The sequence below is a fragment of the Festucalex cinctus genome, unplaced genomic scaffold, assembly GCF_051991245.1.
Source record: "Festucalex cinctus isolate MCC-2025b unplaced genomic scaffold, RoL_Fcin_1.0 HiC_scaffold_26, whole genome shotgun sequence".
Classification (NCBI taxonomy): Eukaryota; Metazoa; Chordata; class Actinopteri; order Syngnathiformes; family Syngnathidae; genus Festucalex; species Festucalex cinctus.
The window spans coordinates 527,683-596,808 of NW_027520273.1; the positions used below are offsets into that span (position 1 = coordinate 527,683).

Genomic DNA, 69,126 nt, shown 5'->3' on the forward strand with positions numbered 1-69,126 from the left:
TTTCTACCGATGGGCTAACCTAACCCCCGAAGTCGATTTCCAGGAATTTAACCCCAACCACCACCCAAGGTCCAGTTCCAGGATTCCTACCGATGGGCTAAACCTGCTCTGCGAAGCCGGGCCGAGAGCACCGGCCCGGGGTGGGTGGTTCCGATTCCGTCCCTGGCTTGAGTCGATTTCCAGGAATTCGACCCCAATCATCCAAGGTCCAGTTCCAGGATTCCTACCGATGGGCTAAACCTGCTCCGCGAAGCCGGGCCGAGAGCACCGGCCCGGGGTGGGTGGTTCCGATTCCGTCCCTGGCTTGAGTCGATTTCCAGGAATTCAACCCCGAACCAACCGAGGTTCATTTCCAGGATTTCTACCGATGGGCTAACCTAACCCCCGAAGTCGATTTCCAGGAAACCAACCCCAAACAACCGGGGTTCATTTCCAGGATTCCTACCGATCGGTTAACCTGCCCGCTAGGTCGAATTCCAGGAATTCAACCTGGAGGACCGAGGTCGAATTCCAGGAATGCGACCGATGGGCTAAACCTGACCCCCGAAGTCCAATTCCAGGAATTCAACCTGGACCGAGGTCGATTTCCAGGATTTCGACCGATGGGCTAAACCTGGCCCGCGCAGCGGGCCCCAAGCGCACCGAGGCCCCGCGAAGCGGGGCCGAGAACACCGCCATGGTAGCACCCGGGGAGGGAGGTTCCGTTTCCGGCTTGAGTCGATTTCCAGGAATTCGACACATCCAGGGTCGATTTCCAGGATTTCGACCGATGGGCTAAACCCGGCCCGCGAAGCGGGCCCCAAGCGCACCGAGGCCCCGCGAAGCGGGGCCGAGAACACCGCCATGGTAGCACCCGGGGAGGGAGGTTCCGTTTCCGGCTTGAGTCGATTTCCAGGAATTCGACACATCCAAGGTCGATTTCCAGGATTTCGACCGATGGGCTAAACCTGGCCCGCGAAGCGGGCCCCAAGCGCACCGAGGCCCCGCGAAGCGGGGCCGAGAACACCGCCATGGTAGCACCCGGGGAGGGAGGTTCCGTTTCCGGCTTGAGTCGATTTCCAGGAATTCGACACATCCAGGGTCGATTTCCAGGATTTCGACCGATGGGCTAAACCTGGGCCGCGCAGCGGGCCCCAAGCGCACCGAGGCCCCGCGAAGCGGGGCCGAGAACACCGCCATGGTAGCACCCGGGGAGGGAGGTTCCGTTTCCGGCTTGAGTTGATTTCCAGGAATTCGACACATCCAGGGTCGATTTCCAGGATTTCGACCGATGGGCTAAACCCGGCCCGCGAAGCGGGCCCCAAGCGCACCGAGGCCCCGCGAAGCGGGGCCGAGAACACCGCCATGGTAGCACCCGGGGAGGGAGGTTCCGTTTCCGGCTTGAGTCGATTTCCAGGAATTCGACACATCCAAGGTCGATTTCCAGGATTTCGACCGATGGACTAAACCTGGCCCGCGAAGCGGGCCCCAAGCGCACCGAGGCCCCGCGAAGCGGGGCCGAGAACACCGCCATGGTAGCACCCGGGGAGGGAGGTTCCGTTTCCGGCTTGAGTCGATTTCCAGGAATTCGACACATCCAGGGTCGATTTCCAGGATTTCGACCGATGGGCTAAACCTGGCCCGCGCAGCGGGCCCCAAGCGCACCGAGGCCCCGCGAAGCGGGGCCGAGAACACCGCCATGGTAGCACCCGGGGAGGGAGGTTCCGTTTCCGGCTTGAGTCGATTTCCAGGAATTCGACACATCCAGGGTCGATTTCCAGGATTTCGACCGATGGGCTAAACCCGGCCCGCGAAGCGGGCCCCAAGCGCACCGAGGCCCCGCGAAGCGGGGCCGAGAACACCGCCATGGTAGCACCCGGGGAGGGAGGTTCCGTTTCCGGCTTGAGTCGATTTCCAGGAATTCGACACATCCAAGGTCGATTTCCAGGATTTCGACCGATGGGCTAAACCCGGCCCGCGAAGCGGGCCCCAAGCGCACCGAGGCCCCGCGAAGCGGGGCCGAGAACACCGCCATGGTAGCACCAGAGGAGGGAGGTTCCGTTTCCGGCTTGAGTCGATTTCCAGGAATTCGACACATCCAAGGTCGATTTCCAGGATTTCGACCGATGGGCTAAACCCGGCCCGCAAAGCGGGCCCCAAGCGCACCGAGGCCCCGCGAAGCGGGGCCGAGAACACCGCCATGGTAGCACCCGGGGAGGGAGGTTCCGTTTCCGGCTTGAGTCGATTTCCAGGAATTCGACACATCCAAGGTCGATTTCCAGGATTTCGACCGATGGGCTAAACCCGGCCCGCGAAGCGGGCCCCAAGCGCACCGAGGCCCCGCGAAGCGGGGCCGAGAACACCGCCATGGTAGCACCCGGGGAGGGAGGTTCCGTTTCCGGCTTGAGTCGATTTCCAGGAATTCGACACATCCAAGGTCGATTTCCAGGATTTCGACCGATGGGCTAAACCCGGCCCGCGAAGCGGGCCCCAAGCGCACCGAGGCCCCGCGAAGCGGGGCCGAGAACACCGCCATGGTAGCACCCGGGGAGGGAGGTTCCGTTTCCGGCTTGAGTCGATTTCCAGGAATTCGACACATCCAGGGTCGATTTCCAGGATTTCGACCGATGGGCTAAACCCGGCCCGCGAAGCGGGCCCCAAGCGCACCGAGGCCCCGCGAAGCGGGGCCGAGAACACCGCCATGGTAGCACCCGGGGAGGGAGGTTCCGTTTCCGGCTTGAGTCGATTTCCAGGAATTCGACACATCCAAGGTCGATTTCCAGGATTTCGACCGATGGGCTAAACCCGGCCCGCAAAGCGGGCCCCAAGCGCACCGAGGCCCCGCGAAGCGGGGCCGAGAACACCGCCATGGTAGCACCCGGGGAGGGAGGTTCCGTTTCCGGCTTGAGTCGATTTCCAGGAATTCGACACATCCAAGGTCGATTTCCAGGATTTCGACCGATGGGCTAAACCCGGCCCGCGAAGCGGGCCCCAAGCGCACCGAGGCCCCGCGAAGCGGGGCCGAGAACACCGCCATGGTAGCACCCGGGGAGGGAGGTTCCGTTTCCGGCTTGAGTCGATTTCCAGGAATTCGACACATCCAAGGTCGATTTCCAGGATTTCGACCGATGGGCTAAACCCGGCCCGCGAAGCGGGCCCCAAGCGCACCGAGGCCCCGCGAAGCGGGGCCGAGAACACCGCCATGGTACCACCCGGGGAGGGAGGTTCCGTTCCCGGCTTGAGTCGATTTCCAGGAATTCGACATCATCCAAGGTCGATTTCCAGGATTTCGACCGATGGGCTAAACCTGGCCCGCGAAGCGGGCCCCAAGCGCACCGAGGCCCCGCGGAGCGGGGCCGAGAACACCGCCATGGTACCACCCGGGGAGGGAGGTTCGGTTCCCGGCTTGAGTCGATTTCCAGGAATTCGACATCATCCAACGTCCATTTCCAGGATTTCGACCGATGGGCTAAACCTGGCCCGCGCAGCGGGCCCCAAGCGCACCGAGGCCCCGCGAAGCGGGGCCGAGAACACCGCCATGGTGCCACCCGGGGAGGGAGGTTCGGTTCCCGGCTTGAGTCGATTTCCAGGAATTCGACCCCATCCAAGGTCCATTTCCAGGATTTCGACCGATGGGCTAAACCCGGCCCGCGCAGCGGGCCCCAAGCGCACCGAGGCCCCGCAAAGCGGGGCCAAGAACACCGCCATGGTAGCACCCGGGGAGGGAGGTTCGGTTTCCGGCTTGAGTCGATTTCCAGGAATTCGACACATCCAGGGTCGATTTCCCGGATTTCGACCGATGGGCTAAACCTGGCCCGCGAAGCGGGCCCCAAGCGCACCGAGGCCCCGCGAAGCGGGGCCGAGTACCGCCATGGTAGCACCCGGGGAGGGAGGTTCGGTTCCCGGCTTGAGTCGATTTCCAGGAATTCGACCCCATCCAAGGTCGATTTCCAGGATTTCGACCGATGGGCTAAACCTGGCCCGCGCAGCGGGCCCCAAGCGCACCGAGGCCCCGCGAAGCAGGGCCCAGTACCGCCATGGTAGCACCCGGGGAGGGAGGTTCGGTTCCCGGCTTGAGTCGATTTCCAGGAATTCGACCCCATCCAAGGTCCATTTCCAGGATTTCGACCGATGGGCTAAACCTGGCCCGCGCAGCGGGCCCCAAGCGCACCGAGGCCCCGCGAAGCGGGGCCGAGTACCGCCATGGTAGCACCCGGGGAGGGAGGTTCGGTTCCCGGCTTGAGTCGATTTCCAGGAATTCGACCCCATCCAAGGTCGATTTCCAGGATTTCGACCGATGGGCTAAACCTGGCCCGCGAAGCGGGCCCCAAGCACACCGAGGCCCCGCGAAGCGGGGCCGAGAACACCGCCATGGTAGCACCCGGGGAGGGAGGTTCGGTTCCCGGCTTGAGTCGATTTCCAGGAATTCGACCACATCCAAGGTCGATTTCCAGGATTTCGACCGATGGGCTAAACCTGGCCCGCGCAGCGGGCCCCAAGCGCACCGAGGCCCCGCGAAGCGGGGCCGAGAACACCGCCATGGTAGCACCCGGGGAGGGAGGTTCCGTTTCCGGCTTGAGTCGATTTCCAGGAATTCGACACATCCAGGGTCGATTTCCAGGATTTCGACCGATGGGCTAAACCCGGCCCGCGAAGCGGGCCCCAAGCGCACCGAGGCCCCGCGAAGCGGGGCCGAGAACACCGCCATGGTAGCACCCGGGGAGGGAGGTTCCGTTTCCGGCTTGAGTCGATTTCCAGGAATTCGACACATCCAAGGTCGATTTCCAGGATTTCGACCGATGGGCTAAACCCGGCCCGCGAAGCGGGCCCCAAGCGCACCGAGGCCCCGCGAAGCGGGGCCGAGAACACCGCCATGGTAGCACCCGGGGAGGGAGGTTCCGTTTCCGGCTTGAGTCGATTTCCAGGAATTCGACACATCCAGGGTCGATTTCCAGGATTTCGACCGATGGGCTAAACCCGGCCCGCGAAGCGGGCCCCAAGCGCACCGAGGCCCCGCGAAGCGGGGCCGAGAACACCGCCATGGTAGCACCCGGGGAGGGAGGTTCCGTTTCCGGCTTGAGTCGATTTCCAGGAATTCGACACATCCAGGGTCGATTTCCAGGATTTCGACCGATGGGCTAAACCTGGGCCGCGCAGCGGGCCCCAAGCGCACCGAGGCCCCGCGAAGCGGGGCCGAGAACACCGCCATGGTAGCACCCGGGGAGGGAGGTTCCGTTTCCGGCTTGAGTCGATTTCCAGGAATTCGACACATCCAGGGTCGATTTCCAGGATTTCGACCGATGGGCTAAACCCGGCCCGCGAAGCGGGCCCCAAGCGCACCGAGGCCCCGCGAAGCGGGGCCGAGAACACCGCCATGGTAGCACCCGGGGAGGGAGGTTCCGTTTCCGGCTTGAGTCGATTTCCAGGAATTCGACACATCCAAGGTCGATTTCCAGGATTTCGACCGATGGGCTAAACCCGGCCCGCGAAGCGGGCCCCAAGCGCACCGAGGCCCCGCGAAGCGGGGCCGAGAACACCGCCATGGTAGCACCCGGGGAGGGAGGTTCCGTTTCCGGCTTGAGTCGATTTCCAGGAATTCGACACATCCAAGGTCGATTTCCAGGATTTCGACCGATGGGCTAAACCCGGCCCGCGAAGCGGGCCCCAAGCGCACCGAGGCCCCGCGAAGCGGGGCCGAGAACACCGCCATGGTAGCACCCGGGGAGGGAGGTTCCGTTTCCGGCTTGAGTCGATTTCCAGGAATTCGACACATCCAGGGTCGATTTCCAGGATTTCGACCGATGGGCTAAACCCGGCCCGCGAAGCGGGCCCCAAGCGCACCGAGGCCCCGCGAAGCGGGGCCGAGAACACCGCCATGGTAGCACCCGGGGAGGGAGGTTCCGTTTCCGGCTTGAGTCGATTTCCAGGAATTCGACACATCCAAGGTCGATTTCCAGGATTTCGACCGATGGGCTAAACCTGGCCCGCGAAGCGGGCCCCAAGCGCACCGAGGCCCCGCGAAGCGGGGCCGAGAACACCGCCATGGTAGCACCCGGGGAGGGAGGTTCCGTTTCCGGCTTGAGTCGATTTCCAGGAATTCGACACATCCAGGGTCGATTTCCAGGATTTCGACCGATGGGCTAAACCTGGGCCGCGCAGCGGGCCCCAAGCGCACCGAGGCCCCGCGAAGCGGGGCCGAGAACACCGCCATGGTAGCACCCGGGGAGGGAGGTTCCGTTTCCGGCTTGAGTTGATTTCCAGGAATTCGACACATCCAGGGTCGATTTCCAGGATTTCGACCGATGGGCTAAACCCGGCCCGCGAAGCGGGCCCCAAGCGCACCGAGGCCCCGCGAAGCGGGGCCGAGAACACCGCCATGGTAGCACCCGGGGAGGGAGGTTCCGTTTCCGGCTTGAGTCGATTTCCAGGAATTCGACACATCCAAGGTCGATTTCCAGGATTTCGACCGATGGACTAAACCTGGCCCGCGAAGCGGGCCCCAAGCGCACCGAGGCCCCGCGAAGCGGGGCCGAGAACACCGCCATGGTAGCACCCGGGGAGGGAGGTTCCGTTTCCGGCTTGAGTCGATTTCCAGGAATTCGACACATCCAGGGTCGATTTCCAGGATTTCGACCGATGGGCTAAACCTGGCCCGCGCAGCGGGCCCCAAGCGCACCGAGGCCCCGCGAAGCGGGGCCGAGAACACCGCCATGGTAGCACCCGGGGAGGGAGGTTCCGTTTCCGGCTTGAGTCGATTTCCAGGAATTCGACACATCCAGGGTCGATTTCCAGGATTTCGACCGATGGGCTAAACCCGGCCCGCGAAGCGGGCCCCAAGCGCACCGAGGCCCCGCGAAGCGGGGCCGAGAACACCGCCATGGTAGCACCCGGGGAGGGAGGTTCCGTTTCCGGCTTGAGTCGATTTCCAGGAATTCGACACATCCAAGGTCGATTTCCAGGATTTCGACCGATGGGCTAAACCCGGCCCGCGAAGCGGGCCCCAAGCGCACCGAGGCCCCGCGAAGCGGGGCCGAGAACACCGCCATGGTAGCACCAGAGGAGGGAGGTTCCGTTTCCGGCTTGAGTCGATTTCCAGGAATTCGACACATCCAAGGTCGATTTCCAGGATTTCGACCGATGGGCTAAACCCGGCCCGCAAAGCGGGCCCCAAGCGCACCGAGGCCCCGCGAAGCGGGGCCGAGAACACCGCCATGGTAGCACCCGGGGAGGGAGGTTCCGTTTCCGGCTTGAGTCGATTTCCAGGAATTCGACACATCCAAGGTCGATTTCCAGGATTTCGACCGATGGGCTAAACCCGGCCCGCGAAGCGGGCCCCAAGCGCACCGAGGCCCCGCGAAGCGGGGCCGAGAACACCGCCATGGTAGCACCCGGGGAGGGAGGTTCCGTTTCCGGCTTGAGTCGATTTCCAGGAATTCGACACATCCAAGGTCGATTTCCAGGATTTCGACCGATGGGCTAAACCCGGCCCGCGAAGCGGGCCCCAAGCGCACCGAGGCCCCGCGAAGCGGGGCCGAGAACACCGCCATGGTAGCACCCGGGGAGGGAGGTTCCGTTTCCGGCTTGAGTCGATTTCCAGGAATTCGACACATCCAGGGTCGATTTCCAGGATTTCGACCGATGGGCTAAACCCGGCCCGCGAAGCGGGCCCCAAGCGCACCGAGGCCCCGCGAAGCGGGGCCGAGAACACCGCCATGGTAGCACCCGGGGAGGGAGGTTCCGTTTCCGGCTTGAGTCGATTTCCAGGAATTCGACACATCCAAGGTCGATTTCCAGGATTTCGACCGATGGGCTAAACCCGGCCCGCAAAGCGGGCCCCAAGCGCACCGAGGCCCCGCGAAGCGGGGCCGAGAACACCGCCATGGTAGCACCCGGGGAGGGAGGTTCCGTTTCCGGCTTGAGTCGATTTCCAGGAATTCGACACATCCAAGGTCGATTTCCAGGATTTCGACCGATGGGCTAAACCCGGCCCGCGAAGCGGGCCCCAAGCGCACCGAGGCCCCGCGAAGCGGGGCCGAGAACACCGCCATGGTAGCACCCGGGGAGGGAGGTTCCGTTTCCGGCTTGAGTCGATTTCCAGGAATTCGACACATCCAAGGTCGATTTCCAGGATTTCGACCGATGGGCTAAACCCGGCCCGCGAAGCGGGCCCCAAGCGCACCGAGGCCCCGCGAAGCGGGGCCGAGAACACCGCCATGGTACCACCCGGGGAGGGAGGTTCCGTTCCCGGCTTGAGTCGATTTCCAGGAATTCGACATCATCCAAGGTCGATTTCCAGGATTTCGACCGATGGGCTAAACCTGGCCCGCGAAGCGGGCCCCAAGCGCACCGAGGCCCCGCGGAGCGGGGCCGAGAACACCGCCATGGTACCACCCGGGGAGGGAGGTTCGGTTCCCGGCTTGAGTCGATTTCCAGGAATTCGACATCATCCAACGTCCATTTCCAGGATTTCGACCGATGGGCTAAACCTGGCCCGCGCAGCGGGCCCCAAGCGCACCGAGGCCCCGCGAAGCGGGGCCGAGAACACCGCCATGGTGCCACCCGGGGAGGGAGGTTCGGTTCCCGGCTTGAGTCGATTTCCAGGAATTCGACCCCATCCAAGGTCCATTTCCAGGATTTCGACCGATGGGCTAAACCCGGCCCGCGCAGCGGGCCCCAAGCGCACCGAGGCCCCGCAAAGCGGGGCCAAGAACACCGCCATGGTAGCACCCGGGGAGGGAGGTTCGGTTTCCGGCTTGAGTCGATTTCCAGGAATTCGACACATCCAGGGTCGATTTCCCGGATTTCGACCGATGGGCTAAACCTGGCCCGCGAAGCGGGCCCCAAGCGCACCGAGGCCCCGCGAAGCGGGGCCGAGTACCGCCATGGTAGCACCCGGGGAGGGAGGTTCGGTTCCCGGCTTGAGTCGATTTCCAGGAATTCGACCCCATCCAAGGTCGATTTCCAGGATTTCGACCGATGGGCTAAACCTGGCCCGCGCAGCGGGCCCCAAGCGCACCGAGGCCCCGCGAAGCAGGGCCCAGTACCGCCATGGTAGCACCCGGGGAGGGAGGTTCGGTTCCCGGCTTGAGTCGATTTCCAGGAATTCGACCCCATCCAAGGTCCATTTCCAGGATTTCGACCGATGGGCTAAACCTGGCCCGCGCAGCGGGCCCCAAGCGCACCGAGGCCCCGCGAAGCGGGGCCGAGTACCGCCATGGTAGCACCCGGGGAGGGAGGTTCGGTTCCCGGCTTGAGTCGATTTCCAGGAATTCGACCCCATCCAAGGTCGATTTCCAGGATTTCGACCGATGGGCTAAACCTGGCCCGCGAAGCGGGCCCCAAGCACACCGAGGCCCCGCGAAGCGGGGCCGAGAACACCGCCATGGTAGCACCCGGGGAGGGAGGTTCGGTTCCCGGCTTGAGTCGATTTCCAGGAATTCGACCACATCCAAGGTCGATTTCCAGGATTTCGACCGATGGGCTAAACCTGGCCCGCGCAGCGGGCCCCAAGCGCACCGAGGCCCCGCGAAGCGGGGCCGAGAACACCGCCATGGTAGCACCCGGGGAGGGAGGTTCCGTTTCCGGCTTGAGTCGATTTCCAGGAATTCGACACATCCAGGGTCGATTTCCAGGATTTCGACCGATGGGCTAAACCCGGCCCGCGAAGCGGGCCCCAAGCGCACCGAGGCCCCGCGAAGCGGGGCCGAGAACACCGCCATGGTAGCACCCGGGGAGGGAGGTTCCGTTTCCGGCTTGAGTCGATTTCCAGGAATTCGACACATCCAAGGTCGATTTCCAGGATTTCGACCGATGGGCTAAACCCGGCCCGCGAAGCGGGCCCCAAGCGCACCGAGGCCCCGCGAAGCGGGGCCGAGAACACCGCCATGGTAGCACCCGGGGAGGGAGGTTCCGTTTCCGGCTTGAGTCGATTTCCAGGAATTCGACACATCCAGGGTCGATTTCCAGGATTTCGACCGATGGGCTAAACCCGGCCCGCGAAGCGGGCCCCAAGCGCACCGAGGCCCCGCGAAGCGGGGCCGAGAACACCGCCATGGTAGCACCCGGGGAGGGAGGTTCCGTTTCCGGCTTGAGTCGATTTCCAGGAATTCGACACATCCAGGGTCGATTTCCAGGATTTCGACCGATGGGCTAAACCTGGGCCGCGCAGCGGGCCCCAAGCGCACCGAGGCCCCGCGAAGCGGGGCCGAGAACACCGCCATGGTAGCACCCGGGGAGGGAGGTTCCGTTTCCGGCTTGAGTCGATTTCCAGGAATTCGACACATCCAGGGTCGATTTCCAGGATTTCGACCGATGGGCTAAACCCGGCCCGCGAAGCGGGCCCCAAGCGCACCGAGGCCCCGCGAAGCGGGGCCGAGAACACCGCCATGGTAGCACCCGGGGAGGGAGGTTCCGTTTCCGGCTTGAGTCGATTTCCAGGAATTCGACACATCCAAGGTCGATTTCCAGGATTTCGACCGATGGGCTAAACCCGGCCCGCGAAGCGGGCCCCAAGCGCACCGAGGCCCCGCGAAGCGGGGCCGAGAACACCGCCATGGTAGCACCCGGGGAGGGAGGTTCCGTTTCCGGCTTGAGTCGATTTCCAGGAATTCGACACATCCAAGGTCGATTTCCAGGATTTCGACCGATGGGCTAAACCCGGCCCGCGAAGCGGGCCCCAAGCGCACCGAGGCCCCGCGAAGCGGGGCCGAGAACACCGCCATGGTAGCACCCGGGGAGGGAGGTTCCGTTTCCGGCTTGAGTCGATTTCCAGGAATTCGACACATCCAGGGTCGATTTCCAGGATTTCGACCGATGGGCTAAACCCGGCCCGCGAAGCGGGCCCCAAGCGCACCGAGGCCCCGCGAAGCGGGGCCGAGAACACCGCCATGGTAGCACCCGGGGAGGGAGGTTCCGTTTCCGGCTTGAGTCGATTTCCAGGAATTCGACACATCCAAGGTCGATTTCCAGGATTTCGACCGATGGGCTAAACCCGGCCCGCGAAGCGGGCCCCAAGCGCACCGAGGCCCCGCGAAGCGGGGCCGAGAACACCGCCATGGTAGCACCCGGGGAGGGAGGTTCCGTTTCCGGCTTGAGTCGATTTCCAGGAATTCGACACATCCAAGGTCGATTTCCAGGATTTCGACCGATGGGCTAAACCCGGCCCGCGAAGCGGGCCCCAAGCGCACCGAGGCCCCGCGAAGCGGGGCCGAGAACACCGCCATGGTACCACCCGGGGAGGGAGGTTCCGTTCCCGGCTTGAGTCGATTTCCAGGAATTCGACATCATCCAAGGTCGATTTCCAGGATTTCGACCGATGGGCTAAACCTGGCCCGCGAAGCGGGCCCCAAGCGCACCGAGGCCCCGCGGAGCGGGGCCGAGAACACCGCCATGGTACCACCCGGGGAGGGAGGTTCGGTTCCCGGCTTGAGTCGATTTCCAGGAATTCGACATCATCCAACGTCCATTTCCAGGATTTCGACCGATGGGCTAAACCTGGCCCGCGCAGCGGGCCCCAAGCGCACCGAGGCCCCGCGAAGCGGGGCCGAGAACACCGCCATGGTGCCACCCGGGGAGGGAGGTTCGGTTCCCGGCTTGAGTCGATTTCCAGGAATTCGACCCCATCCAAGGTCCATTTCCAGGATTTCGACCGATGGGCTAAACCCGGCCCGCGCAGCGGGCCCCAAGCGCACCGAGGCCCCGCGAAGCGGGGCCAAGAACACCGCCATGGTAGCACCCGGGGAGGGAGGTTCCGTTTCCGGCTTGAGTTGATTTCCAGGAATTCGACACATCCAGGGTCGATTTCCAGGATTTCGACCGATGGGCTAAACCCGGCCCGCGAAGCGGGCCCCAAGCGCACCGAGGCCCCGCGAAGCGGGGCCGAGAACACCGCCATGGTAGCACCCGGGGAGGGAGGTTCCGTTTCCGGCTTGAGTCGATTTCCAGGAATTCGACACATCCAGGGTCGATTTCCAGGATTTCGACCGATGGGCTAAACCCGGCCCGCGAAGCGGGCCCCAAGCGCACCGAGGCCCCGCGAAGCGGGGCCGAGAACACCGCCATGGTAGCACCCGGGGAGGGAGGTTCCGTTTCCGGCTTGAGTCGATTTCCAGGAATTCGACACATCCAGGGTCGATTTCCAGGATTTCGACCGATGGGCTAAACCTGGGCCGCGCAGCGGGCCCCAAGCGCACCGAGGCCCCGCGAAGCGGGGCCGAGAACACCGCCATGGTAGCACCCGGGGAGGGAGGTTCCGTTTCCGGCTTGAGTCGATTTCCAGGAATTCGACACATCCAGGGTCGATTTCCAGGATTTCGACCGATGGGCTAAACCCGGCCCGCGAAGCGGGCCCCAAGCGCACCGAGGCCCCGCGAAGCGGGGCCGAGAACACCGCCATGGTAGCACCCGGGGAGGGAGGTTCCGTTTCCGGCTTGAGTCGATTTCCAGGAATTCGACACATCCAGGGTCGATTTCCAGGATTTCGACCGATGGGCTAAACCCGGCCCGCGAAGCGGGCCCCAAGCGCACCGAGGCCCCGCGAAGCGGGGCCGAGAACACCGCCATGGTAGCACCCGGGGAGGGAGGTTCCGTTTCCGGCTTGAGTCGATTTCCAGGAATTCGACACATCCAGGGTCGATTTCCAGGATTTCGACCGATGGGCTAAACCTGGCCCGCGAAGCGGGCCCCAAGCGCACCGAGGCCCCGCGAAGCGGGGCCGAGAACACCGCCATGGTAGCACCCGGGGAGGGAGGCTCCGTTCCCGGCTTGAGTCGATTTCCAGGAATTCGACACATCCAGGGTCGATTTCCAGGATTTCGACCGATGGGCTAAACCTGGCCCGCGAAGCGGGCCCCAAGCGCACCGAGGCCCCGCGGAGCGGGGCCGAGAACACCGCCATGGTAGCACCCGGGGAGGGAGGTTCGGTTCCCGGCTTGAGTCGATTTCCAGGAATTCGACACATCCAGGGTCGATTTCCAGGATTTCGACCGATGGGCTAAACCCGGCCCGCGCAGCGGGCCCCAAGCTCACCGAGGCCCCGCAAAGCGGGGCCGAGTACCGCCATGGTAGCACCCGGGGAGGGAGGTTCGGTTCCCGGCTTGAGTCGATTTCCAGGAATTCGACCCCATCCAAGGTCCATTTCCAGGATTTCGACAGATGGGCTAAACCTGGCCCGCGCAGCGGGCCCCAAGCGCACCGAGGCCCCGCGAAGCGGGGCCGAGTACCGCCATGGTAGCACCCGGGGAGGGAGGTTCGGTTCCCGGCTTGAGTCGATTTCCAGGAATTCGACCCCATCCAAGGTCCATTTCCAGGATTTCGACCGATGGGCTAAACCCGGCCCGCGCAGCGGGCCCCAAGCCCACCGAGGCCCCGCGAAGCGGGGCCGAGAACACCGCCATGGTAGCACCCGGGGAGGGAGGTTCCGTTTCCGGCTTGAGTCGATTTCCAGGAATTCGACCCCATCCAAGGTCGATTTCCAGGATTTCGACCGAAGGGCTAAACCTGGCCCGCGCAGCGGGCCCCAAGCGCACCGAGGCCCCGCGAAGCGGGGCCGAGTACCGCCATGGTAGCACCCGGGGAGGGAGGTTCGGTTCCCGGCTTTAGTCGATTTCCAGGAATTCGACCCCATCCAAGGTCGATTTCCAGGATTTCGACCGATGGGCTAAACCTGGCCCGCGCAGCGGGCCCCAAGCGCACCGAGGCCCCGCGAAGCGGGGCCGAGTACCGCCATGGTAGCACCCGGGGAGGGAGGTTCGGTTCCCGGCTTGAGTCGATTTCCAGGAATTCGACCCCATCCAAGGTCGATTTCCAGGATTTCGACCGATGGGCTAAACCTGGCCCGCGCAGCGGGCCCCAAGCGCACCGAGGCCCCGCGAAGCGGGGCCGAGTACCGCCATGGTAGCACCCGGGGAGGGAGGTTCGGTTCCCGGCTTGAGTCGATTTCCAGGAATTCGACCCCATCCAAGGTCGATTTCCAGGATTTCGACCGATGGGCTAAACCTGGCCCGCGCAGCGGGCCCCAAGCGCACCGAGGCCCCGCGGAGCGGGGCCGAGAACACCGCCATGGTACCACCCGGGGAGGGAGGTTCGGTTCCCGGCTTGAGTCGATTTCCAGGAATTCGACCCCATCCAAGGTCGATTTCCAGGATTTCGACCGATGGGCTAAACCTGGCCCGCGCAGCGGGCCCCAAGCGCACCGAGGCCCCGCGAAGCGGGGCCGAGTACCGCCATGGTAGCACCCGGGGAGGGAGGTTCGGTTCCCGGCTTGAGTCGATTTCCAGGAATTCGACCCCATCCAAGGTCGATTTCCAGGATTTCGACCAATGGGCTAAACCTGGCCCGCGCAGCGGGCCCCAAGCGCACCGAGGCCCCGCGGAGCGGGGCCGAGAACACCGCCATGGTACCACCCGGGGAGGGAGGTTCGGTTCCCGGCTTGAGTCGATTTCCAGGAATTCGACCCCATCCAAGGTCGATTTCCAGGATTTCGACCGATGGGCTAAACCTGGCCCGCGAAGCGGGCCCCAAGCGCACCGAGGCCCCGCGAAGCGGGGCCGAGAACACCGCCATGGTGCCACCCGGGGAGGGAGGTTCCGTTCCCGGCTTGAGTCGATTTCCAGGAATTCGACCCCATCCAAGGTCGATTTCCAGGATTCCGACCGATGGGCTAAACCTGGCCCGCGCAGCGGGCCCCAAGCGCACCGAGGCCCCGCGAAGCGGGGCCGAGTACCGCCATGGTAGCACCCGGGGAGGGAGGTTCGGTTATTGGCTTGAGTCGATTTCCAGGAATTCGACCCCATCCAAGGTCCATTTCCAGGATTTCGACCGATGGGCTAAACCCGGCCCGCGAAGCGGGCCCCAAGCACACCGAGGCCCCGCGGAGCGGGGCCGAGAACACCGGCATGGTACGTCCCGGGTTTGGTGGGTCCAGCTCCCCTTCGGTCGAATTCCAGGAATTCAACCTGGACCGAGGTCAACTTCCAGGAATGCTACCGATGGGCTCGACCTGGCCCGCGCAGCGGGCCCCAAGCGCACCGAGGCCCCGCGGAGCGGGGCCGAGAACACCGGCATGGTTGGTCCCGGGTTTGGTGGGTCCAGCTCCCCTTCGGTCGAATTCCAGGAATTCAACCTGGAGCGAGGTCAACTTCCAGGAATGCTACCGATGGGCTCGACCTGGCCCGCGCAGCGGGCCCCAAGCGCACCGAGGCCCCGCGGAGCGGGGCCGAGAACACCGGCATGGTTGGTCCCGGGTTTGGTGGGTCCAGCTCCCCTTCGGTCGAATTCCAGGAATTCAACCTGGAGCGAGGTCAACTTCCAGGAATGCTACCGATGGGCTCGACCTGGCCCGCGCAGCGGGCCCCGAGCGCACCGAGGCCCCGCGGAGCGGGGCCGAGAACACAGGCATGGTTGGTCCCGGTTTTGGTGGGTCCAGCTCCCCTTCGGTCGAATTCCAGGAATTCAACCTGGAGCGAGGTCAACTTCCAGGAATGCTACCGATGGGCTCGACCTGGCCCGCGCAGCGGGCCCCAAGCGCACCGAGGCCCCGCGGAGCGGGGCCGAGAACACCGGCATGGTTGGTCCCGGGTTTGGTGGGTCCAGCTCCCCTTCGGTCGAATTCCAGGAATTCAACCTGGAGCGAGGTCAACTTCCAGGAATGCTACCGATGGGCTCGACCTGGCCCGCGAAGCGGGCCCCAAGCGCACCAAGGCCCCGCGAAGCTAACCCTAACCCTAGTTCCAATTCCAGGAATTCAACCTGTACCGAGGTCAACTTCCAGGAATCCGGGAGCATCGCTGGGTCATTCACCCGTCTACGCCCAGTTCCTGGAACTGGACCCCCAACCAAGGTCCAGTTCCTGGAATTGGGCGGAGCGGGTCCCAAGCGGAGCTAGCCCCCGCGAGGCTCCGCGAAGCGGGGCCGAGAACACCGGGATTGAGGCTCGCCGGTCCGCTGGGTCATTCACCCGTCTACGCCCAATTCCTGGAACTGGACCCCCAACCAAGGTCCAGTTCCTGGAATTGGGCGGAGCGGGTCCCAAGCGGAGCTAGCCCCCGCGAGGCTCCGCGAAGCGGGGCCGAGAACACCGGGATTGAGGCTCGCCGGTCCGCTGGGTCATTCACCCGTCTACGCCCAATTCCTGGAATCTGACCCTGAACCAAGGGTCAGTTCCAGGAATTGGGCGGAGCGGGTCCCAAGCGGAGCTAGCCCCCCCGGGGCCCCGCGAAGCGGGGCCGAGAACACCGGCCTGGAGGCTCGCGGGGTCGCTGGTTCCGTGGCCGGCCTCCGCCCAGTTCCTGGAATTGGACCCCAAACCAAGGTCCAGTTCCAGCAGAATTTTTAAAGACATAAACTGCCAATTGTCAAACTTTACTTTCAAGACAATGAACTACAACTTTTTGCTGAACTTTATTTTAAACATTTAACATGTTGGCTGTCTCCTTATGGACGTCGTCTTCGTCTCCGTCCTTTTCCTCATCCTGTCCCCTTATGGACGTCGTCTTCGTCTCCGTCCTTTTCCTCATCCTGTCCCGCGTCCTCCTGGCCTTCTGCTGCTCATGATTTTGAAACAAAAGAGTCATGTTTACGTTTTGGTTAGCTACTAATAACATGCAATGGATAAAGTGTCATTGTGAAAGACTTACCTTTTCCTCTCTCTGGATGGCTTCACCCATGAGTGTATTATGCCAATTGGAATTTTGTGCCTGTGCTGGCCCGAGTTCAGCACATATGCTTTTTTAACCAGTTGCGTTTCAGCTTCCGCGAGTGTGCGATTAGCCTGTAGGAGAGTAGGTGAAAATATTCCAGAATGCCAAAATCCTGTCCTTAGTATGGAAGTAGCAAGATCAATCAAAGTAACACACCCATGTCGCAATTGCCCATCTTCTCCCACTTTTGCCGAAGTGCTCTTCCTTTGTTTCCCAAATGGTCATGAGCAAAGTGCATGAGTACAACTTGAGGGAATTGGATCTCTCTGTGGAAAGTGTCACAGGCCCATGCCTGGGACGGTAGCTGGACTGAAGGGGGTAATGGTATGGGTGAATGGTGGGTAAGGTCACTTTCCAGGAATTGGACCTCCATGCATCAATTATCACAGGCAAAGACAGAGTGCAATGGTTGATAATGTGTATTTTGTGGAAGAGTAAATGTCATTCCATGTCTCTTTCCTGGAAGACTAACGTGTACTAACGTCACCTTCCTGGAAGAGTGCATCGGCTTCCAGGATAGTGACATGAAGAAGACAGGTTTTTTTTTTACCTTCAAAATGCCCAAGTCATTAATTAATAAAGCAGGTGAAAATGAGCACAAATGTGTCTGTATGAATCATTTTCAGAAAAAGAATGTGAGCAACAAGGAGAGTGACACAGGGTGTGTCTTACCTTCACGGTGGCATAGTTGCAAATGAGGACGCAAGTAGTACGCGACCCTCCATTTATCGGGAGGCCCCAGTTCGAAGACAAACGTCTTTTGGTTAATTTTAGAGTTGAGTCTATTTCCTGGAAGAGTACATGTCAGTTTCTTGGAAGAGTACGTCACTTTCCTGGAAAAGTACATCGGCTTCCAGGATAGTGACATGAAGAAGATAGATAGACCTCATGCACTAACATGTCTATTTCCTGGAAAACTACATGTAAAAATGTCTTTTTCCTGGTAGACTACCTGTACTAAATTGTCTCTTTCCTGGAATACTACATGTAATAACATGTATATTTCCTGGAAGATTACATCGGCTTCCAGGATAGCGACATAAAAAAAGATAGGCTTTTAGCAAAAAGTGCCCAAGTCATTAATTGATGAAGCAGGTGAAAATGAGCACTAATTTGTCAATAATAATCATTTAAAAAAAAATACAATGCACGGAACCAGGAGAGCGACACAGGTTGAGTCTTACCTTCATGGTGGCACAGTTGGAAATGAGAAAAAACGGTCGAGGGGCCCCCGCCTCTTCTTATAGGATGGTTCAAAAATGAAGACACACCCCTTTTGGGGAGTGCCAAATTGAGTCTGTATCGTGGAAGAGGACATGTTTCTATCCTGAAATATTACATGTATATATCCTGGAAGCGAACATGTCTCTATCCTGAAATATTACATGTATATATCCTGGAAGCGAACATGTCTCTATCCTGAAATATTACATGTATATATCCTGGAAGAGTACATTGGCTTCCAGAATCGTTACATACAGAATTAGGGTTTTAGTTAGAAAATGCCTGAGTCATTCATTAATAAAGCAGGTGGAAATGAGCAGTAATTTGTCAATATTAATCATTAAAAATAAAAAATAAACTAGAATGTGTGGAACCAGGAGAGTGAAACAGGATTAGTCTTACCTTCATAGTGGCAAAGTTTGAAACGAAAATGCATGTAGGGCTTTTATAGAGTTAGGGTTTTAGCTTGAAAATGCCCAAGTCATGAATTGATAAAGCGGGTGAAAATGAGCAGTAATTTGTCAATATTAATCATTAAAAAATTAAAAAATATATATATAATGTGTGGAACCAAGAGAATGAAACAGGATGAGTCTTACCTTCATAGTGGCAAAGCTTGAAACGAAAAAGCAGGTAGGGCTTTTATAGAGTTAGGGTTTTGAACTTGAAAATGCCCAAGTCATGAATTGATAAAGCGGGTGAAAATGATCAGTAATTTGTCAATATGAATGATTTTTAGAAATAGAATGTGTGGAACCAGGAGCGTGACACATGGTGAGTCTTACCTTCATGGTGGCCATGAGTGAATGGTGGATAAGGTAATTTTCCAGGAATTGGGCTGACCTTCCAAGATATAGACCAAGTTGTATTTTCCAGGAATTGGGCTGACCTTCCAAGTTCTAGACCAACTTGGAACGAATTTTTGAGCCGGCAGCATCTTGTGTCAATATGTAGGACTTTTGGTCAAGTTCCAGGAAGCGGACCCCAATTCCAACTTTTGTGCCCTCAGTTAGAAAAGTCAAATTTTGTGTGCTAAAATTATTATACGGTCTCTTGGCGCCATCATGTGGCCAAGTAGGCCAACTGCAGTTTTTTGAATTTTTAAATTGCATTTTTTTGCTCCAAAAAAGCATTTTTATGACACGAAAATTAGCCTTAGATACATTTCAGAAGAGAGCGATGCATTTTTGCCGTTTTTAGGAGTTTTAAACGTTTAGTTCCAAATTTGTCAAATTCCAGGAAATGCGCCGCCGATAATGTGGATTCCAAATCGCGGGGTTCTAACGGGATGCTATCGGGGCATAATTAGGGTTAGGCGCCGGGCTGACCCCGACGCCCCGAAGTCGGAAATGACGTCGCTTTCGCGGAAGCCTTATGAATGGCGGTCTATGGGAAGCTGGAATTCGACTTGGAAGTTAGCCACTGTGCTAACGCGCGCTCCATTGACTTTGAATGGCGGGGGCATAACTCCCGCGCGCCAGTTGGAACCGGGTTTGGAGCGAGGTCGCGATTCCGGATTCCGGTGAAAATGTCGGCTAATCGAAACGGGAAAAATCGCCGCGGATAGTGCGAAATTCGTAGGCGCCGGCGACGCGTTTCGTTTGAAAAGGTTTTTTGTTTAAGTATTTTTTAAGGGCCGTTTTAAAAACGCGGGTGCGGTTCGGGCGAGCGGACACCAGGTGTCGCGTGTGAGCCCGGTCGAATTCCAGGAATCGCGCACGGGTCGTATTCCGTGAACCGCGCCGGTCGGAGTCCGGGAATTGTACTTGTCGTGTTCCGTGAACCGTGCGCGTCGGTTTTCGGGAACGGCGGGGTCGTATTCCGTGAATCGTACGCGTCGCATTCCGGGAACTGTACGGGTCGTAATTCCGTGAATTGTACCGGTCGGGGTCCGGGAATTGTACTGGTCGAATACCGGGAATTGCGCTGGTCGTGTTCCGTGAACTGTACGCGTCGGATTCCAGGAATTGTACGCGTCGGATTCCAGGAACTGTACGGGTCGGATTCCAGGAACTGTACGCGTCGGATTCCAGGAACTGTACGGGTCGGATTCCATGAACTGTATGTGTCGGATTCCAGGAATTGTACTGGTCGTATTCCATGAACTGTACATGTCGGATTCCAGGAATTGTACTGGTCGGGGTCCGGGAATCGTACTGGTTGAATACCAGGAATTGTACTGGTCGGATTCCAGGAACTGTACGGGTCGTATTCCATGAATTGTACTGGTCGGGGTCCGGGAATTGTACTGGTTGAATACCAGGAATTGTACTGGTTGAATACCAGGAATTGTACTGGTCGTGTTCCGTGAACTGTACTGGTCGTATTCCATGAACTGTACGCGTCGGATTCCAGGAACTGTACGCGTCGGATTCCAGGAACTGTACGGGTCGGATTCCATGAATCGTACGTGTCGGAGCCCGGGAATTGTACTGGTCGTATTCCATGAACTGTACGTGTCGGATTCCAGGAATTGTACTGGTCGGGGTCCGGGAATCGTACTGGTTGAATACCAGGAATTGTACTGGTCGTGTTCCATGAACTGTACGCGTCGGATTCCAGGAACTGTACGGGTCGTATTCCAGGAACTCTACGGGTCGGATTCCATGAATCGTACGTGTCGGAGCCCGGGAATTGTACTGGTCGTATTCCATGAACTGTACGTGTCGGATTCCAGGAATTGTACTGGTCGGGGTCCGGGAATCGTACTGGTTGAATACCAGGAATTGTACTGGTCGTGTTCCATGAACTGTACGCGTCGGATTCCAGGAACTGTACGCGTCGGATTCCAGGAACTGTACGCGTCGGATTCCAGGAACTGTACGCATCGGATTCCAGGAACTGTACGTGTCGGATTCCAGGAATTCTACTGGTCGGGGTTGAATACCAGGAATTGTACTGGTCGTGTTCCATGAACTGTACGGGTCGGATTCCATGAATCGTACGGGTCGTGTTCCATGAATTGTACTGTGTTGAAATTGTGGAATTATATGTAGGCAACCTGGAAATTGACGTGACCGTCTATTGGTCAACAGCTGATTGCAGTGATTGGTTTTTGGTCAGATATGGCCCTTCCCACTAGTAATTTTTGAGCCAATCGACGTTTGGTTTGCCCATGGTGAAATTGTGGAATTATATGTAGGCAACCTGGAAATTGACGGGACGTGTTCCATGAATTGTACTGCGTTGAAATTGTGGAATTATATGTAGGCAACCTGGAAATTGACGGGTTGTGTTCCATGAATTGTACTGCGTTGAAATTGTGGAATTATATGTAGGCAACCTGGAAATTGACGTGACCATCTATTGGTCAACAGCTGATTGCAGTGATTGTTTTTTGGTCAGATATGGCCCTTCCCACTGGTAATTTTTGAGCCAATAGACGTTTGGTTTGCCCATGGTGAAATTGTGGAATTATATGTATAAAACCTGGAAATTGACTTGGATGGGTTTTTTTTTTTTTATGGCGGGCGTTACCGTTACACCCCCTTCGCAGTGATTGGTCAATGGCCAGTTGCAAGGCTGGGCTGAGTCTATAAAAGCAGTCGCTGTCAGTGCCGCCTTCAGAAGTCAAGCGAGCAAGCGCAAAAAAGGATGGGTCAATATCTGGAAAGTCCTCCTCCTGATTATGACCAGCAAGGTATGATATTTTCTTTGCATGTGCACTTGCAAAAAAAAAAATCATGGGGTCTCTTGACAGATGAGACACCTCCACGATGGATCCCGAGCATTGTGCTCACTACACTGGAGCCCCAAATGAACATGGCAATGGAAACAAGTCAAGGGTAAGTTGGCGATGTCTACATCCAGGATGGCAACCTAAATTCCTTAAAGATGACATGTAATTCCTTAAAGATGACATGCAATTCCTTAAAAATGACACGCAATTCCTTAAAGATGACGTGTAAAATTCCTTAAAGATGACGTGCAGTTCCTTAAAAATGGCGCGCAATTCCTTAAAAATGGCGCGCAATTCCTTAAAGGTGACATGTAATTCCTTAAAGATGACATGTAATTCCCGGAAAGATGCGTTCATATTTGTAAACACTACTCAGTGAATTGCGTTTAGTGTTTTTTTATTTTTTTTTTCTATCTAGATTCACTTGGCCATGTTATGAGAGCGGATGGGCGTTTACAGAGCAAATGTGCCTCATCTCCATATCTATTATATGCATCTTATACTTTTCCACTACAAAATCGTAAAATAAAGTCTGTTTGTTGAAGAAAGCTTTTCTGAGTCACGCAGTTTTTGCTTTCACCACAAGGTGTCGCTTGACTGGCTAATTCTTAGCGTTTTTGTGTGGGGAGGAGGTGCCTTTGGCCAATCGGAAGGTGATTGGCTGCAGTACCGTGACATCACCAACACCAGACTATTTAAGCCTGCGTTTGTCCAACCCCCATTCATTCGCATCGAAGTGTGAGGGCAAGCACAAGAAAGCGCCGCTGCAGGTTCCAAGGATGAGTGAGGTGAGTTCCTGGAAATGTGCGTCGCCTTTGGGGAAAAGAGTCCGGTTTCAGGAATTCAAATCTCAAGCGAGTTCCCGCTCCAAGAATTCATCCACAACCAAGGTACAGTTCTAGAAATCTACCGATAGTCGATAGCTTTTCCCTGGCCTCCGAGGCGGGCCCCTTGCGTGTTTGAGGCCCCGCGAAGCGTCGCGTCGCGTGGTCGTTGCTTCGTTGCCCCGTCCGCGCCCGGTTCCTGGAATTGGACCCCGAACCAAAGTCCAGTTCCTGGAATTGGACCCCCAACCAAAGTCCAGTTCCTGGAATTGGACCCCCAACCAAAGTCCAGTTCCTGGAATTGAACCCCCAACTAAAGTCCAGTTCCTGGAATTGGACCCCCAACCAAAGTCCAGTTCCTGGAATTGGACCCCCAACCAAAGTCCAGTTCCTGGAATTGGACCCCCAACCAAAGTCCAGTTCCTGGAATTGGACCCCCAACCAAAGTCCAGTTCCCGGAACTGTGCGGAGCGGGACCCAAGCGTAGCTAGCCCCCGCGAGGCCCCGCGCAGCGGGGCCGAGGACACCGGCCTCGCCTATGCCCGGTTCCTGGAATTGGACCCCCAAACCCAGTCCAGTTCCTGGAATTTGACCCCAAACCAAGGTCCAGTTCCAGGAATTCTACGGAGCACTCACTCCAGCCCCCAGTAAGTTCTGTGTCGCTATTGTGGAAGACATGACCCACACCCATGTATTATACATTGTTTTTTGTTGTTGTATAGGTGAACGTGAATTGCAATGAGGAGGAGCTCCCGGAAGAACCTTTCGAGCCTTTGACACAGGAGGTTTCTGTGCCATTAACACAGGCCTCCCCGCTGAGAACTACCAAAGATGTGAACAGGTCTGAGCAGAATGTGGGGGCTGGATGGCAACTTTCAAGGGAGCCCGGGGATCTCGTCTCTACTCCACAGTCCGAGGAAAAAAAGGTACACATTGGAGTAATTAAGGTGATATCCAGGAAGTCCCATGTCACTATTGTGGAAGTTTCCCCCCCCACCCCATTGCCATGGCTTCCAAATTGGATTTTGTCATTGTATAGATGTACATGACTGAAGACGAAGATGAGATGGACGTCATGGAACAAATTGTCTTTCCCTTAACACAAGAAGTCTCCCTGCCCTTAACACAGAAGGTCTCCTCCCTGCACCGGGTGAGTAGAATTCCTGGAAGTGGTTCAATCAAATGCAACACTGGCTCATGCCACCAAAATATGACTGTTTCCTTTCTGGTGACAGACAGGCTCACCTGGGGAAAAGAAGCAGCAAAGGAAGAGTGAAGACAGCAGCAAAAAGGTGAAAACATCTGACAAAACAGTGGGAGATGGACGGCAAGTTTCAAGGGAGGCTTCTCCCCAGTTGATGGAATTGGAGAATGTACGCCCGAGGGAAGCTGAGGTGAAATCCAGGAAGTCCCATGTCTCCTGTTGTTAAACTTGTTAAACTAACCCTAACCCTAACCCTAACCCATAGCTATGTCTTCTATTTTGCTTTTTGTACTATAGTCTGACTTCAGTGACTGGGAAGATGCGGAACAGATAATGGAACATGCCTTGTTGGTAGAAAAACATGTCCAGCACCCTTGAACTTTGTGAGTATAATTCCTGGAAGTAATTCTGTCATTGTAATACACCGACATGAAATATTTCTTAACCCCCGGGGGGGGGTTAGGGTTAGGGTTAACCCTAACCTTAACCCTAACCCGCAAAATATAACATACTGTGTCCTTAGGATTGTGATACCACTCACACTCTCAAGTCCCGCAAGAAGAAGAAGATGAAGGAGAAGATCAAGTTAAAGAAAAAGGACAAATTCCATCCAAAAAGGGAACGAAACACAGCAAAAGAGATCTCCCAAACCAAATTCAGAGCCAACAACACTTCCAGAAAAAATCAGTCATCATAATTCTGTAAGTAGACTTGGGCTGCGGAGGGGGACTCTAATGTGGAAATCCTAAAATTAAACCTTTGTCATTTTTATGTCTTTCAGGGTCAACGAAGAAAACTCGCACTCACACCACAATTTTATTCCATGGCCAAAACTCTCTTCGAAAGAGAGATCCAGGAAAAGTTGGTCCTGAAAAAAAGGATACGGGAGATCGTGGCTGAACAACCAGCATTTCGACAGCTATGCCGTGAGCTGGAACTATGTATTGAGAACATTTGAAACCAAGTCCGAATTAGGATCAAAAGATGTGAAAATTAAAGTCAATTTGGAATGTTGGAGTTCTGGTGGGTCTTCTTCCAGGTTTTTTACATTGTATGTTTTAAGACAATGCTGCATGCCTCTCACAATGTGTCAGGGTCGGTGGTTCCATTTTCCGCTTAAGTCCATTTCGAGGAATCCAAACCCAACCAAGGTCGAGTTCCAGGATTCTTACCGATCGGCGAAGCGGGCCCCAAACACGTCGAGAACACCGGCATGGTGAGTCCCGGGCTGGGTGGTTCCATTCCCGGCCTGAGTCCATTTTCAGGAATTGAGCCCCAACCAGTTCCAGGTCCAGTTCCAGGAATCCAACCCCAACCAACCAAGATCCAGTTCCAGGATTCCGACCGATGGGCTAAACCTGAGAGCACCGGCCTGGTGGGTGGTTCCGATTCCGTCCCCCGCTTAAGTCCATTTCCAGGAATCCAACCCCCATCCAAGGTCCAATTCCAGGATTCCTACCGATCGGCTAACCTGCCCCGCGAAGTCCACTTCCAGGAATCCAACCCCAAACAAGGTCCAGTTCCAGGATTCCTACCGATCGGCTAACCTGACCCCCAAGCCCATTTCCAGGAATCCAACCCCAACCAACCGAGGTTCATTTCCAGGATTCCTACCGATCGGCTAACCTGCCCCGCTAGGTCGAATTCCAGGAATTCAACCTCAACCGAGGTCAACTTCCTGGAATCCTACCGATGGGCTAAACCTGACCCCCGAAGTCTATTTCCAGGAATGCTACCGATGGGCTAAACCTGCCCCGCGAAGCCGGGCCGAGAGCACCGGGCCCGGGGTGGGTGGTTCCGATTCCGTCCCCCGCTTAAGTCCATTTCCAGGAATACAACCGTAAAAAAACCGAGGTTCATTTCCAGGATTCCTACCGATCGGTTAACCTGCCAGGTAGGTCGAATTCCAGGAATTCAACCTGGAGGACCGAGGTCAACTTCCATGAAAGCTACCGATGGGCTAAACCTGACCTCCGAAGTCGATTTCCAGGAATGCTACCGATGGGCTAAACCTGCCCCGCGAAGCCGGGCCGAGAGCACCGGCCCGGGGGGGTGGTTCGAAGTCGATTTCCAGGAATGCTACCGATGGGCTAAACCTGCCCCGCGAAGCCGGGCCGAGAGCACCGGGCCCGGGGTGGGTGGTTCCGATTCCGTCCCCCGCTTAAGTCCATTTCCAGGAAAACAACCGTAAAAAAACCGAGGTTCATTTCCAGGATTCCTACCGATCGGTTAACCTGCCAGGTAGGTCGAATTCCAGGAATTCAACCTGGAGGACCGAGGTCAACTTCCATGAAAGCTACCGATGGGCTAAACCTGACCTCCGAAGTCGATTTCCAGGAATGCTACCGATGGGCTAAACCTGCCCCGCGAAGCCGGGCCGAGAGCACCGGCCCGGGGGGGTGGTTCGAAGTCGATTTCCAGGAATGCTACCGATGGGCTAAACCTGCCCCGCGAAGCCGGGCCGAGAGCACCGGGCCCGGGGTGGGTGGTTCCGATTCCGTCCCCCGCTTAAGTCCATTTCCAGGAAAACAACCGTAAAAAAACCGAGGTTCATTTCCAGGATTCCTACCGATCGGTTAACCTGCCAGGTAGGTCGAATTCCAGGAATTCAACCTGGAGGACCGAGGTCAACTTCCATGAAAGCTACCGATGGGCTAAACCTGACCTCCGAAGTCGATTTCCAGGAATGCTACCGATGGGCTAAACCTGCCCCGCGAAGCCGGGCCGAGAGCACCGGCCCGGGGGGGTGGTTCGAAGTCGATTTCCAGGAATGCTACCGATGGGCTAAACCTGCCCCGCGAAGCCGGGCCGAGAGCACCGGCCCGGGGGGGTGGTTCGAAGTCGATTTCCAGGAATGCTACCGATGGGCTAAACCTGCCCCGCGAAGCCGGGCCGAGAGCACCGGCCCGGGGTGGGTGGTTCCGATTCCGTCCCCGGCTTGAGTCGATTTCCAGGAATTCAACCCCGAACCAACCGAGGTTCATTTCCAGGATTTCTACCGATGGGCTAACCTAACCCCCGAAGTCGATTTCCAGGAAAACAACCGCAAAAAAACCGAGGTTCATTTCCAGGATTCCTACCGATCGGTTAACCTGCCAGGTAGGTCGAATTCCAGGAATTCAACCTGGAGGACCGAGGTCAACTTCCATGAAAGCTACCGATGGGCTAAACCTGACCTCCGAAGTCGATTTCCAGGAATGCTACCGATGGGCTAAACCTGCCCCGCGAAGCCGGGCCGAGAGCACCGGCCCGGGGGGGTGGTTCGAAGTCGATTTCCAGGAATGCTACCGATGGGCTAAACCTGCCCCGTGAAGCCGGGCCGAGAGCACCGGCCCGGGGGGGTGGTTCGAAGTCGATTTCCAGGAATGCTACCGATGGGCTAAACCTGCCCCGCGAAGCCGGGCCGAGAGCACCGGCCCGGGGTGGGTGGTTCCGATTCCGTCCCCGGCTTGAGTCGATTTCCAGGAATTCAACCCCGAACCAACCGAGGTTCATTTCCAGGATTTCTACCGATGGGCTAACCTAACCCCCGAAGTCGATTTCCAGGAATTTAACCCCAACCACCACCCAAGGTCCAGTTCCAGGATTCCTACCGATGGGCTAAACCTGCTCTGCGAAGCCGGGCCGAGAGCACCGGCCCGGGGTGGGTGGTTCCGATTCCGTCCCTGGCTTGAGTCGATTTCCAGGAATTCGACCCCAACCATCCAAGGTCCAGTTCCAGGATTCCTACCGATGGGCTAAACCTGCTCCGCGAAGCCGGGCCGAGAGCACCGGCCCGGGGTGGGTGGTTCCGATTCCGTCCCTGGCTTGAGTCGATTTCCAGGAATTCAACCCCGGACCAACCGAGGTTCATTTCCAGGATTTCTACCGATGGGCTAACCTAACCCCCGAAGTCGATTTCCAGGAAACCAACCCCAAACAACCGGGGTTCATTTCCAGGATTCCTACCGATCGGTTAACCTGCCCGCTAGGTCGCATTCCTGGAATTCGACCTCGGTCCTCCAGGTTGAATTCCTGGGCTAAACCTGACCCCCGAAGTCCAATTCCAGGAATTCAACCTGGACCGAGGTCGATTTCCAGGATTTCGACCGATGGGCTAAACCTGGCCCGCGCAGCGGGCCCCAAGCGCACCGAGGCCCCGCGAAGCGGGGCCGAGAACACCGCCATGGTAGCACCCGGGGAGGGAGGTTCCGTTTCCGGCTTGAGTCGATTTCCAGGAATTCGACACATCCAAGGTCGATTTCCAGGATTTCGACCGATGGGCTAAACCTGGCCCGCGAAGCGGGCCCCAAGCGCACCGAGGCCCCGCGAAGCGGGGCCGAGAACACCGCCATGGTAGCACCCGGGGAGGGAGGTTCCGTTTCCGGCTTGAGTCGATTTCCAGGAATTCGACACATCCAGGGTCGATTTCCAGGATTTCGACCGATGGGCTAAACCTGGCCCGCGCAGCGGGCCCCAAGCGCACCGAGGCCCCGCGAAGCGGGGCCGAGAACACCGCCATGGTAGCACCCGGGGAGGGAGGTTCCGTTTCCGGCTTGAGTTGATTTCCAGGAATTCGACACATCCAGGGTCGATTTCCAGGATTTCGACCGATGGGCTAAACCCGGCCCGCGAAGCGGGCCCCAAGCGCACCGAGGCCCCGCGAAGCGGGGCCGAGAACACCGCCATGGTAGCACCCGGGGAGGGAGGTTCCGTTTCCGGCTTGAGTCGATTTCCAGGAATTCGACACATCCAAGGTCGATTTCCAGGATTTCGACCGATGGGCTAAACCCGGCCCGCGAAGCGGGCCCCAAGCGCACCGAGGCCCCGCGAAGCGGGGCCGAGAACACCGCCATGGTAGCACCCGGGGAGGGAGGTTCCGTTTCCGGCTTGAGTCGATTTCCAGGAATTCGACACATCCAAGGTCGATTTCCAGGATTTCGACCGATGGGCTAAACCTGGCCCGCGAAGCGGGCCCCAAGCGCACCGAGGCCCCGCGAAGCGGGGCCGAGAACACCGCCATGGTAGCACCCGGGGAGGGAGGTTCCGTTTCCGGCTTGAGTCGATTTCCAGGAATTCGACACATCCAGGGTCGATTTCCAGGATTTCGACCGATGGGCTAAACCTGGCCCGCGCAGCGGGCCCCAAGCGCACCGAGGCCCCGCGAAGCGGGGCCGAGAACACCGCCATGGTAGCACCCGGGGAGGGAGGTTCCGTTTCCGGCTTGAGTTGATTTCCAGGAATTCGACACATCCAGGGTCGATTTCCAGGATTTCGACCGATGGGCTAAACCCGGGCCGCGAAGCGGGCCCCAAGCGCACCGAGGCCCCGCGAAGCGGGGCCGAGAACACCGCCATGGTAGCACCCGGGGAGGGAGGCTCCGTTCCCGGCTTGAGTCGATTTCCAGGAATTCGACACATCCAGGGTCGATTTCCAGGATTTCGACCGATGGGCTAAACCCGGCCCGCGAAGCGGGCCCCAAGCGCACCGAGGCCCCGCGAAGCGGGGCCGAGAACACCGCCATGGTAGCACCCGGGGAGGGAGGTTCCGTTTCCGGCTTGAGTCGATTTCCAGGAATTCGACACATCCAGGGTCGATTTCCAGGATTTCGACCGATGGGCTAAACCTGGCCCGCGAAGCGGGCCCCAAGCGCACCGAGGCCCCGCGAAGCGGGGCCGAGAACACCGCCATGGTAGCACCCGGGGAGGGAGGTTCGGTTCCCGGCTTGAGTCGATTTCCAGGAATTCGACATCATCCAAGGTCGATTTCCAGGATTTCGACCGATGGGCTAAACCTGGCCCGCGAAGCGGGCCCCAAGCGCACCGAGGCCCCGCGAAGCGGGGCCGAGAACACCGCCATGGTAGCACCCGGGGAGGGAGGTTCGGTTCCCGGCTTGAGTCGATTTCCAGGAATTCGACATCATCCAAGGTCGATTTCCAGGATTTCGACCGATGGGCTAAACCTGGCCCGCGAAGCGGGCCCCAAGCGCACCGAGGCCCCGCGAAGCGGGGCCGAGAACACCGCCATGGTAGCACCCGGGGAGGGAAGTTCCGTTTCCGGCTTGAGTCGATTTCCAGGAATTCGACACATCCAAGGTCGATTTCCAGGATTTCGACCGATGGGCTAAACCTGGCCCGCGAAGCGGGCCCCAAGCACACCGAGGCCCCGCGAAGCGGGGCCGAGAACACCGCCATGGTACCACCCGGGGAGGGAGGTTCGGTTCCCGGCTTGAGTCGATTTCCAGGAATTCGACCCCATCCAAGGTCGATTTCCAGGATTTCGACCGATGGGCTAAACCTGGCCCGCGAAGCGGGCCCCAAGCACACCGAGGCCCCGCGAAGCGGGGCCGAGTACCGCCATGGTAGCACCCGGGGAGGGAGGTTCCGTTCCCGGCTTGAGTCGATTTCCAGGAATTCGACCCCATCCAAGGTCGATTTCCAGGATTTCGACCGATGGGCTAAACCTGGCCCGCGAAGCGGGCCCCAAGCACCCCGAGGCCCCGCGAAGCGGGGCCGAGAACACCGCGATGGTACCACCCGGGGAGGGAGGTTCGGTTCCCGGCTTGAGTCGATTTCCAGGAATTCGACACATCCAAGGTCGATTTCCAGGATTTCGACCGATGGGCTAAACCTGGCCCGCGAAGCGGGCCCCAAGCGCACCGAGGCCCCGCGAAGCGGGGCCAATTACCGCCATGGTACCACCCGGGGAGGGAGGTTCGGTTCCCGGCTTGAGTCGATTTCCAGGAATTCGACATCATCCAACGTCCATTTCCAGGATTTCGACCGATGGGCTAAACCTGGCCCGCGCAGCGGGCCCCAAGCGCACCGAGGCCCCGCGAAGCGGGGCCGAGAACACCGCCATGGTACCACCCGGGGAGGGAGGTTCGGTTCCCGGCTTGAGTCGATTTCCAGGAATTCGACACATCCAGGGTCGATTTCCAGGATTTCGACCGATGGGCTAAACCTGGCCCGCGCAGCGGGCCCCAAGCACACCGAGGCCCCGCGAAGCGGGGCCGAGAACACCGCCATGGTAGCACCCGGGGAGGGAGGCTCCGTTTCCGGCTTGAGTCGATTTCCAGGAATTCGACACATCCAGGGTCGATTTCCAGGATTTCGACCGATGGGCTAAACCCGGCCCGCGAAGCGGGCCCCAAGCGCACCGAGGCCCCGCGAAGCGGGGCCGAGAACACCGCCATGGTAGCACCCGGGGAGGGAGGCTCCGTTTCCGGCTTAAGTCGATTTCCAGGAATTCGACACATCCAGGGTCGATTTCCAGGATTTCGACCGATGGGCTAAACCTGGCCCGCGCAGCGGGCCCCAAGCACACCGAGGCCCCGCGAAGCGGGGCCGAGAACACCGCCATGGTAGCACCCGGGGAGGGAGGTTCCGTTTCCGGCTTGAGTCGATTTCCAGGAATTCGACACATCCAGGGTCGATTTCCAGGATTTCGACCGATGGGCTAAACCCGGCCCGCGAAGCGGGCCCCAAGCGCACCGAGGCCCCGCGAAGCGGGGCCGAGAACACCGCCATGGTAGCACCCGGGGAGGGAGGCTCCGTTTCCGGCTTGAGTCGATTTCCAGGAATTCGACACATCCAGGGTCGATTTCCAGGATTTCGACCGATGGGCTAAACCTGGCCCGCGCAGCGGGCCCCAAGCACACCGAGGCCCCGCGAAGCGGGGCCGAGAACACCGCCATGGTAGCACCCGGGGAGGGAGGTTCCGTTTCCGGCTTGAGTCGATTTCCAGGAATTCGACACATCCAGGGTCGATTTCCAGGATTTCGACCGATGGGCTAAACCCGGCCCGCGAAGCGGGCCCCAAGCGCACCGAGGCCCCGCGAAGCGGGGCCGAGAACACCGCCATGGTAGCACCCGGGGAGGGAGGCTCCGTTTCCGGCTTAAGTCGATTTCCAGGAATTCGACACATCCAGGGTCGATTTCCAGGATTTCGACCGATGGGCTAAACCTGGCCCGCGAAGCGGGCCCCAAGCACCCCGAGGCCCCGCGAAGCGGGGCCGAGAACACCGCGATGGTACCACCCGGGGAGGGAGGTTCGGTTCCCGGCTTGAGTCGATTTCCAGGAATTCGACACATCCAAGGTCGATTTCCAGGATTTCGACCGATGGGCTAAACCTGGCCCGCGAAGCGGGCCCCAAGCGCACCGAGGCCCCGCGAAGCGGGGCCAATTACCGCCATGGTACCACCCGGGGAGGGAGGTTCGGTTCCCGGCTTGAGTCGATTTCCAGGAATTCGACATCATCCAACGTCCATTTCCAGGATTTCGACCGATGGGCTAAACCTGGCCCGCGCAGCGGGCCCCAAGCGCACCGAGGCCCCGCGAAGCGGGGCCGAGAACACCGCCATGGTACCACCCGGGGAGGGAGGTTCGGTTCCCGGCTTGAGTCGATTTCCAGGAATTCGACACATCCAGGGTCGATTTCCAGGATTTCGACCGATGGGCTAAACCTGGCCCGCGCAGCGGGCCCCAAGCACACCGAGGCCCCGCGAAGCGGGGCCGAGAACACCGCCATGGTAGCACCCGGGGAGGGAGGCTCCGTTTCCGGCTTGAGTCGATTTCCAGGAATTCGACACATCCAGGGTCGATTTCCAGGATTTCGACCGATGGGCTAAACCCGGCCCGCGAAGCGGGCCCCAAGCGCACCGAGGCCCCGCGAAGCGGGGCCGAGAACACCGCCATGGTAGCACCCGGGGAGGGAGGCTCCGTTTCCGGCTTAAGTCGATTTCCAGGAATTCGACACATCCAGGGTCGATTTCCAGGATTTCGACCGATGGGCTAAACCTGGCCCGCGCAGCGGGCCCCAAGCACACCGAGGCCCCGCGAAGCGGGGCCGAGAACACCGCCATGGTAGCACCCGGGGAGGGAGGTTCCGTTTCCGGCTTGAGTCGATTTCCAGGAATTCGACACATCCAGGGTCGATTTCCAGGATTTCGACCGATGGGCTAAACCCGGCCCGCGAAGCGGGCCCCAAGCGCACCGAGGCCCCGCGAAGCGGGGCCGAGAACACCGCCATGGTAGCACCCGGGGAGGGAGGCTCCGTTTCCGGCTTGAGTCGATTTCCAGGAATTCGACACATCCAGGGTCGATTTCCAGGATTTCGACCGATGGGCTAAACCTGGCCCGCGCAGCGGGCCCCAAGCACACCGAGGCCCCGCGAAGCGGGGCCGAGAACACCGCCATGGTAGCACCCGGGGAGGGAGGTTCCGTTTCCGGCTTGAGTCGATTTCCAGGAATTCGACACATCCAGGGTCGATTTCCAGGATTTCGACCGATGGGCTAAACCCGGCCCGCGAAGCGGGCCCCAAGCGCACCGAGGCCCCGCGAAGCGGGGCCGAGAACACCGCCATGGTAGCACCCGGGGAGGGAGGCTCCGTTTCCGGCTTAAGTCGATTTCCAGGAATTCGACACATCCAGGGTCGATTTCCAGGATTTCGACCGATGGGCTAAACCTGGCCCGCGCAGCGGGCCCCAAGCACACCGAGGCCCCGCGAAGCGGGGCCGAGAACACCGCCATGGTAGCACCCGGGGAGGGAGGTTCCGTTTCCGGCTTGAGTCGATTTCCAGGAATTCGACACATCCAGGGTCGATTTCCAGGATTTCGACCGATGGGCTAAACCCGGCCCGCGAAGCGGGCCCCAAGCGCACCGAGGCCCCGCGAAGCGGGGCCGAGAACACCGCCATGGTAGCACCCGGGGAGGGAGGTTCCGTTTCCGGCTTGAGTCGATTTCCAGGAATTCGACACATCCAAGGTCGATTTCCAGGATTTCGACCGATGGGCTAAACCCGGCCCGCGAAGCGGGCCCCAAGCGCACGAGGCCCCGCGAAGCGGGGCCGAGAACACCGCCATGGTAGCACCCGGGGAGGGAGGTTCCGTTTCCGGCTTGAGTCAATTTCCAGGAATTCGACACATCCAGGGTCGATTTCCAGGATTTCGACCGATGGGCTAAACCTGGCCCGCGAAGCGGGCCCCAAGCGCACCGAGGCCCCGCGAAGCGGGGCCGAGAACACCGCCATGGTACCACCCGGGGAGGGAGGTTCGGTTCCCGGCTTGAGTCGATTTCCAGGAATTCGACATCATCCAAGGTCGATTTCCAGGATTTCGACCGATGGGCTAAACCTGGCCCGCGAAGCGGGCCCCAAGCGCACCGAGGCCCCGCGGAGCGGGGCCGAGAACACCGCCATGGTACCACCCGGGGAGGGAGGTTCGGTTCCCGGCTTGAGTCGATTTCCAGGAATTCGACATCATCCAAGGTCCATTTCCAGGATTTCGACCGATGGGCTAAACCTGGCCCGCGCAGCGGGCCCCAAGCGCACCGAGGCCCCGCGAAGCGGGGCCGAGAACACCGCCATGGTGCCACCCGGGGAGGGAGGTTCGGTTCCCGGCTTGAGTCGATTTCCAGGAATTCGACCCCATCCAAGGTCCATTTCCAGGATTTTGACCGATGGGCTAAACCCGGCCCGCGCAGCGGGCCCCAAGCGCACCGAGGCCCCGCGAAGCGGGGCCGAGAACACCGCCATGGTAGCACCCGGGGAGGGAGGTTCGGTTCCCGGCTTGAGTCGATTTCCAGGAATTCGACCCCATCCAAGGTCCATTTCCAGGATTTCGACCGATGGGCTAAACCTGGCCCGCGAAGCGGGCCCCAAGCGCACCGAGGCCCCGCGAAGCGGGGCCGAGTACCGCCATGGTAGCACCCGGGGAGGGAGGTTCGGTTCCCGGCTTGAGTCGATTTCCAGGAATTCGACATCATCCAAGGTCCATTTCCAGGATTTCGACCGATGGGCTAAACCTGGCCCGCGCAGCGGGCCCCAAGCGCACCGAGGCCCCGCGAAGCGGGGCCGAGAACACCGCCATGGTACCACCCGGGGAGGGAGGTTCGGTTCCCGGCTTGAGTCGATTTCCAGGAATTCGACATCATCCAAGGTCGATTTCCAGGATTTCGACCGATGGGCTAAACCTGGCCCGCGAAGCGGGCCCCAAGCGCACCGAGGCCCCGCGGAGCGGGGCCGAGAACACCGCCATGGTAGCACCCGGGGAGGGAGGCTCCGTTCCCGGCTTGAGTCGATTTCCAGGAATTCGACACATCCAGGGTCGATTTCCAGGATTTCGACCGATGGGCTAAACCCGGCCCGCGAAGCGGGCCCCAAGCGCACCGAGGCCCCGCGAAGCGGGGCCGAGAACACCGCCATGGTAGCACCCGGGGAGGGAGGCTCCGTTTCCGGCTTGAGTCGATTTCCAGGAATTCGACACATCCAGGGTCGATTTCCAGGATTTCGACCGATGGGCTAAACCTGGCCCGCGAAGCGGGCCCCAAGCGCACCGAGGCCCCGCGAAGCGGGGCCGAGAACACCGCCATGGTAGCACCCGGGGAGGGAGGCTCCGTTTCCGGCTTGAGTCGATTTCCAGGAATTCGACACATCCAGGGTCGATTTCCAGGATTTCGACCGATGGGCTAAACCTGGCCCGCGAAGCGGGCCCCAAGCGCACCGAGGCCCCGCGAAGCGGGGCCGAGAACACCGCCATGGTAGCACCCGGGGAGGGAGGCTCCGTTTCCGGCTTGAGTCGATTTCCAGGAATTCGACACATCCAGGGTCGATTTCCAGGATTTCGACCGATGGGCTAAACCCGGCCCGCGAAGCGGGCCCCAAGCGCACCGAGGCCCCGCGAAGCGGGGCCGAGAACACCGCCATGGTAGCACCCGGGGAGGGAGGTTCCGTTTCCGGCTTGAGTCGATTTCCAGGAATTCGACACATCCAAGGTCGATTTCCAGGATTTCGACCGATGGGCTAAACCCGGCCCGCGAAGCGGGCCCCAAGCGCACGAGGCCCCGCGAAGCGGGGCCGAGAACACCGCCATGGTAGCACCCGGGGAGGGAGGTTCCGTTTCCGGCTTGAGTCAATTTCCAGGAATTCGACACATCCAGGGTCGATTTCCAGGATTTCGACCGATGGGCTAAACCTTGCCCGCGAAGCGGGCCCCAAGCGCACCGATGCCCCGCGGAGCGGGGCCGAGAACACCGCCATGGTAGCACCCGGGGAGGGAGGTTCGGTTCCCGGCTTGAGTCGATTTCCAGGAATTCGACATCATCCAAGGTCGATTTCCAGGATTTCGACCGATGGGCTAAACCTGGCCCGCGAAGCGGGCCCCAAGCGCACCGAGGCCCCGCGGAGCGGGGCCGAGAACACCGCCATGGTACCACCCGGGGAGGGAGGTTCGGTTCCCGGCTTTAGTCGATTTCCAGGAATTCGACATCATCCAACGTCCATTTCCAGGATTTCGACCGATGGGCTAAACCTGGCCCGCGCAGCGGGCCCCAAGCGCACCGAGGCCCCGCGAAGCGGGGCCGAGAACACCGCCATGGTGCCACCCGGGGAGGGAGGTTCGGTTCCCGGCTTGAGTCGATTTCCAGGAATTCGACCCCATCCAAGGTCGATTTCCAGGATTTCGACCGATGGGCTAAACCCGGCCCGCGCAGCGGGCCCCAAGCGCACCGAGGCCCCGCGAAGCGGGGCCGAGAACACCGCCATGGTAGCACCCGGGGAGGGAGGTTCGGTTTCCGGCTTGAGTCGATTTCCAGGAATTCGACACATCCAGGGTCGATTTCCAGGATTTCGACCGATGGGCTAAACCTTGCCCGCGAAGCGGGCCCCAAGCGCACCGATGCCCCGCGGAGCGGGGCCGAGAACACCGCCATGGTAGCACCCGGGGAGGGAGGTTCGGTTCCCGGCTTGAGTCGATTTCCAGGAATTCGACATCATCCAAGGTCGATTTCCAGGATTTCGACCGATGGGCTAAACCTGGCCCGCGAAGCGGGCCCCAAGCGCACCGAGGCCCCGCGGAGCGGGGCCGAGAACACCGCCATGGTACCACCCGGGGAGGGAGGTTCGGTTCCCGGCTTTAGTCGATTTCCAGGAATTCGACATCATCCAACGTCCATTTCCAGGATTTCGACCGATGGGCTAAACCTGGCCCGCGCAGCGGGCCCCAAGCGCACCGAGGCCCCGCGAAGCGGGGCCGAGAACACCGCCATGGTGCCACCCGGGGAGGGAGGTTCGGTTCCCGGCTTGAGTCGATTTCCAGGAATTCGACCCCATCCAAGGTCGATTTCCAGGATTTCGACCGATGGGCTAAACCCGGCCCGCGCAGCGGGCCCCAAGCGCACCGAGGCCCCGCGAAGCGGGGCCGAGAACACCGCCATGGTAGCACCCGGGGAGGGAGGTTCGGTTTCCGGCTTGAGTCGATTTCCAGGAATTCGACACATCCAGGGTCGATTTCCAGGATTTCGACCGATGGGCTAAACCTTGCCCGCGAAGCGGGCCCCAAGCGCACCGATGCCCCGCGGAGCGGGGCCGAGAACACCGCCATGGTAGCACCCGGGGAGGGAGGTTCGGTTCCCGGCTTGAGTCGATTTCCAGGAATTCGACATCATCCAAGGTCGATTTCCAGGATTTCGACCGATGGGCTAAACCTGGCCCGCGAAGCGGGCCCCAAGCGCACCGAGGCCCCGCGGAGCGGGGCCGAGAACACCGCCATGGTACCACCCGGGGAGGGAGGTTCGGTTCCCGGCTTTAGTCGATTTCCAGGAATTCGACATCATCCAACGTCCATTTCCAGGATTTCGACCGATGGGCTAAACCTGGCCCGCGCAGCGGGCCCCAAGCGCACCGAGGCCCCGCGAAGCGGGGCCGAGAACACCGCCATGGTGCCACCCGGGGAGGGAGGTTCGGTTCCCGGCTTGAGTCGATTTCCAGGAATTCGACCCCATCCAAGGTCGATTTCCAGGATTTCGACCGATGGGCTAAACCCGGCCCGCGCAGCGGGCCCCAAGCGCACCGAGGCCCCGCGAAGCGGGGCCGAGAACACCGCCATGGTAGCACCCGGGGAGGGAGGTTCGGTTTCCGGCTTGAGTCGATTTCCAGGAATTCGACACATCCAGGGTCGATTTCCAGGATTTCGACCGATGGGCTAAACCTTGCCCGCGAAGCGGGCCCCAAGCGCACCGATGCCCCGCGGAGCGGGGCCGAGAACACCGCCATGGTAGCACCCGGGGAGGGAGGTTCGGTTCCCGGCTTGAGTCGATTTCCAGGAATTCGACATCATCCAAGGTCGATTTCCAGGATTTCGACCGATGGGCTAAACCTGGCCCGCGAAGCGGGCCCCAAGCGCACCGAGGCCCCGCGAAGCGGGGCCGAGAACACCGCCATGGTACCACCCGGGGAGGGAGGTTCGGTTCCCGGCTTGAGTCGATTTCCAGGAATTCGACATCATCCAAGGTCGATTTCCAGGATTTCGACCGATGGGCTAAACCTGGCCCGCGAAGCGGGCCCCAAGCGCACCGAGGCCCCGCGGAGCGGGGCCGAGAACACCGCCATGGTACCACCCGGGGAGGGAGGTTCCGTTTCCGGCTTGAGTCGATTTCCAGGAATTCGACACATCCAAGGTCGATTTCCAGGATTTTGACCGATGGGCTAAACCTGGCCCGCGAAGCGGGCCCCAAGCACACCGAGGCCCCGCGAAGCGGGGCCGAGAACACCGCCATGGTACCACCCGGGGAGGGAGGTTCGGTTCCCGGCTTGAGTCGATTTCCAGGAATTCGACCCCATCCAAGGTCCATTTCCAGGATTTCGACCGATGGGCTAAACCTGGCCCGCGAAGCGGGCCCCAAGCACACCGAGGCCCCGCGAAGCGGGGCCGAGAACACCGCCATGGTACCACCCGGGGAGGGAGGTTCGGTTCCCGGCTTGAGTCGATTTCCAGGAATTCGACCCCATCCAAGGTCGATTTCCAGGATTTCGACCGATGGGCTAAACCTGGCCCGCGCAGCGGGCCCCAAGCGCACCGAGGCCCCGCGAAGCGGGGCCGAGTACCGCCATGGTAGCACCCGGGGAGGGAGGTTCCGTTCCCGGCTTGAGTCGATTTCCAGGAATTCGACACATCCAAGGTCGATTTCCAGGATTTCGACCGATGGGCTAAACCTGGCCCGCGAAGCGGGCCCCAAGCGCACCGAGGCCCCGCGGAGCGGGGCCGAGAACACCGCCATGGTACCACCCGGGGAGGGAGGTTCGGTTCCCGGCTTGAGTCGATTTCCAGGAATTCGACATCATCCAACGTCCATTTCCAGGATTTCGACCGATGGGCTAAACCTGGCCCGCGAAGCGGGCCCCAAGCGCACCGAGGCCCCGCGAAGCGGGGCCGAGTACCGCCATGGTAGCACCCGGGGAGGGAGGTTCGGTTCCCGGCTTGAGTCGATTTCCAGGAATTCGACCCCATCCAAGGTCGATTTCCAGGATTTCGACCGATGGGCTAAACCTGGCCCGCGCAGCGGGCCCCAAGCGCACCGAGGCCCCGCGAAGCGGGGCCGAGTACCGCCATGGTAGCACCCGGGGAGGGAGGTTCGGTTCCCGGCTTGAGTCGATTTCCAGGAATTCGACCCCATCCAAGGTCGATTTCCAGGATTTCGACCGATGGGCTCGACCTGGCCCGCGCAGCGGGCCCCAAGCGCACCGAGGCCCCGCGGAGCGGGGCCGAGAACACCGGCATGGTTGGTCCCGGGTTTGGTGGGTCCAGCTCCCCTTCGGTCGAATTCCAGGAATTCAACCTGGAGCGAGGTCAACTTCCAGGAATGCTACCGATGGGCTCGACCTGGCCCGCGCAGCGGGCCCCAAGCGCACCGAGGCCCCGCGGAGCGGGGCCGAGAACACCGGCATGGTTGGTCCCGGGTTTGGTGGGTCCAGCTCCCCTTCGGTCGAATTCCAGGAATTCAACCTGGAGCGAGGTCAACTTCCAGGAATGCTACCGATGGGCTCAACCTGGCCCGCGAAGCGGGCCCCAAGCGCACCAAGGCCCCGCGAAGCTAACCCTAACCCTAGTTCCAATTCCAGGAATTCAACCTGTACCGAGGTCAACTTCCAGGAATCCGGGAGCATCGCTGGGTCATTCACCCGTCTACGCCCAGTTCCTGGAACTGGACCCCCAACCAAGGTCCAGTTCCTGGAATTGGGCGGAGCGGGTCCCAAGCGGAGCTAGCCCCCGCGAGGCTCCGCGAAGCGGGGCCGAGAACACCGGGATTGAGGCTCGCCGGTCCGCTGGGTCATTCACCCGTCTACGCCCAATTCCTGGAACTGGACCCCCAACCAAGGTCCAGTTCCTGGAATTGGGCGGAGCGGGTCCCAAGCGGAGCTAGCCCCCGCGAGGCTCCGCGAAGCGGGGCCGAGAACACCGGGATTGAGGCTCGCCGGTCCGCTGGGTCATTCACCCGTCTACGCCCAATTCCTGGAATCTGACCCTGAACCAAGGGTCAGTTCCAGGAATTGGGCGGAGCGGGTCCCAAGCGGAGCTAGCCCCCCCGGGGCCCCGCGAAGCGGGGCCGAGAACACCGGCCTGGAGGCTCGCGGGGTCGCTGGTTCCGTGGCCGGCCTCCGCCCAGTTCCTGGAATTGGACCCCAAACCAAGGTCCAGTTCCAGCAGAATTTTTAAAGACATAAACTGCCAATTGTCAAACTTTACTTTTAAGACAATGAACTACAACTTTTTGCTGAACTTTATTTGAAACATTTAACATGTTGGCTGTCCCCTTATGGACGTCGTCTTCGTCTCCGTCCTTTTCCTCATCCTGTCCCCTTATGGACGTCGTCTTCGTCTCCGTCCTTTTCCTCATCCTGTCCCGCGTCCTCCTGGCCTTCTGCTGCTCATGATTTTGAAACAAAAGAGTCATGTTTACGTTTTGGTTAGCTACTAATAACATGCAATGGATAAAGTGTCATTGTGAAAGACTTACCTTTTCCTCTCTCTGGATGGCTTCACCCATGAGTGTATTATGCCAATTGGAATTTTGTGCCTGTGCTGGCCCGAGTTCAGCACATATGCTTTTTTAACCAGTTGCGTTTCAGCTTCCGCGAGTGTGCGATTAGCCTGTAGGAGAGTAGGTGAAAATATTCCAGAATGCCAAAATCCTGTCCTTAGTATGGAAGTAGCAAGATCAATCAAAGTAACACACCCATGTCGCAATTGCCCATCTTCTCCCACTTTTGCCGAAGTGCTCTTCCTTTGTTTCCCAAATGGTCATGAGCAAAGTGCATGAGTACAACTTGAGGGAATTGGATCTCTCTGTGGAAAGTGTCACAGGCCCATGCCTGGGACGGTAGCTGGACTGAAGGGGGTAATGGTATGGGTGAATGGTGGGTAAGGTCACTTTCCAGGAATTGGACCTCCAGAAGAAGACAGGGTTTTTTTTTACCTTCAAAATGCCCAAGTCATTAATTAATAAAGCAGGTGAAAATGAGCACAAATGTGTCTGTATGAATCATTTTCAGAAAAAGAATGTGAGCAACAAGGAGAGTGACACAGGGTGTGTCTTACCTTCACGGTGGCATAGTTGCAAATGAGGACGCAAGTAGTACGCGACCCTCCATTTATCGGGAGGCCCCAGTTCGAAGACACACGTCTTTTGGTTAATTTTAGAGTTGAGTCTATTTCCTGGAAGAGTACATGTCAGTTTCTTGGAAGAGTACGTCACTTTCCTGGAAAAGTACATCGGCTTCCAGGATAGTGACATGAAGAAGATAGATAGACCTCATGCACTAACATGTCTATTTCCTGGAAAACTACATGTAAAAATGTCTTTTTCCTGGTAGACTACCTGTACTAAATTGTCTCTTTCCTGGAATACTACATGTAATAACATGTATATTTCCTGGAAGATTACATCGGCTTCCAGGATAGCGACATAAAAAAAGATAGGCTTTTAGCAAAAAGTGCCCAAGTCATTAATTGATGAAGCAGGTGAAAATGAGCACTAATTTGTCAATAATAATCATTTAAAAAAAAATACAATGCACGGAACCAGGAGAGCGACACAGGTTGAGTCTTACCTTCATGGTGGCACAGTTGGAAATGAGAAAAAACGGTCGAGGGGCCCCCGCCTCTTCTTATAGGATGGTTCAAAAATGAAGACACACCCCTTTTGGGGAGTGCCAAATTGAGTCTGTATCCTGGAAGAGGACATGTTTCTATCCTGAAATATTACATGTATATATCCTGGAAGCGAACATGTCTCTATCCTGAAATATTACATGTATATATCCTGGAAGCGAACATGTCTCTATCCTGAAATATTACATGTATATATCCTGGAAGAGTACATTGGCTTCCAGAATCGTTACATACAGAATTAGGGTTTTAGTTAGAAAATGCCTGAGTCATTCATTAATAAAGCAGGTGGAAATGAGCAGTAATTTGTCAATATTAATCATTAAAAATAAAAAAAAAACTAGAATGTGTGGAACCAGGAGAGTGAAACAGGATTAGTCTTACCTTCATAGTGGCAAAGGTTGAAACGAAAATGCATGTAGGGCTTTTATAGAGTTAGGGTTTTGAACTTGAGAATGCCCAAGTCATGAATTGATAAAGCGGGTGAAAATGAGCAGTAATTTGTCAATATTAATCATTAAAAAATTAAAAAATATATATATAATGTGTGGAACCAAGAGAATGAAACAGGATGATGAGTCTTACCTTCATAGTGGCAAAGCTTGAAACGAAAAAGCAGGTAGGGCTTTTATAGAGTTAGGGTTTTGAACTTGAAAATGCCCAAGTCATGAATTGATAAAGCGGGTGAAAATGATCAGTAATTTGTCAATATGAATGATTTTTAGAAATAGAATGTGTGGAACCAGGAGCGTGACACATGGTGAGTCTTACCTTCATGGTGGCAATGAGTGAATGGTGGATAAGGTAATTTTCCAGGAATTGGGCTGACCTTCCAAGATATAGACCAAGTTGTATTTTCCAGGAATTGGGCTGACCTTCCAAGTTCTAGAGCAACTTGGAAAGAATTCTTGAGCCGGCAGCATCTTGTGTCAATATGTAGGACTTTTGGTCAAGTTCCAGGAAGCGGACCCCAATTCCAACTTTTGTGCCCTCAGTTAGAAAAGTCAAATTTTGTGAGACTGGGTGAGTTTTACCTTCATGTTGGCAATGAGTGAATGGTGGATAAGGTAATTTTCCAGGAATTGGGCTGACCTTCCAAGATATAGACCAAGTTGTATTTTCCAGGAATTGGGCTGACCTTCCAAGTTCTAGACCAACTTGGAACGAATTTTTGAGCCGGCAGCATCTTGTGTCAATATGTAGGACTTTTGGTCAAGTTCCAGGAAGCGGACCCCAATTCCAACTTTTGTGCCCTCAGTTAGAAAAGTCAAATTTTGTGTGCTAAAATTATTATACGGTCTCTTGGCGCCATCATGTGGCCAAGTAGGCCAACTGCAGTTTTTTGAATTTTTAAATTGCATTTTTTTGCTCCAAAAAAGCATTTTTATGACACGAAAATTAGCCTTAGATACATTTCAGAAGAGAGCGATGCATTTTTGCCGTTTTTAGGAGTTTTAAACGTTTAGTTCCAAATTTGTCAAATTCCAGGAAATGCGCCGCCGATAATGTGGATTCCAAATCGCGGGGTTCTAACGGGATGCTATCGGGGCATAATTAGGGTTAGGCGCCGGGCTGACCCCGACGCCCCGAAGTCGGAAATGACGTCGCTTTCGCGGAAGCCTTATGAATGGCGGTCTATGGGAAGCTGGAATTCGACTTGGAAGTTAGCCACTGTGCTAACGCGCGCTCCATTGACTTTGAATGGCGGGGGCATAACTCCCGCGCGCCACTTGGAACCGGGTTTGGAACGAGGTCGCGATTCCGGGTTCCGGTGAAAATGTCGGCTAATCGAAACGGGAAAAATCGCCGCGGATAGTGCGAAATTCGTAGGCGCCGGCGACGCGTTTCGTTTGAAAAGGTTTTTTGTTTAAGTATTTTTTAAGGGCCGTTTTAAAAACGCGGGTGCGGTTCGGGCGAGCGGACACCAGGTGTCGCGTGTGAGCCCGGTCGAATTCCAGGAATCGCGCACGGGTCGTATTCCGTGAACCGCGCCGGTCGGAGTCCGGGAATTGTACTTGTCGTGTTCCGTGAACCGTGCGCGTCGGTTTTCGGGAACGGCGGGGTCGTATTCCGTGAATCGTACGCGTCGCATTCCGGGAACTGTACGGGTCGTAATTCCGTGAATTGTACCGGTCGGGGTCCGGGAATTGTGCTGGTCGAATACCGGGAATTGCGCTGGTCGTGTTCCGTGAACTGTACGCGTCGGATTCCAGGAATTGTACGCGTCGGATTCCAGGAACTGTACGGGTCGGATTCCAGGAACTGTACGCGTCGGATTCCAGGAACTGTACGGGTCGGATTCCATGAACTGTATGTGTCGGATTCCAGGAATTGTACTGGTCGTATTCCATGAACTGTACATGTCGGATTCCAGGAATTGTACTGGTCGGGGTCCGGGAATCGTACTGGTTGAATACCAGGAATTGTACTGGTCGGATTCCAGGAACTGTACGGGTCGTATTCCATGAATTGTACTGGTCGGGGTCCGGGAATTGTACCGGTCGAATACCAGGAATTGTACTGGTTGAATACCAGGAATTGTACTGGTCGTGTTCCGTGAACTGTACTGGTCGTATTCCGTGAACTGTACGCGTCGGATTCCGGGAAATGTACGCGTCGGATTCCGGGAACTGTACGGGTCGGATTCCATGAATCGTACGTGTCGGAGCCCGGGAATTGTACTGGTCGTATTCCATGAACTGTACGTGTCGGATTCCAGGAATTGTACTGGTCGGGGTCCGGGAATCGTACTGGTTGAATACCAGGAATTGTACTGGTCGTGTTCCATGAACTGTACGCGTCGGATTCCAGGAACTGTACGGGTCGTATTCCAGGAACTCTACGGGTCGGATTCCATGAATCGTACGTGTCGGAGCCCGGGAATTGTACTGGTCGTATTCCATGAACTGTACGTGTCGGATTCCAGGAATTGTACTGGTCGGGGTCCGGGAATCGTACTGGTTGAATACCAGGAATTGTACTGGTCGTGTTCCATGAACTGTACGCGTCGGATTCCAGGAACTGTACGCGTCGGATTCCAGGAACTGTACGCGTCGGATTCCAGGAACTGTACGCGTCGGATTCCAGGAACTGTACGTGTCGGATTCCAGGAATTGTACTGGTCGGGGTTGAATACCAGGAATTGTACTGGTCGTGTTCCATGAACTGTACGGGTCGGATTCCATGAATCGTACGGGTCGTGTTCCATGAATTGTACTGTGTTGAAATTGTGGAATTATATGTAGGCAACCTGGAAATTGACGTGACCGTCTATTGGTCAACAGCTGATTGCAGTGATTGGTTTTTGGTCAGATATGGCCCTTCCCACTAGTAATTTTTGAGCCAATCGACGTTTGGTTTGCCCATGGTGAAATTGTGGAATTATATGTAGGCAACCTGGAAATTGACGGGACGTGTTCCATGAATTGTACTGCGTTGAAATTGTGGAATTATATGTAGGCAACCTGGAAATTGACGGGTTGTGTTCCATGAATTGTACTGCGTTGAAATTGTGGAATTATATGTAGGCAACCTGGAAATTGACGTGACCATCTATTGGTCAACAGCTGATTGCAGTGATTGTTTTTTGGTCAGATATGGCCCTTCCCACTGGTAATTTTTGAGCCAATAGACGTTTGGTTTGCCCATGGTGAAATTGTGGAATTATATGTATAAAACCTGGAAATTGACTTGGATGGGTTTTTTTTTTTTTTATGGCGGGCGTTACCGTTACACCCCCTTCGCAGTGATTGGTCAATGGCCAGTTGCAAGGCTGGGCTGAGTCTATAAAAGCAGTCGCTGTCAGTGCCGCCTTCAGAAGTCAAGCGAGCAAGCGCAAAAAAGGATGGGTCAATATCTGGAAAGTCCTCCTCCTGATTATGACCAGCAAGGTATGATATTTTTGAATGGCTTTCTTTGCATGTGCACTTGCAAAAAAAAAAATCATGGGGTCTCTGGACAGATGAGACAACTCCACGATGGATCCCGAGCATTGTGCTCACTACACTGGATCCCCAAATGAACATGGCAATGGAAACAAGTCAAGGGTAAGTTGGCGATGTCTACATCCAGGATGGCAACCTAAATTCCTTAAAGATGACGTGTAATTCCTTAAAGATGACATGCAATTCCTTAAAAATGACACGCAATTCCTTAAAGATGACATGCAATTCCTTAAAAATGACACGCAATTCCTTAAAAATGACACGCAATTCCTTAAAGATGACGTGTAAATTTCCTTAAAGATGACGTGCAATTCCTTAAAAATGGCACGCAATTCCTTAAAAATGGCGCGCAATTCCTTAAAGGTGACATGTAATTCCTTAAAGATGACATGTAATTCCCGGAAAGATGCGTTCATATTTGTAAACACTACTCAGTGAATTGCGTTTAGTGTTTTTTTTATTTTTTTTTTCTATCTAGATTCACTTGGCCATGTTATGAGAGCGGATGGGCGTTTACAGAGCAAATGTGCCTCATCTCCATATTTATTATGTGCATCTTTGGAGTGGTGTACCTCACCGTAATACTCATACTTTTACACTACAAAATCGTAAAATAAAGTCTGTTTGTTCAAGAAAGCTTTTCTGAGTCACGCAGTTTTTGCTTTCACCACAAGGTGTCGCTTGACTGGCTAATTGTTAGCGTTTGTGTGTGGGGAGGAGGTGCCTTTGGCCAATCGGAAGGTGATTGGCTGCAGTACCGTGACATCACCAACACCGGACTATTTAAGCCTGCGTTTGTCCAACCCCCATTCATTAGCATCGAAGTGTGAGGGCAAGCACAAGAAAGCGCCGCTGCAGGTTCCAAGGATGAGTGAGGTGAGTTCCTGGAAATGTGCGTCGCCTTTGGGGAAAAGAGTCCGGTTTCAGGAATTCAAATCTCAAGCGAGTTCCCGCTCCAAGAATTCATCCACAACCAAGGTACAGTTCTAGAAAATCTACCGATAGCCGATAGCTTTTCCCTGGCCTCCGAGGCGGGCCCCTTGCGTGTTTGAGGCCCCGCGAAGCGTGGCGGCTGCTTCGTTGCCCCGTCCGTGCCCGGTTCCTGGAATTGGACCCCCAACCAAAGTCCAGTTCCTGGAATTGGACCCCCAACCAAAGTCCAGTTCCTGGAATTGGACCCCCAACCAAAGTCCAGTTCCTGGAATTGGACCCCCAACCAAAGTCCAGTTCCTGGAATTGGACCCCCAACCAAAGTCCAGTTCCCGGAACTGTGCGGAGCGGGACCCAAGCGTAGCTAGCCCCCGTGAGGCCCCGCGCAGCGGGGCCAGGACACCGGCCTCGCCTATGCCCGGTTCCTGGAATTGGACCCCCAAACCCAGTCCAGTTCCTGGAATTTGACCCCAAACCAAGGTCCAGTTCCAGGAATTCTACGGAGCACTCACTCCAGCCCCCAGTAAGTTCTGTGTCGCTATTGTGGAAGACATGACCCACACCCATGTATTATACATTGTTTTTTTATTGTTGTATAGGTGAACGTGAATTGCAATGAGGAGGAGCTCCCGGAAGAACCTTTCGAGCCTTTGACACAGGAGGTTTCTGTGCCATTAACACAGGCCTCCCCGCTGAGAACTACCAAAGATGTGAACCGGTCTGAGCAGAATGTGGGGGCTGGATGGCAACTTTCAAGGGAGCCCGGGGACCTCGTCTCTACTCCCCAGTCCAGGAAAAAAACTGTACACATTGGAGTAATTGAGGTGATATCCAGGAAGTCCCATGTCACTATTGTGGAAGTTTTCCTCCCATTGCCATGTCTTCCAAATTGGATTTTGTCGTTGTATAGATGTACCTGACTGAAAGCGAAGATGAGATGGACGTCATGGAACAAATCATCTTCCCCTTAACACAGGAAGCCTCCCTGCCCTTAACGCAGACGGTCTCCTCCCTGCACTTGGTGAGTAGAATTCCTGGAAGTGGTCCAATCAAATGCAACACTGCTTCATGCCACCAAAATATGACTGTTTCCTTTCTGGTGACAGACACAGACGGGCTCACCTGGGGGAAAGAAGAAGGAAAGGAAGAGTAAAGACGGCAGCAAAAAGTTGAACACATCTGACAAAACAGTGGGAGACGGACAGCAAGTTTCAAGGGAAGCTTCTCCCCAGTTGATGGAAATGGAGAATGTACACCTGAGGGAAGCTGAGGTGAAATCCAGGAAGTCCCATGTCTCCTGTTGTTAAAGTTGTGACCCATAGCTATGTCTTCTATTTTCCTTTTTGTACTATAGCCTGACTTCAGTGACTGGGAAGATGAGGAAAAGATTTTGGAACGTGCCTTGTTCGGAGAAAAACATGTCCAGCGCTTGAACTTTGTGAGTAGAATTCCTGGAAGTAATTCTGTCATTGTAATACACCGACATGTAATATTTCTTAACCCCCGGGGGGGGGTTAGGGTTAGGGTTAACCTTAACCCTAACCTTAACCCTAACCCAAAATATAACATACTGTGTCCTTAGGATCTCAAGTCCCGCAAGAAGAAGAAGAAGATGAAGGAGAAGCTCAAGTTAAAGAAAAAGGACAAAGTCCATCCAAAAGGGAACGAAACACAGCAAAAGAGATCTCCCGAACCAAATTCAGTGCCAACAACCCTTCCAGAAAAAATCAGTCTTTATAATAATGTAAGTAGACTTGGGCTGCGGAGGGTGACTCTAATGTGGAAATCCTAAAATTAAACCTTTGTCATTTTTATGTCTTTCAGGGTCAACGAAGAAAACTCGCACTCACACCACAATTTTATTCCATGGTCAAAACTCTCTTCGAAAGAGAGATCCAGGAAAAGTTGGTCCTGAAAAAAAGGATACGGGAGATCGTGGCTGAACAACCAGCATTTCGACAGCTATGCCATGAGCTGGAACTATCTATTGAGAACATTAGAAACCAAATCCGAATGATGATCAAAAGATGTGAAAATTAAAGTCAATTTGGAATGTTGGAGTTCTGGTGGGTCTTCTTCCAGGTTTTTTACATTGTATGTTTTAAGACAATGCTGCATGCCTCTCACAATGTGTCAGGGTCGGTGGTTCCATTTTCCGCTTAAGTCCATTTCGAGGAATCCAAACCCAACCAAGGTCGAGTTCCAGGATTCTTACCGATCGGCGAAGCGGGCCCCAAACACGTCGAGAACACCGGCATGGTGAGTCCCGGGCTGGGTGGTTCCATTCCCGGCCTGAGTCCATTTTCAGGAATTGAGCCCCAACCAGTTCCAGGTCCAGTTCCAGGAATCCAACCCCAACCAACCAAGATCCAGTTCCAGGATTCCGACCGATGGGCTAAACCTGAGAGCACCGGCCTGGTGGGTGGTTCCGATTCCGTCCCCCGCTTAAGTCCATTTCCAGGAATCCAACCCCCATCCAAGGTCCAATTCCAGGATTCCTACCGATCGGCTAACCTGCCCCGCGAAGTCCACTTCCAGGAATCCAACCCCAAACAAGGTCCAGTTCCAGGATTCCTACCGATCGGCTAACCTGACCCCCAAGCCCATTTCCAGGAATCCAACCCCAACCAACCGAGGTTCATTTCCAGGATTCCTACCGATCGGCTAACCTGCCCCGCTAGGTCGAATTCCAGGAATTCAACCTCAACCGAGGTCAACTTCCTGGAATCCTACCGATGGGCTAAACCTGACCCCCGAAGTCCATTTCCAGGAATGCTACCGATGGGCTAAACCTGCCCCGCGAAGCCGGGCCGAGAGCACCGGCCCGGGGGGGTGGTTTGAAGTCGATTTCCAGGAATGCTACCGATGGGCTAAACCTGCCCCGCGAAGCCGGGCCGAGAGCACCGGCCCGGGGGGGTGGTTCGAAGTCGATTTCCAGGAATGCTACCGATGGGCTAAACCTGCCCCGCGAAGCCGGGCCGAGAGCACCGGCCCGGGGTGGGTGGTTCCGATTCCGTCCCCGGCTTGAGTCGATTTCCAGGAATTCAACCCCGAACCAACCGAGGTTCATTTCCAGGATTTCTACCGATGGGCTAACCTAACCCCCGAAGTCGATTTCCAGGAAAACAACCGCAAAAAAACCGAGGTTCATTTCCAGGATTCCTACCGATCGGTTAACCTGCCAGGTAGGTCGAATTCCAGGAATTCAACCTGGAGGACCGAGGTCAACTTCCATGAAAGCTACCGATGGGCTAAACCTGACCTCCGAAGTCGATTTCCAGGAATGCTACCGATGGGCTAAACCTGCCCCGCGAAGCCGGGCCGAGAGCACCGGCCCGGGGGGGTGGTTCGAAGTCGATTTCCAGGAATGCTACCGATGGGCTAAACCTGCCCCGCGAAGCCGGGCCGAGAGCACCGGCCCGGGGGGGTGGTTCGAAGTCGATTTCCAGGAATGCTACCGATGGGCTAAACCTGCCCCGCGAAGCCGGGCCGAGAGCACCGGCCCGGGGTGGGTGGTTCCGATTCCGTCCCCGGCTTGAGTCGATTTCCAGGAATTCAACCCCGAACCAACCGAGGTTCATTTCCAGGATTTCTACCGATGGGCTAACCTAACCCCCGAAGTCGATTTCCAGGAATTTAACCCCAACCACCACCCAAGGTCCAGTTCCAGGATTCCTACCGATGGGCTAAACCTGCTCTGCGAAGCCGGTCCGCGAGCACCGGCCCGGGGTGGGTGGTTCCGATTCCGTCCCTGGCTTGAGTCGATTTCCAGGAATTCGACCCCAACCATCCAAGGTCCAGTTCCAGGATTCCTACCGATGGGCTAAACCTGCTCCGCGAAGCCGGGCCGAGAGCACCGGCCCGGGGTGGGTGGTTCCGATTCCGTCCCTGGCTTGAGTCGATTTCCAGGAATTCAACCCCGAACCAACCGAGGTTCATTTCCAGGATTTCTACCGATGGGCTAACCTAACCCCCGAAGTCGATTTCCAGGAAACCAACCCCAAACAACCGGGGTTCATTTCCAGGATTCCTACCGATCGGTTAACCTGCCCGCTAGGTCGAATTCCAGGAATTCAACCTGGAGGACCGAGGTCGAATTCCAGGAATGCGACCGATGGGCTAAACCTGACCCCCGAAGTCCAATTCCAGGAATTCAACCTGGACCGAGGTCGATTTCCAGGATTTCGACCGATGGGCTAAACCTGGCCCGCGCAGCGGGCCCCAAGCGCACCGAGGCCCCGCGAAGCGGGGCCGAGAACACCGCCATGGTAGCACCCGGGGAGGGAGGTTCCGTTTCCGGCTTGAGTCGATTTCCAGGAATTCGACACATCCAGGGTCGATTTCCAGGATTTCGACCGATGGGCTAAACCCGGCCCGCGAAGCGGGCCCCAAGCGCACCGAGGCCCCGCGAAGCGGGGCCGAGAACACCGTCATGGTAGCACCCGGGGAGGGAGGTTCCGTTTCCGGCTTGAGTCGATTTCCAGGAATTCGACACATCCAAGGTCGATTTCCAGGATTTCGACCGATGGGCTAAACCTGGCCCGCGAAGCGGGCCCCAAGCGCACCGAGGCCCTGCGAAGCGGGGCCGAGAACACCGCCATGGTAGCACCCGGGGAGGGAGGTTCCGTTTCCGGCTTGAGTCGATTTCCAGGAATTCGACACATCCAGGGTCGATTTCCAGGATTTCGACCGATGGGCTAAACCTGGCCCGCGCAGCGGGCCCCAAGCGCACCGAGGCCCCGCGAAGCGGGGCCGAGAACACCGCCATGGTAGCACCCGGGGAGGGAGGCTCCGTTTCCGGCTTGAGTCGATTTCCAGGAATTCGACACATCCAGGGTCGATTTCCAGGATTTCGACCGATGGGCTAAACCCGGCCCGCGAAGCGGGCCCCAAGCGCACCGAGGCCCCGCGAAGCGGGGCCGAGAACACCGCCATGGTAGCACCTGGGGAGGGAGGCTCCGTTTCCGGCTTGAGTCGATTTCCAGGAATTCGACACATCCAGGGTCGATTTCCAGGATTTCGACCGATGGGCTAAACCTGGCCCGCGAAGCGGGCCCCAAGCGCACCGAGGCCCCGCGAAGCGGGGCCGAGAACACCGCCATGGTAGCACCCGGGGAGGGAGGCTCCGTTTCCGGCTTGAGTCGATTTCCAGGAATTCGACACATCCAGGGTCGATTTCCAGGATTTCGACCGATGGGCTAAACCCGGCCCGCGAAGCGGGCCCCAAGCGCACCGAGGCCCCGCGAAGCGGGGCCGAGAACACCGCCATGGTAGCACCCGGGGAGGGAGGTTCCGTTTCCGGCTTGAGTCGATTTCCAGGAATTCGACACATCCAGGGTCGATTTCCAGGATTTCGACCGATGGGCTAAACCTGGCCCGCGCAGCGGGCCCCAAGCGCACCGAGGCCCCGCGAAGCGGGGCCGAGAACACCGCCATGGTAGCACCCGGGGAGGGAGGTTCCGTTTCCGGCTTGAGTCGATTTCCAGGAATTCGACACATCCAGGGTCGATTTCCAGGATTTCGACCGATGGGCTAAACCCGGCCCGCGAAGCGGGCCCCAAGCGCACCGAGGCCCCGCGAAGCGGGGCCGAGAACACCGCCATGGTAGCACCCGGGGAGGGAGGTTCCGTTTCCGGCTTGAGTCGATTTCCAGGAATTCGACACATCCAGGGTCGATTTCCAGGATTTCGACCGATGGGCTAAACCCGGCCCGCGAAGCGGGCCCCAAGCGCACCGAGGCCCCGCGAAGCGGGGCCGAGAACACCGCCATGGTAGCACCCGGGGAGGGAGGTTCCGTTTCCGGCTTGAGTCGATTTCCAGGAATTCGACACATCCAGGGTCGATTTCCAGGATTTCGACCGATGGGCTAAACCTGGGCCGCGCAGCGGGCCCCAAGCGCACCGAGGCCCCGCGAAGCGGGGCCGAGAACACCGCCATGGTAGCACCCGGGGAGGGAGGTTCCGTTTCCGGCTTGAGTCGATTTCCAGGAATTCGACACATCCAAGGTCGATTTCCAGGATTTCGACCGATGGGCTAAACCCGGCCCGCGAAGCGGGCCCCAAGCGCACCGAGGCCCCGCGAAGCGGGGCCGAGAACACCGCCATGGTAGCACCCGAGGAGGGAGGTTCCGTTTCCGGCTTGAGTCGATTTCCAGGAATTCGACACATCCAAGGTCGATTTCCAGGATTTCGACCGATGGGCTAAACCCGGCCCGCAAAGCGGGCCCCAAGCGCACCGAGGCCCCGCGAAGCGGGGCCGAGAACACCGCCATGGTAGCACCCGGGGAGGGAGGTTCCGTTTCCGGCTTGAGTCGATTTCCAGGAATTCGACACATCCAAGGTCGATTTCCAGGATTTCGACCGATGGGCTAAACCCGGCCCGCGAAGCGGGCCCCAAGCGCACCGAGGCCCCGCGAAGCGGGGCCGAGAACACCGCCATGGTAGCACCCGGGGAGGGAGGTTCCGTTTCCGGCTTGAGTCGATTTCCAGGAATTCGACACATCCAAGGTCGATTTCCAGGATTTCGACCGATGGGCTAAACCCGGCCCGCGAAGCGGGCCCCAAGCGCACCGAGGCCCCGCGAAGCGGGGCCGAGAACACCGCCATGGTAGCACCCGGGGAGGGAGGTTCCGTTTCCGGCTTGAGTCGATTTCCAGGAATTCGACACATCCAGGGTCGATTTCCAGGATTTCGACCGATGGGCTAAACCCGGCCCGCGAAGCGGGCCCCAAGCGCACCGAGGCCCCGCGAAGCGGGGCCGAGAACACCGCCATGGTAGCACCCGGGGAGGGAGGTTCCGTTTCCGGCTTGAGTCGATTTCCAGGAATTCGACACATCCAGGGTCGATTTCCAGGATTTCGACCGATGGGCTAAACCCGGCCCGCGAAGCGGGCCCCAAGCGCACCGAGGCCCCGCGAAGCGGGGCCGAGAACACCGCCATGGTAGCACCCGGGGAGGGAGGTTCCGTTTCCGGCTTGAGTCGATTTCCAGGAATTCGACACATCCAGGGTCGATTTCCAGGATTTCGACCGATGGGCTAAACCTGGCCCGCGAAGCGGGCCCCAAGCGCACCGAGGCCCCGCGAAGCGGGGCCGAGAACACCGCCATGGTAGCACCCGGGGAGGGAGGCTCCGTTCCCGGCTTGAGTCGATTTCCAGGAATTCGACACATCCAGGGTCGATTTCCAGGATTTCGACCGATGGGCTAAACCTGGCCCGCGAAGCGGGCCCCAAGCGCACCGAGGCCCCGCGGAGCGGGGCCGAGAACACCGCCATGGTAGCACCCGGGGAGGGAGGTTCGGTTCCCGGCTTGAGTCGATTTCCAGGAATTCGACACATCCAGGGTCGATTTCCAGGATTTCGACCGATGGGCTAAACCCGGCCCGCGCAGCGGGCCCCAAGCTCACCGAGGCCCCGCAAAGCGGGGCCGAGTACCGCCATGGTAGCACCCGGGGAGGGAGGTTCGGTTCCCGGCTTGAGTCGATTTCCAGGAATTCGACCCCATCCAAGGTCCATTTCCAGGATTTCGACAGATGGGCTAAACCTGGCCCGCGCAGCGGGCCCCAAGCGCACCGAGGCCCCGCGAAGCGGGGCCGAGTACCGCCATGGTAGCACCCGGGGAGGGAGGTTCGGTTCCCGGCTTGAGTCGATTTCCAGGAATTCGACCCCATCCAAGGTCCATTTCCAGGATTTCGACCGATGGGCTAAACCCGGCCCGCGCAGCGGGCCCCAAGCGCACCGAGGCCCCGCGAAGCGGGGCCGAGAACACCGCCATGGTAGCACCCGGGGAGGGAGGTTCCGTTTCCGGCTTGAGTCGATTTCCAGGAATTCGACCCCATCCAAGGTCGATTTCCAGGATTTCGACCGAAGGGCTAAACCTGGCCCGCGCAGCGGGCCCCAAGCGCACCGAGGCCCCGCGAAGCGGGGCCGAGTACCGCCATGGTAGCACCCGGGGAGGGAGGTTCGGTTCCCGGCTTTAGTCGATTTCCAGGAATTCGACCCCATCCAAGGTCGATTTCCAGGATTTCGACCGATGGGCTAAACCTGGCCCGCGCAGCGGGCCCCAAGCGCACCGAGGCCCCGCGAAGCGGGGCCGAGTACCGCCATGGTAGCACCCGGGGAGGGAGGTTCGGTTCCCGGCTTGAGTCGATTTCCAGGAATTCGACCCCATCCAAGGTCGATTTCCAGGATTTCGACCGATGGGCTAAACCTGGCCCGCGCAGCGGGCCCCAAGCGCACCGAGGCCCCGCGAAGCGGGGCCGAGTACCGCCATGGTAGCACCCGGGGAGGGAGGTTCGGTTCCCGGCTTGAGTCGATTTCCAGGAATTCGACCCCATCCAAGGTCGATTTCCAGGATTTCGACCGATGGGCTAAACCTGGCCCGCGCAGCGGGCCCCAAGCGCACCGAGGCCCCGCGGAGCGGGGCCGAGAACACCGCCATGGTACCACCCGGGGAGGGAGGTTCGGTTCCCGGCTTGAGTCGATTTCCAGGAATTCGACCCCATCCAAGGTCGATTTCCAGGATTTCGACCGATGGCCTAAACCTGGCCCGCGCAGCGGGCCCCAAGCGCACCGAGGCCCCGCGAAGCGGGGCCGAGTACCGCCATGGTAGCACCCGGGGAGGGAGGTTCGGTTCCCGGCTTGAGTCGATTTCCAGGAATTCGACCCCATCCAAGGTCGATTTCCAGGATTTCGACCAATGGGCTAAACCTGGCCCGCGCAGCGGGCCCCAAGCGCACCGAGGCCCCGCGGAGCGGGGCCGAGAACACCGCCATGGTACCACCCGGGGAGGGAGGTTCGGTTCCCGGCTTGAGTCGATTTCCAGGAATTCGACCCCATCCAAGGTCGATTTCCAGGATTTCGACCGATGGGCTAAACCTGGCCCGCGCAGCGGGCCCCAAGCGCACCGAGGCCCCGCGAAGCGGGGCCGAGTACCGCCATGGTAGCACCCGGGGAGGGAGGTTCCGTTCCCGGCTTGAGTCGATTTCCAGGAATTCGACCCCATCCAAGGTCCATTTCCAGGATTTCGACCGATGGGCTAAACCCGGCCCGCGCAGCGGGCCCCAAGCGCACCGAGGCCCCGCGAAGCGGGGCCGAGAACACCGCCATGGTAGCACCCGGGGAGGGAGGTTCCGTTTCCGGCTTGAGTCGATTTCCAGGAATTCGACACATCCAGGGTCGATTTCCAGGATTTCGACCGATGGGCTAAACCTGGCCCGCGAAGCGGGCCCCAAGCGCACCGAGGCCCCGCGGAGCGGGGCCGAGAACACCGCCATGGTAGCACCCGGGGAGGGAGGTTCGGTTCCCGGCTTGAGTCGATTTCCAGGAATTCGACACATCCAGGGTCGATTTCCAGGATTTCGACCGATGGGCTAAACCCGGCCCGCGCAGCGGGCCCCCAGCGCACCGAGGCCCCGCGAAGCGGGGCCGAGAACACCGCCATGGTGCCACCCGGGGAGGGAGGTTCGGTTCCCGGCTTGAGTCGATTTCCAGGAATTCGACCCCATCCAAGGTCGATTTCCAGGATTTCGACCGAAGGGCTAAACCTGGCCCGCGCAGCGGGCCCCAAGCGCACCGAGGCCCCGCGAAGCGGGGCCGAGTACCGCCATGGTAGCACCCGGGGAGGGAGGTTCGGTTCCCGGCTTGAGTCGATTTCCAGGAATTCGACCCCATTCAAGGTCCATTTCCAGGATTTCGACCGATGGGCTAAACCTGGCCCGCGCAGCGGGCCCCAAGCACACCGAGGCCCCGCGAAGCGGGGCCGAGAACACCGCCATGGTAGCACCCGGGGAGGGAGGTTCGGTTCCCGGCTTGAGTCGATTTCCAGGAATTCGACCCCATCCAAGGTCGATTTCCAGGATTTCGACCGAAGGGCTAAACCTGGCCCGCGCAGCGGGCCCCAAGCGCACCGAGGCCCCGCGAAGCGGGGCCGAGAACACCGCCATGGTGCCACCCGGGGAGGGAGGCTCCGTTTCCGGCTTGAGTCGATTTCCAGGAATTCGACACATCCAGGGTCGATTTCCAGGATTTCGACCGATGGGCTAAACCCGGCCCGCGAAGCGGGCCCCAAGCGCACCGAGGCCCCGCGAAGCGGGGCCGAGAACACCGCCATGGTAGCACCTGGGGAGGGAGGCTCCGTTTCCGGCTTGAGTCGATTTCCAGGAATTCGACACATCCAGGGTCGATTTCCAGGATTTCGACCGATGGGCTAAACCTGGCCCGCGAAGCGGGCCCCAAGCGCACCGAGGCCCCGCGAAGCGGGGCCGAGAACACCGCCATGGTAGCACCCGGGGAGGGAGGCTCCGTTTCCGGCTTGAGTCGATTTCCAGGAATTCGACCCCATCCAAGGTCGATTTCCAGGATTTCGACCGATGGCCTAAACCTGGCCCGCGCAGCGGGCCCCAAGCGCACCGAGGCCCCGCGAAGCGGGGCCGAGTACCGCCATGGTAGCACCCGGGGAGGGAGGTTCGGTTCCCGGCTTGAGTCGATTTCCAGGAATTCGACCCCATCCAAGGTCGATTTCCAGGATTTCGACCAATGGGCTAAACCTGGCCCGCGCAGCGGGCCCCAAGCGCACCGAGGCCCCGCGGAGCGGGGCCGAGAACACCGCCATGGTACCACCCGGGGAGGGAGGTTCGGTTCCCGGCTTGAGTCGATTTCCAGGAATTCGACCCCATCCAAGGTCGATTTCCAGGATTTCGACCGATGGGCTAAACCTGGCCCGCGCAGCGGGCCCCAAGCGCACCGAGGCCCCGCGAAGCGGGGCCGAGTACCGCCATGGTAGCACCCGGGGAGGGAGGTTCCGTTCCCGGCTTGAGTCGATTTCCAGGAATTCGACCCCATCCAAGGTCCATTTCCAGGATTTCGACCGATGGGCTAAACCCGGCCCGCGCAGCGGGCCCCAAGCGCACCGAGGCCCCGCGAAGCGGGGCCGAGAACACCGCCATGGTAGCACCCGGGGAGGGAGGTTCCGTTTCCGGCTTGAGTCGATTTCCAGGAATTCGACACATCCAGGGTCGATTTCCAGGATTTCGACCGATGGGCTAAACCTGGCCCGCGAAGCGGGCCCCAAGCGCACCGAGGCCCCGCGGAGCGGGGCCGAGAACACCGCCATGGTAGCACCCGGGGAGGGAGGTTCGGTTCCCGGCTTGAGTCGATTTCCAGGAATTCGACACATCCAGGGTCGATTTCCAGGATTTCGACCGATGGGCTAAACCCGGCCCGCGCAGCGGGCCCCCAGCGCACCGAGGCCCCGCGAAGCGGGGCCGAGAACACCGCCATGGTGCCACCCGGGGAGGGAGGTTCGGTTCCCGGCTTGAGTCGATTTCCAGGAATTCGACCCCATCCAAGGTCGATTTCCAGGATTTCGACCGAAGGGCTAAACCTGGCCCGCGCAGCGGGCCCCAAGCGCACCGAGGCCCCGCGAAGCGGGGCCGAGTACCGCCATGGTAGCACCCGGGGAGGGAGGTTCGGTTCCCGGCTTGAGTCGATTTCCAGGAATTCGACCCCATTCAAGGTCCATTTCCAGGATTTCGACCGATGGGCTAAACCTGGCCCGCGCAGCGGGCCCCAAGCACACCGAGGCCCCGCGAAGCGGGGCCGAGAACACCGCCATGGTAGCACCCGGGGAGGGAGGTTCGGTTCCCGGCTTGAGTCGATTTCCAGGAATTCGACCCCATCCAAGGTCGATTTCCAGGATTTCGACCGAAGGGCTAAACCTGGCCCGCGCAGCGGGCCCCAAGCGCACCGAGGCCCCGCGAAGCGGGGCCGAGAACACCGCCATGGTGCCACCCGGGGAGGGAGGCTCCGTTTCCGGCTTGAGTCGATTTCCAGGAATTCGACACATCCAGGGTCGATTTCCAGGATTTCGACCGATGGGCTAAACCCGGCCCGCGAAGCGGGCCCCAAGCGCACCGAGGCCCCGCGAAGCGGGGCCGAGAACACCGCCATGGTAGCACCTGGGGAGGGAGGCTCCGTTTCCGGCTTGAGTCGATTTCCAGGAATTCGACACATCCAGGGTCGATTTCCAGGATTTCGACCGATGGGCTAAACCTGGCCCGCGAAGCGGGCCCCAAGCGCACCGAGGCCCCGCGAAGCGGGGCCGAGAACACCGCCATGGTAGCACCCGGGGAGGGAGGCTCCGTTTCCGGCTTGAGTCGATTTCCAGGAATTCGACACATCCAGGGTCGATTTCCAGGATTTCGACCGATGGGCTAAACCCGGCCCGCGAAGCGGGCCCCAAGCGCACCGAGGCCCCGCGAAGCGGGGCCGAGAACACCGCCATGGTAGCACCCGGGGAGGGAGGTTCCGTTTCCGGCTTGAGTCGATTTCCAGGAATTCGACACATCCAGGGTCGATTTCCAGGATTTCGACCGATGGGCTAAACCTGGCCCGCGAAGCGGGCCCCAAGCGCACCGAGGCCCCGCGAAGCGGGGCCGAGAACACCGCCATGGTAGCACCCGGGGAGGGAGGTTCGGTTTCCGGCTTGAGTCGATTTCCAGGAATTCGACACATCCAAGGTCGATTTCCAGGATTTCGACCGATGGGCTAAACCTGGCCCGCGCAGCGGGCCCCAAGCGCACCGAGGCCCCGCGAAGCGGGGCCGAGAACACCGCCATGGTACCACCCGGGGAGGGAGGTTCGGTTCCCGGCTTGAGTCGATTTCCAGGAATTCGACATCATCCAAGGTCGATTTCCAGGATTTCGACCGATGGGCTAAACCTGGCCCGCGAAGCGGGCCCCAAGCGCACCGAGGCCCCGCGGAGCGGGGCCGACAACACCGCCATGGTACCACCCGGGGAGGGAGGTTCGGTTCCCGGCTTGAGTCGATTTCCAGGAATTCGACATCATACAACGTCCATTTCCAGGATTTCGACCGATGGGCTAAACCTGGCCCGCGCAGCGGGCCCCAAGCGCACCGAGGCCCCGCGAAGCGGGGCCGAGAACACCGCCATGGTGCCACCCGGGGAGGGAGGTTCGGTTCCCGGCTTGAGTCGATTTCCAGGAATTCGACATCATCCAAGGTCGATTTCCAGGATTTCGACCGATGGGCTAAACCTGGCCCGCGAAGCGGGCCCCAAGCGCACCGAGGCCCCGCGGAGCGGGGCCGAGAACACCGCCATGGTACCACCCGGGGAGGGAGGTTCGGTTCCCGGCTTTAGTCGATTTCCAGGAATTCGACATCATCCAACGTCCATTTCCAGGATTTCGACCGATGGGCTAAACCTGGCCCGCGAAGCGGGCCCCAAGCGCACCGAGGCCCCGCGGAGCGGGGCCGACAACACCGCCATGGTACCACCCGGGGAGGGAGGTTCGGTTCCCGGCTTGAGTCGATTTCCAGGAATTCGACATCATCCAAGGTCCATTTCCAGGATTTCGACCGATGGGCTAAACCTGGCCCGCGCAGCGGGCCCCAAGCGCACCGAGGCCCCGCGAAGCGGGGCCGAGAACACCGCCATGGTGCCACCCGGGGAGGGAGGCTCCGTTTCCGGCTTGAGTCGATTTCCAGGAATTCGACACATCCAGGGTCGATTTCCAGGATTTCGACCGATGGGCTAAACCCGGCCCGCGAAGCGGGCCCCAAGCGCACCGAGGCCCCGCGAAGCGGGGCCGAGAACACCGCCATGGTAGCACCTGGGGAGGGAGGCTCCGTTTCCGGCTTGAGTCGATTTCCAGGAATTCGACACATCCAGGGTCGATTTCCAGGATTTCGACCGATGGGCTAAACCTGGCCCGCGAAGCGGGCCCCAAGCGCACCGAGGCCCCGCGAAGCGGGGCCGAGAACACCGCCATGGTAGCACCCGGGGAGGGAGGCTCCGTTTCCGGCTTGAGTCGATTTCCAGGAATTCGACACATCCAGGGTCGATTTCCAGGATTTCGACCGATGGGCTAAACCCGGCCCGCGAAGCGGGCCCCAAGCGCACCGAGGCCCCGCGAAGCGGGGCCGAGAACACCGCCATGGTAGCACCCGGGGAGGGAGGTTCCGTTTCCGGCTTGAGTCGATTTCCAGGAATTCGACACATCCAGGGTCGATTTCCAGGATTTCGACCGATGGGCTAAACCTGGCCCGCGCAGCGGGCCCCAAGCGCACCGAGGCCCCGCGAAGCGGGGCCGAGAACACCGCCATGGTAGCACCCGGGGAGGGAGGTTCCGTTTCCGGCTTGAGTCGATTTCCAGGAATTCGACACATCCAGGGTCGATTTCCAGGATTTCGACCGATGGGCTAAACCCGGCCCGCGAAGCGGGCCCCAAGCGCACCGAGGCCCCGCGAAGCGGGGCCGAGAACACCGCCATGGTAGCACCCGGGGAGGGAGGTTCCGTTTCCGGCTTGAGTCGATTTCCAGGAATTCGACACATCCAGGGTCGATTTCCAGGATTTCGACCGATGGGCTAAACCCGGCCCGCGAAGCGGGCCCCAAGCGCACCGAGGCCCCGCGAAGCGGGGCCGAGAACACCGCCATGGTAGCACCCGGGGAGGGAGGTTCGGTTCCCGGCTTGAGTCGATTTCCAGGAATTCGACCCCATCCAAGGTCGATTTCCAGGATTTCGACCGATGGGCTAAACCTGGCCCGCGCAGCGGGCCCCAAGCGCACCGAGGCCCCGCGAAGCGGGGCCGAGTACCGCCATGGTAGCACCCGGGGAGGGAGGTTCGGTTCCCGGCTTGAGTCGATTTCCAGGAATTCGACCCCATCCAAGGTCCATTTCCAGGATTTCGACCGATGGGCTAAACCTGGCCCGCGAAGCGGGCCCCAAGCGCACCGAGGCCCCGCGGAGCGGGGCCGGGAACACCGCCATGGTAGCACCCGGGGAGGGAGGTTCGGTTCCCGGCTTGAGTCGATTTCCAGGAATTCGACCCCATCCAAGGTCCATTTCCAGGATTTCGACCGATGGGCTAAACCTGGCCCGCGCAGCGGGCCCCAAGCGCACCGAGGCCCCGCGAAGCGGGGCCGAGTACCGCCATGGTAGCACCCGGGGAGGGAGGTTCGGTTCCCGGCTTGAGTCGATTTCCAGGAATTCGACCCCATCCAAGGTCCATTTCCAGGATTTCGACCGATGGGCTAAACCCGGCCCGCGCAGCGGGCCCCAAGCGCACCGAGGCCCCGCGAAGCGGGGCCGAGTACCGCCATGGTAGCACCCGGGGAGGGAGGTTCGGTTCCCGGCTTGAGTCGATTTCCAGGAATTCGACCCCATCCAAGGTCGATTTCCAGGATTTCGACCGATGGGCTAAACCTGGCCCGCGCAGCGGGCCCCAAGCGCACCGAGGCCCCGCGGAGCGGGGCCGAGAACACCGCCATGGTACCACCCGGGGAGGGAGGTTCGGTTCCCGGCTTGAGTCGATTTCCAGGAATTCGACACATCCAGGGTCGATTTCCAGGATTTCGACCGATGGGCTAAACCTGGCCCGCGCAGCGGGCCCCAAGCGCACCGAGGCCCCGCGAAGCGGGGCCGAGTACCGCCATGGTAGCACCCGGGGAGGGAGGTTCGGTTCCCGGCTTGAGTCGATTTCCAGGAATTCGACCCCATCAAAGGTCGATTTCCAGGATTTCGACCGATGGGCTAAACCTGGCCCGCGCAGCGGGCCCCAAGCGCACCGAGGCCCCGCGAAGCGGGGCCGAGTACCGCCATGGTAGCACCCGGGGAGGGAGGTTCGGTTCCCGGCTTGAGTCGATTTCCAGGAATTCGACCCCATCCAAGGTCCATTTCCAGGATTTCGACCGATGGGCTAAACCTGGCCCGCGAAGCGGGCCCCAAGCACACCGAGGCCCCGCGAAGCGGGGCCGAGAACACCGCCATGGTACCACCCGGGGAGGGAGGTTCGGTTCCCGGCTTGAGTCGATTTCCAGGAATTCGACCCCATCCAAGGTCCATTTCCAGGATTTCGACCGATGGGCTAAACCTGGCCCGCGAAGCGGGCCCCAAGCGCACCGAGGCCCCGCGAAGCGGGGCCGAGAACACCGCCATGGTACCACCCGGGGAGGGAGGTTCGGTTCCCGGCTTGAGTCGATTTCCAGGAATTCGACCCCATCCAAGGTCGATTTCCAGGATTTCGACCGATGGGCTAAACCTGGCCCGCGCAGCGGGCCCCAAGCGCACCGAGGCCCCGCGAAGCGGGGCCGAGTACCGCCATGGTAGCACCCGGGGAGGGAGGTTCGGTTCCCGGCTTGAGTCGATTTCCAGGAATTCGACCCCATCCAAGGTCCATTTCCAGGATTTCGACCGATGGGCTAAACCTGGCCCGCGAAGCGGGCCCCAAGCGCACCGAGGCCCCGCGAAGCGGGGCCGAGAACACCGCCATGGTAGCACCCGGGGAGGGAGGTTCGGTTCCCGGCTTGAGTCGATTTCCAGGAATTCGACCCCATCCAAGGTCGATTTCCAGGATTTCGACCGATGGGCTAAACCTGGCCCGCGCAGCGGGCCCCAAGCGCACCGAGGCCCCGCGAAGCGGGGCCGAGTACCGCCATGGTACCACCCGGGGAGGGAGGTTCGGTTCCCGGCTTGAGTCGATTTCCAGGAATTCGACCCCATCCAAGGTCCATTTCCAGGATTCCGACCGATGGGCTAAACCCGGCCCGCGAAGCGGGCCCCAAGCGCACCGAGGCCCCGCGGAGCGGGGCCGAGAACACCGGCATGGTTCGTCCCGGGTTTGGTGGGTCCAGCTCCCCTTCGGTCGAATTCCAGGAATTCAACCTGGAGCGAGGTCAACTTCCAGGAATGCTACCGATGGGCTCGACCTGGCCCGCGCAGTGGGCCCCAAGCGCACCGAGGCCCCGCGGAGCGGGGCCGAGAACACCGGCATGGTTGGTCCCGGGTTTGGTGGGTCCAGCTCCCCTTCGGTCGAATTCCAGGAATTCAACCTGGAGCGAGGTCAACTTCCAGGAATGCTACCGATGGGCTCGACCTGGCGCAGTTCCTGGAATTGGGCGGAGCGGGTCCCAAGCGGAGCTAGCCCCCGCGAGGCTCCGCGAAGCGGGGCCGAGAACACCGGGATTGAGGCTCGCCGATCCGCTGGGTCATTCACCCGTCTACGCCCAATTCCTGGAATCTGACCCTGAACCAAGGGTCAGTTCCAGGAATTGGGCGGAGCGGGTCCCAAGCGGAGCTAGCCCCCCCCGGGATTGCGGCTCGCGGGGTCGCTGGTTCCGTGGCCGGCCTCCGCCCAGTTCCTGGAATTGGACCCCCAACCAAGGTCCAGTTCCAGGAACTGTGCGGAGCGGATCCCAAGCGCAATTTTTAAAGAAATAAACTAGCGATTGGTCAACTTTGCTCTCAAGGCAACAGATAAACAAGCCAAACAAGAAATATAAACCTTTATACAACAACAATCTCAGTTATAACAACATATGTACAGTAATTTACACAGGATTTTCTGTTTTTAATTTTAAACAGATAAACAAGCCAAACAAGAAATATAAACATATATACAGTAACAATCTAAGTTATAACAACATATTTACAGTAATTTAGACAGGATTTTCTTGTTTTTAATTTAAAACAGATAAACAAACCAAACAAGAAATCTAAACATATATTCAAGAAGTTGTATTAACATATTTACAGCAATTTCTCTGTGTTAAGTGTCAATGTCCATGGCAATTTCAGCAGTCGCTCTTTCTTTATTCTCTGTTTGGGTTTCCATTTCTCCGCCTTCCAAGTCTGTTGTGCTCCCATTTTGGCTATCGCCATCCTCATAGGAGGTGCTGGTATCATCGTTTGTCCCCTCCTCATCCGTACTGGTTTTGTCCCCCTCGGAGGCGCCAGTGTCATCATCGGTGTCATCGTCGTCGTCATCCTCGTCGTCGTCATCATTCTTGTCATCCTCGCTGCCATCGTCCTCGTCATCCTCATCGTCCTCGTCGTCGTCCTCGTCGTCCTCGTCGTCCTCGTCCTTGTCCTGGCCTGCGCCCTCCTGGCCTTCTGCTGCTAATGATTTTGAAAGAAAAAGAGTCATTTTTTTTGCTAGCAAGTATTAACATGCAATGAAAGGACTAATGCAAATAAAGGTCTATCATGATTGATTGTGAAAGACTTACATTGTCCTCTCTTTGTTTTGCTGGAGGATTTGACCAGAGAGCGCAGGATGGACATGCGGATTTGGTGGCTTTCTTGCGCAGATGCCTCCGACCCCAGCATGTAAAACTTTTGGGCGGTTTTGGGGTCGTGGCACATGCTTTTGTTGATTCGCTTCGTCTCGGGCTCGGCGAGACTGCGACCAGCCTGTAGGAGAGTAGGTGAAAATATTCAACAATGACAAGAATCCCGTTCTGAGTACGGAAGTAGCAATATGAATCAAAGTCACACACCCATGTTGCAATGGCCGTCCGTATATCCCGGAGGTTGGGTTTACCGGGCAGCCCCATTTGACGCCACGCCTTCGTGAAATACTCCCCCATTTTAACACACTCGCTGCCTTGTGTGTTAAAAAAGAAGGTTTGTGGATTTTTGTGGAAGCCGCGAAGATGCGGCCTCAATTTCTCCAGCTTCAGCAGACAGTGCATGGTGACCTGGTTGACCGTCACCATAGCCGGCCCAAAGGATTGGGCCGTCTTGTGATCCGGTACCTGCGTGTGAAAGTCCAATGTAGAAGAAAATGTTATGCGGTGCCAATCGATTTCTATGACAACTTGAAAATCTCCGTCGTTAACACTTACCCTGATGATGAAGGTGCCCTTGTACAGTTCTGCTTCCAGGATGTTCTCTGGCTTGATGGACATGAAGACGCACTTGCGGTGCCCCGACATGATTGCCATCACTCCCACCAGCAGCCCTGTGCAGTATTGAAGAGCGGCGGTGTTGTGCAACCCTTTGGCCAGCTCATTTATGGCCGCCTTCGCCTCGCTCGGAGCCCTTTTAACGAACATGAGCATGTTCCTCGAGCTCACCAGTTTGTCTGTAGAAAAATTGGGCCAATTACTCAGCGACATCAGGCTTTAAGTGAAAGAGTAACCTGTTTTTACAGAAACTAACCTTTCTTAGCTCTCTTGTACTCGAGCCTCTGTTTGACGATGGCTGCCCCCAGCCCCTTCTTCCAGCTGGCCAACCTCGACAGAGCATAATTTATATGTTGTTTTGTTGCCCTGACCTTCGGTAAATTCGACACTGCAACAAAGTTGAGGAAGGCCTCGACGTCAACAATAACGTGCTTTTGGCTCGTGGGTTTGAGGGTTTCTTGAAGTTTCTTGAGAAAACTGAAGAGCAAACGATGGAAAGGATAAGCAGTGTTAATACAGAAATGAATGCAATGACTTGGATTTGTAGAGAACAAAGCAGAGCTACATACTCATGAAGCCTGTTCGTGTCGTGCAGGAACTGGAGGCCCTTATTGATGTCGGAGCCGGCCTCCACCCCAGACATGTGCAAAATAAACCTTTTGGCATACGATCGCCGTTGGTTTATATTTCGCCGTGCTTGGGAGGTCTGGCTGGGTCCGGTCAGGTGTTCTGTAAATGCTCTGAGAAGGTTTTCTAAAAGTAAAAATTACAGGTAGCATCTTCACAGGAGAGCGGTATCTTTGTGTAAGTAAACACCACTAATACTCACCTAGGTTTGGTGTGCGGCACAGTGGGGTGGTGCACGGCTGGATCTTCCACATGGAGAGGGCTGTCGATGTGGACGGGGTTGGAGGAGCATCGTCAATTGTTGCAGATGGCGAGGCGGGAGTGGCAGCGGGTGCAGCGGCGGGCGTGGCAGCAGGTGCAGCGGCGGGAGTGGCAGCAGGTGCAGCGGCGGGAGTGGCAGCAGGGGCAGCGGCGGGAGTGGCAGCAGGTGCAGCGGCGGGAGTGGCAGCAGGGGCAGCGGCGGGAGTGGCAGCAGGGGCAGCGGCGGGAGTGGCAGCAGGGGCAGCGGCGGGAGTGGCAGCAGGTGCAGCGGCGGGAGAGGCAGGCGCAGCGGCGGGAGCGGCAGCAGGTCCAGCGGCGGGAGAGGCGGGTGCAGCGGCGGGAGCGGCAGCAGGTTCAGCGGCCGGAGTGGCAGCAGGTGGAGCGGCAGGTGCAGCGGCGGGAGTGGCATCAGCTGCAGCCACGGGAGTGGCAGCAGGGGCAGGCGCTGCGGCAAGAGCGGCAGGTGCATCGGTAGCAGGAGTTGGAGGTGGTGTTTCAGCAGCTCTTTGATGCAGGAGAGTCTGCGTCAAGTTCTGCAGGCCTTCAACTTCCTGTAGCAGCATTTGCAATTGTACCTTGACCAAAGCCAACCCATCGGCCACATGGGTCAACGTTAAACTTTGATCCCCTGCTGCTTCTGTGGGAGCCATCGCCACTCGCCCGGGGGATGGAATGAAGAGGTTCCTCCCTGGTGTCAGTGGCACCTGGCACCCGGTAAGCTCCTCGCGGTGGGGTGGTGTGCCGAGAAGTTCTGGGGGAATTTGAACCGCTTCTGCTTCTCCTTGTTCGGTTTCTATCATGTGCCTCAATTGCCGCTTAATCGCAGCTTTTTTGGCTTTTGCCATAATTTTGGCCAATGTCTTTCCCTGTAGAATAATAAGCAAAGATTGAACGGAATATGAAGTAAAATTACAGTGTGTGTTTTACAAAGTTGCTGCGTAAAGTGGACATACTGGTTCAACTCCATGGAGCAAAAGGAGGTGCTTATCGAGTCGCGTGAATTCTTTAGAATCGCAATGCTCCACGGGGCACCTGAGTTTCCCGCTGTAGCGGAGGTTTTTCTTCGCAAGGTACAGACGCCTCATTGTGTCATCCTTGTACCCGTGCACTCCCTTGACGTGGCGGGACAGGGAGGCATAGGACTTGTTGCAGAGAGGACATTGTCTCTAGGGTGAAAAAGCCATTTGAATGTTAAAAAAAATAAAATAAAAATTAATCTAGATCAATATTCACAAATGGTCATGAGTAAAGTTCATGAGGTCAAGTTCCAGGAATGGGACCTCCATGCTGGTCTGAAGGGAGCGATTTACCATATTTCTGAATTCCTTCTCTGAGGTGAGAGCTGCTCCACATATTACCCGTAAGAGATGAAAAACTTTGAGTGGCGTCGTAGTGGATATTGAGGTTGTTGCCAATCTGGATGGGTAAGGTCACTTTTCAGGAATTGGACCTCCATACGTTAAGTATATCACAGGCAAAGACAGACAGTGCAATGCTTGATAATGTCTATTTCCTGGAAGAGTACATGTAAAAATGTATTTTTCCTGGAAGACTACCTGTACTAAATCGCCTCTTTCCTGGAACATTACATGTAAGAACATGTATATTTCCTGGAAGAGTACGTGTGGTAACATGTCTCCTTCCTGAAAAACTACATGTAAAAATGTATTTTTCCTGGAAAACTACATGTAAAAATGTCTTTTTCCTGGAATATTACATGTAATAACATGTGTATTTCCTGGAAGAGTACATCGGCTTCCAGGATAGCGACATAAAAAAAGATAGGCTTTTAGCAAAAAGTGCCCAAGTCATTAATTGATGAAGCAGGTGAAAATGAGCACTAATTTGTCAATAATAATCATTTTTTAAAAAATACAATGCACGGAACCAGGAGAGCAACACAGGTTGAGTCTTACCTTCATGGTGGCACAGTTGGAAATGAGAAAAACGGTTAAAGGGGCCCCCGCCTCTTCTTATAGGATGGTTCAAAAATGAAGACACACCCCTTTTGGGGAGTGCCAAATTGAGTCTGTATTCTGGAAGAGGACATGTACTGACATGTCTCTGTCTCTATCCTGGAACACTACATGTATATATCCTGGAAGAGTACACTGGCTTCCAGAATAGTGACATAAAAAAAGATAGGCTTTTAGCTTGAAAATGCCCAAGTCCTTAATTGATAAAGAAGGCGGAAATGAGCACTAATTTGTCAATATTAATAATTAAAACAAAAAACTAAAGAAAGAACTAGAATGCGTGGACCCAGCAGAGTGACACAGGGTTAGTTTTAACTTCATGGTGGCAAATTTGGAAATGAGAACACAGGTAGAGGGGCCCGTCGTTTAATTGGGTGCTTCCAGATTGAAGGCACACCTCATGTACTAACACGTCTCCTTCCTGGAAAACTACATGTAAAAATGTCTTTTTCCTGGAATATTACATGTAATAACATGTATATTTCCTGGAAGAGTACATCGGCTTCCAGGATAGCGACATAAAAAAAGACAGGCTTTTAGCAAAAAGTGCCCAAGTCATTAATTGATGAAGCAGGTGAAAATGAACACTAATTTGTCAATAATAATCATTTTTTTAAAAATACAATGCACGGAACCAGGAGAGCAACACAGGTTGAGTCTTACCTTCATGGTGGCACAGTTGGAAATGAGAAAAACGGTTAAAGGGGCCCCCGCCTCTTCTTATAGGATGGTTCAAAAATGAAGACACACCCCTTTTGGGGAGTGCCAAATTGAGTCTGTATCGTGGAAGAGGACATGTTTCTATCCTGAAATATTACATGTATATATCCTGGAAGCGAACATGTCTCTATCCTGAAATATTACATGTATATATCCTGGAAGAGTACATTGGCTTCCAGAATCGTTACATACAGAATTAGGGTTTTAGTTAGAAAATGCCTGAGTCATTCATTAATAAAGCAGGTGGAAATGAGCAGTAATTTGTCAATATTAATCATTAAAAATAAAAAATAAACTAGAATGTGTGGAACCAGGAGAGTGAAACAGGATTAGTCTTACCTTCATAGTGGCAAAGTTTGAAACGAAAATGCATGTAGGGCTTTTATAGAGTTAGGGTTTAGGGTTAGGGGTTAGGGTTAGGGTTAGGGTTAGG

At 57.9% G+C, this 69,126-nt stretch overlaps 3 protein-coding genes across 4 annotated transcripts; 2 read left to right on the forward strand and 1 right to left on the reverse strand.

Annotated features, from left to right (window-relative positions):
- Nucleotides 1-21,616: 21,616 nt before the first annotated feature.
- On the forward strand, nucleotides 21,617-24,531 carry LOC144011096 (uncharacterized). Its single transcript, XM_077511555.1, has 8 exons — nucleotides 21,617-21,685; nucleotides 22,317-22,367; nucleotides 23,126-23,329; nucleotides 23,443-23,553; nucleotides 23,639-23,797; nucleotides 23,905-23,990; nucleotides 24,131-24,308; nucleotides 24,389-24,531. The coding sequence occupies exons 1-6, from the start codon at nucleotides 21,617-21,619 to the stop codon at nucleotides 23,983-23,985; spliced, it is 675 nt and encodes a 224-aa protein (XP_077367681.1). The 3' UTR covers nucleotides 23,986-23,990; nucleotides 24,131-24,308; nucleotides 24,389-24,531.
- Nucleotides 24,532-45,998: 21,467 nt separating this feature from the next.
- On the forward strand, nucleotides 45,999-48,478 carry LOC144011097 (uncharacterized). Its single transcript, XM_077511556.1, has 9 exons — nucleotides 45,999-46,052; nucleotides 46,149-46,215; nucleotides 46,292-46,350; nucleotides 47,004-47,228; nucleotides 47,315-47,425; nucleotides 47,511-47,675; nucleotides 47,759-47,842; nucleotides 47,987-48,148; nucleotides 48,229-48,478. The coding sequence occupies exons 1-9, from the start codon at nucleotides 45,999-46,001 to the stop codon at nucleotides 48,442-48,444; spliced, it is 1,143 nt and encodes a 380-aa protein (XP_077367682.1). The 3' UTR covers nucleotides 48,445-48,478.
- Nucleotides 48,479-63,804: 15,326 nt separating this feature from the next.
- Nucleotides 63,805-65,117, reverse strand: LOC144011100 (uncharacterized). Of its 2 annotated transcripts, none has more exons than XM_077511559.1 (4): nucleotides 65,050-65,117; nucleotides 64,702-64,959; nucleotides 64,432-64,615; nucleotides 63,805-64,318 (listed from the first exon to the last, which is right to left on the reverse strand). In XM_077511559.1, the coding sequence occupies exons 1-4, from the start codon at nucleotides 65,110-65,112 to the stop codon at nucleotides 63,972-63,974; spliced, it is 852 nt and encodes a 283-aa protein (XP_077367685.1). In that variant the 5' UTR covers nucleotides 65,113-65,117; the 3' UTR covers nucleotides 63,805-63,971. The 2 variants fall into 2 exon arrangements, with proteins under 2 accessions (XP_077367685.1, XP_077367684.1); XM_077511558.1 differs by having other exon boundaries at nucleotides 63,805-64,321.
- Nucleotides 65,118-69,126: the final 4,009 nt, after the last annotated feature.

What these genes read in the sequence shown, in the direction of transcription:
- LOC144011096 (XM_077511555.1), top strand. Translation starts at nt 21,617, where the DNA reads ATGGATCCCGAGCATTGTGCTCACTACACTGGAGCCCCAAATGAACAT. An exon ending in AGGTTCCAAGGATGAGTGAG is followed by an intron (nt 22,368 to 23,125) that starts GTGAGTTCCTGG and finishes GTTGTTGTATAG; the next exon opens with GTGAACGTGAATTGCAATGA. An exon ending in TACGCCCGAGGGAAGCTGAG is followed by an intron (nt 23,798 to 23,904) that starts GTGAAATCCAGG and finishes TTTGTACTATAG; the next exon opens with TCTGACTTCAGTGACTGGGA.
- LOC144011097 (XM_077511556.1), top strand. Translation starts at nt 45,999, where the DNA reads ATGTGCCTCATCTCCATATTTATTATGTGCATCTTTGGAGTGGTGTAC. An exon ending in TACACATTGGAGTAATTGAG is followed by an intron (nt 47,229 to 47,314) that starts GTGATATCCAGG and finishes GTCGTTGTATAG; the next exon opens with ATGTACCTGACTGAAAGCGA. An exon ending in ATGTCCAGCGCTTGAACTTT is followed by an intron (nt 47,843 to 47,986) that starts GTGAGTAGAATT and finishes CTGTGTCCTTAG; the next exon opens with GATCTCAAGTCCCGCAAGAA.
- LOC144011100 (XM_077511558.1), bottom strand. Translation starts at nt 65,112, where the DNA reads ATGTCCATCAAGCCAGAGAACATCCTGGAAGCAGAACTGTACAAGGGC. An exon ending in GGACGGCCATTGCAACATGG is followed by an intron (nt 64,616 to 64,701) that starts GTGTGTGACTTT and finishes ACTCTCCTACAG; the next exon opens with GCTGGTCGCAGTCTCGCCGA. An exon ending in CAAAACAAAGAGAGGACAAT is followed by an intron (nt 64,322 to 64,431) that starts GTAAGTCTTTCA and finishes CAAAATCATTAG; the next exon opens with CAGCAGAAGGCCAGGAGGGC.